The sequence below is a fragment of the Oryctolagus cuniculus genome, chromosome 11, assembly GCF_051225735.1.
Source record: "Oryctolagus cuniculus isolate XC-2025 breed Fujian yellow rabbit chromosome 11, ASM5122573v1, whole genome shotgun sequence".
Taxonomy (NCBI): Eukaryota; Metazoa; Chordata; class Mammalia; order Lagomorpha; family Leporidae; genus Oryctolagus; species Oryctolagus cuniculus.
Window position 1 is genome coordinate 69,873,437 of NC_142877.1, and position 60,063 is coordinate 69,933,499.

The 60,063-nt window shown below is 44.2% G+C and overlaps 1 long non-coding RNA gene and 1 pseudogene across 1 annotated transcript; both read right to left on the reverse strand.

Moving 5' to 3' along the window:
- Positions 1-10,914: 10,914 nt before the first annotated feature.
- LOC149123511 (uncharacterized) lies at positions 10,915-24,440 on the reverse strand. The gene is made up of 3 exons (XR_016217142.1): positions 24,342-24,440; positions 24,164-24,245; positions 10,915-11,141 (listed from the first exon to the last, which is right to left on the reverse strand). It is a non-coding gene; the product is annotated as an uncharacterized LOC149123511 (long non-coding RNA).
- Positions 24,441-34,469: 10,029 nt separating this feature from the next.
- On the reverse strand, positions 34,470-35,422 carry LOC100339136 (eukaryotic translation initiation factor 3 subunit G pseudogene; annotated as a pseudogene).
- Between the last annotated feature and the right edge of the window lie 24,641 nt (positions 35,423-60,063).

Sequence of the window (60,063 nt, forward strand, 5' to 3'; positions counted from 1 at the left end):
TCTGAGCCTGAGTCCCAGAGCAGCTTCACTGGACCTCGGGTGAGAGTGGTTCCCACACATGTGTCCGTGTAGATTCCTCAGCAAAGCCTGATGGGACCAGGACGGGTGGGAACCCTGCCAGGGAGGAAGCATTTTCTCAGCTACTCTTCCCCCATAGCAGAAACTACCTTTTCTTGTTTCTCTTCAGGGCACAGGAGTGGTTTCACTGTCCAAATATTTTTTTGGAACATGGCATCAAAAACTCAGGGCCTGAGCACGGGGGCTAAATATCAAAGCTCCTTTTGATTGACAATGTTTGATGTGCTTCTGCACACGCTCCCACATTCCCAGCCTCCTTGCGAAGGCACAGCCTGCCTTATGAGGTGCCTGAGGTCCACGTTGTGTTCCTTTGATGCATGTGGACATGAAAGGAGCTCACCAGGCCCTCAGCTGCCATGGACCCACGACTCCTGATTCCAGTGCCCATCACAGCACCATGGAGTCTTGCTTTGCCCTTCCATCAGAGGCCCAGAATGCTCCTGTCTCTGGTGGAGGAATAGCATGACTTGAAACGTTTACTTTCTTCTACTTCTGGGATGCACATAGCAAGCTCTCTCTGAGATCTTGAGTGTGGTATCCTTGGTTTGGTCTGAAAATAATGGCAGGAGAGAAATGCTTAGAAAGTATACAACTTGCTGGTGTCAGGGTGAGAGATATTTAAATTCTGTTACCATATAATTTAGCTTTTATACCACTCACATTTGTTTATTCAGCAGTCATTGTTTTAATTTTCATCTGCATACTTCCTGGAATAGTTAATCCCTAGGCCTACAGTAGCTGCCCTGTGACAATCTTGTTAACACGTTCCTCCAAGAATCCTACACCCCCTGGCTTCCCCTGGAACATGTGAAGGCTCTGAGAGGAGCTCAGGGTAGAGGAAAGGTCTGCATTCTAGGCAGGCTTTGCTTTGAGAGGAGCTGCTTTTCCTTGTTGTCCAGAAGCCCCAGTAGTTAAATGGTGTCTCTGGGAGACAGATAATAATTCTGGCTGGTGCACTCTCTCCTAGCTCTGAGTACAGAGCTAAACCCCCAGCACCACCACCCCTTTTAAAATATTATAACATATTTGATAATCAGGGAGAGAGAGAGAGAGGAGAGAGAGAGAGAATCTTCCCATCCATTGATTCACTCACCAAATGCCCACAACAGCTGGGACTGGGCTGAGGCTAAAGCCAGGAGCCAGAAACTCCATCTAGGTCTCCCATATAGTATGTGTGGCAGGAATCCAATTCCCTGAGCCATCACCCAACTGCCAGGGTCTGCATTAGCAGGAGGCTAGGGTCAGGATCTGGAGAAAGGCAGCAAACCCAGTTGTCCTGATGTGGAACACAGGGATATTGACCAGCTTCCTAACTGCTAAGTTAAATGCCTACCCTGTCAATCCCCCTTTAATTGTTAAAGTGTTGCAATACACCTAAATAGTTGGAAAAAGAGAAAATTAGTAAATTCAGTTATTTGTATATATTCCTACCAGTTTTATATATCAGAATTTATCAGAACTGTAACTGAATACCTATTTGTTATTTTTTAATTAAAAATTATTTATTTATATCAGAAACAGAGGGAGAGACAGAGAGGCACAGAGAGAGCTCCTCTCCACTGATTTATTCCCCAGATACCCACCATAGCTGGATTGAAGCTTGGCGCTGGGAATTCAATCCAGGTCTCCTATGTAGGTGGCAGAAACCCAACTACTTGAGCTGTTACCACCGCCTCCCAGGGTCTACATTAGCAGGAAACCAGAGTCAGGAGCCTGAGCTAGTTGAATGCAACTGTTATAATGCAGGATACAGGGGTCTTAACTGGTGTCTTAACTACTAGGCTAAATACCCATGTACATACCTACAATTTTCTATAGGAACTTTTTTGCTAAACATTGTATCATAAACATTTCTTGGGCTTCCTTTTCTCGTAACTATAATTTTAATAGTATATTACTTCTGTTGAGGAAGTGGATGGCAACTACTTTAACTATTCTTCCATTGTTGGACTTTTTGCTTGAATATAGGCTTTTGACTTCGTAGATAACTCCTCCATGGGCAGCAGTGGAGCTTAGTATTCTTTCGCGTTTGAATAAATGCCCAGGAGTGGGCAATTGACATGTGTTGTCATATTGTCTTCTTAAAAGATTATAAAGACTTCTGTCCTGTGGATTATCTGTAGCTGAATAATGCATAAACCAGGGTAGAGGTGATGTTCACAATTTATTAACTAGTTGGAGTATTAGCACTGGCAGATCTAAACCAAGGCCAGCTGGTCAGCCCGTCTGGACATACTGCCTGAATATTGGCCCTGTTTAGACAGCAAACTTTAAGTTGTCCCTAGGGCATCCTTCTCCTCTATTCTCTTTTCTGTCCATTTGCTTCCATCTCTTCTTCTTTTCCTCTACCTCTTTTCTGCTCCTTTAGCAAAGTAGGAGGAGCAAATAGCAGACATTTTATTGAGTGTTTACAACTGTCATCTGGATTAGCACATTTAACTCTTGACACAGTTCTATAAGGTGGGTTAGTCCCATTTTATAGCCAAGAATGCGATTTGAAAGGCTCCACATAGATGTTATGCAACAGAGCTGAGGTTCAAATCCAGTCTTGCTGGCTCCCTTGGTCCTAGCTAGGAGGCTGCCCAGCCTGAACGCAGTTAGAGTGCTGGGTCGGGGGTTGGGGCAGGAGAGGGAGGAAAACTGGAAGGCTGGAGGAGCTAAAGATGGCCTGTTTTAGACTCCTTTTCTCTCTCTCTCTCTGGGTTCCTGCATTATTAAAGTTGTTGATTAGCTTCTCCTGGTGTCATATTTATTTGCAGCTGTTAAACATCAGAAGACTTCAGTGAGGGAATTTATTTCCAGCATAGTTATTAAAATGTCTATTTTGATTTAAGGATTTCTTCTGTTTCATATTACTCACTTGTCTCATTCTTTAATCTATTGTTATTTCTAACAAGGAACGTTCAGGACCTACCAGCTTTAAGCACTTGAAGTGATTCTTGCCAAGTCTCATTTAAGCATATTATCTCTTAGCCAAATCATCACTCAGCTGTAGCCCTGTCTTTTCATCACTTATAAACTTGGCCAACCGTCCATTCAGGTCCATTGCAAGGATCCTATAGTCTCTTAGCTAGAAGAGATCTCTGATGATTTTATTCTTTGATTTGCAAATATCCTCTAGTTGAATTTCCACAAGGTGGGTTGAAGATATCAGTCACTGAAGTGGGGCTTGATGATGGCTGTTGGAGGAGTTGAAGTCAGTTTCTGGCTGCAAGCCCAATAGATCCTTGAAAAAAATGGGAGAGGGGCATGTGAGGATTGTATTCTTGGATGTTTCCCTCAACAGCCTTGGGCATGGAGAGTGAACTCTGGCAAGTGAGGATGAAGTAGAATGGGCACACTCTCCACCTTAGTTGAGTTTCCCAGAAGCAGAGACTGATGCAAGGAATTGAGTGAGGTTAGTGGGAGAGATGGGGACAGTGAAGTGGGGAAGGAGGACAAGTCAATGCAAGGGATTAGCTGTCCTAGAAGCACATGGAATACCTTCAAGAATCTTCTACTTGAAAAACAGGGGGCTGCAGCATACACACCCCCAGATTCAGTCCCCTGCCGATTGACGTTGTTCCTGGCATCATGATGCCCCAGTCTGTAGGCATGATTGTCCTGCTGGCAGGATTAGTACTGGAGAAAATGCACAGGTGAGTGCCTTGGGATGGTTCATCAGAGCTGTGTGAGTGATGTGTGAGGTGGGCCAAAGGCCAGATGTCTCCACTACACAGCCACAAAATAAGATGGAAGCCTCTATTTTCAAAATATACCTTGACCTTGATAACTATCATTCGTGTACCAGCCACCAGCTTCATCTCTCACCTAAACCAACTGGTCTCACTGCTTTTTTTTTTTTTTTTTTTTTTTTTTTTTGACAGGCAGAGTGGACAGTGAGAGAGAGAGACAGAGAGAGAAAGGTCTTCCTTTGCCGTTGGTTCACCCTCCAATGGCCGCCGCGGCCGGCGCGCTGCGGCCGGCGCACCGCGCTGATCCGATGGCAGGAGCCAGGAGCCAGGTGCTTTTCCTGGTCTCCCATGGGGTGCAGGGCCCAAGCACCTGGGCCATCCTCCACTGCACTCCCTGGCCACAGCAGAGGGCTGGCCTGGAAGAGGGGCAACCGGGACAGAATCCGGCGCCCCGACCGGGACTAGAACCCGGTGTGCCGGCGCCGCTAGGCGGAGGATTAGCCTATTGAGCCGCGGCGCCGGCCTGGTCTCACTGCTTCTGCATTTGCCTTCTTACATTCTTTCTGCCTCAAGCACCTCCTAGGCAACAAATCCCTGCTTATCACACGCTTGTGCAAAATCCTGCCTTAGCTCCCAAATCTCGCCAATGGCTCTTTATTCAACTTCAGTACTTGTGACTCTTCTGTCGTTCACTCTGTTCCAGCCACACAGACCTTCTTGTTCCCAGGCAATGCCAAGAATGACTCTGCCTTCTTCCTTTTCTTCCAGCTGGATTTGGTCTTCCTCTGATTTTCACTTGACTCACTGCTGCCTCCACTTCCTCAGTGCAAACTTTCCCTACTGCTCTTCCTAAAATAGCACCTCCTTACTCTCCAGCTCCCCTTCCACAGATTGATTTCTCTTCATAGCACTTTTTGCCATCTGTCACCAGCTTACATATTTATTGCTTTGTTTATCGTTCATCTAAAGTTCCACGAAGATAGCAATTCAACACTCCATCTCCACTAGCAAGAATAATCCTTTGTATATTACAGGTTCGCAATCAATATTTGTTAAATGAACGAATAAATGAATGACTCAGCACCCTTGAAATGGTTCCATTAATGTGGCCGCCGATGTGACCCAGGAGGGTATTACTTCTGTGTAAAATTAATCACTTGAATCGATGACTTGAAAATGCAATGAAGTGATAAGAGCCATTGTGATGAGTAATGGCCCAAGGTGGGTAGGAAGTGTATGACACCTGCAAGGGGAAAGTGGGCAGCAGGGAGGCATGGACATAGGGCCACTTCAACCAGGTCCCAACCAATGGTCTGCTTGGAGCCAGCCCTTCTGGTGGGTGTATGAGAGCCAGGGCTAGTACTGGCAAATTCTAGGCTTCTTGCTTCTTTTTCTTTTCTCCCACTCCTTCAGGAAATGACAGGGAAGGAGAAGCTAGACCATCTGGGGCTGTGGGAAGGTCTGGCACAGACAAGGAACTTGACAGTGACGGTACTTGAGAGGCCTGATTTCATCTCCCTGTATCCAAGGACTAACTGAAACCACACAGACAAAGGCCATTTATGGAAGTATGCACAGCATTGCAAGAATGTGCTTTTGGGAATTTTGACAGAAGTCTGCAGTTTGAAGGAGACGTGGACATTTTGTTGGGTAGCACAATCTCTTTTTGTGTCCCTTCCTTCTCACTCCCACACCAGGTTTCCTTTTGCTAGCACCAGGAAGATTGGCATTTCTCTGAGGAGTGCCCTGGTATCCTAATTCCTTCACAGTTGTTTCTTCAAGCCTACTGCCCTCTTGAAGGCTGTTGATGTTTCAGTGGGAAAAGGCTGGTGTCCTGTTTGGTTGCTCAAGCAATGCTGTATTAGGGGTTTTGTGGAAACAACACCCTCAACTACCTATTCCAGGATAAAGAAGTGAGTGTAAATGTGGACATGTAGGCCAGTGGAGGACAGATGGCTACTTAAAGGAAATTGGGGACCTTGTGAGACTTCATGGGGTTGGCGGTTGTTTACTTTGGGGGCAGCCTTTGGATCCTGATTCCTCCCAAGTTTCAAATCCTGGTTCCGCCATTTGATTAGTCATGGGAACTGGGTATTTGCTAACCTGCTTGTGATTCAATTTCATCTTCTGCAAAATGGGCATAATAATGGGACCTTGTTATAGAGCTGATGCAAGTATTAAATGAGAATAGCAAGACCTTTCTCCGAGGGTTGGTGTGAGTGTTGAATGAGTTAATGTGTGTGCAGTGCTTAGAACATTCATTTCACAGTAGCTTCAGACATGATGACCATGCTGAGTCCATGGTATTCACCAAAGGAATTCACAAAGAGCCAATAGTTCTTCCCACTGGCTTTTGCCTTTGTAAAAATCTCTTACCTGCATTTCCTGCCTATCACACTGCCTTCAAACTATTTTTGGTATGTAATCTCAAAATCCGTGAGTTTTCTTAAAATCTTCTGTGACTCTACTCTTTACTGACTAGAGAATGAAGTCCCTCAAAGGGATGCTAAAGGCTCTCCCCCATCTGATTTCAGCAACGCAGGTGGATTCTTGTAGTTATGAGTGATAGAAATCAATTTGGAGGCTAGTGCTGAAGTGTAGTGGGTAAAGCCTGCAGTTTCAGCATTCCATATGGGCACTGGTTCAAGTCCTGGCTGCTCTACTTCTGATCCAGCTCTTCACTATGGACTGGGAAAGCAGTGGAAGATGGCCTAAGCCCTTGGTCCCCTATACCCACGTGGGAGGCCCGGAGGAAGCTCCTGGCTCCTGGCTTTGGATCAGCGCAGCTCTGGCTCTTGCAGTCATCTGGGGAGTGAACCAACAGATGGAAGACTCTCTTGCTCTCTCTTTTTCTCTCTCTCTATCTCTCTGCCTCAGCCTCTCTGTAACTCTGCCTTTCAAAAAAAAAAAATGAATCTTAAAAAAAAATCAGTTTGGACCAGCTCAGGAAAAATGGGCGGTGTGTCATCTCCTGTATCATGGCAAGACCCAGGAATGTGTGTGTTTTATCTTTTTTGGTGGCAGTCACAGAGGAACCCTTGGAAATGCCAGGCGTACATGATCTAAAACTCTGGTTAACAAATCCCTGTGTCCCAAATGGCAAAACAAAGATTTGAAACTTGGGAAGAGTCAAGATCCAAATCCTGTCCTGAAGAAGACAATTACTAACATCATGAAGTCTCACAAGGTTCCCATTTCCTTTGCTAACTGGTCATCCTCTCCTCCACTGGCCAGGAAGTCCATGTTGGCACTCATGTCTTTAGGTGAAGAAGAAAAGGATACATGGCATGAGAATGAATCTTCCCTAAAATTCCAAAGAAATTCCAGGGAGTTAATCTTGGCACACTGGGTAACTTGAGTCATGCACCCAACACTAAATTACTGTATTCAGGGAGATGGAAGGTGGTCAAGTGGTATCACAGGCTCCACTCTGAATCTGGGAATGGGGTCAACTCCATAAAAATAGGTAGGTTTCCCTAACAGAACAGAACTGCTAATACAAAGAGAACAGAGTGAATATTGAGTAGGAAAAAAATAGCAGATGTTCAACACAACCCACCCTTCCTGCATTACTTATTCTTTGAGCACATGCTGCAATAGTCTACTTCCTGCCCTTGTACATGATGTTTTCTTCACTTGAAATGTCTTAGACCTCTCCCTATCAAAAGTTCAAAGTCCATTTTAAATTATACTTCCTTTATGTAACCTACTCCTTGGCAATTGTAATTTCTTACCTTTTTTACAACACTTATTATCATCATCCAATTTGTATTATATTATATTATATTATATACATGCCTTTTTTTCCCACTGGATTGTAAACTTCTACCAGACAACACTGTGCATATGAACATTATCTGGAGACCAGTACCCTCCACCATGTGAGAAGCTTCAAGTCAGTTGTGAAGGAGTTGTTTAGTAACAAAACTAGATGCTACTGCCCTCCTAATTATTTTCTAGCAATGTCTTCCACATTGTAATTTTCTAATTAATAATAAATAATTGATTAATTTATTAGAATATCAAATTATAATCAGAAATCATTTCAGTGGTCTCCCTATTCACTTTACCTCTTTCTAAAACCAAGATTGACATTATTCAGGTGCAGAAATGTGCCTTTCTTCAAGATGCTCCAGACATCTGGGCCAAGCAAACAGAGCTATGATTTTATTTTGTCTCTGCATTTAGATTAGGCTCTTTGGCATTGCTTGAATTTTATTCCTTAGCAACCTCTTATGTTTTAATACTCTGTCTTAAATCTCATGCACCTTAATCAAATGCAGAGCTAAGAGTTTTTAAAGAGCTTTCCTAAGGCATGTGAACACATCTTTACCTACTGCTGGATAGTCTGACAGCCTCTAATAAACACATTTGGCACATGCCAGCACTGGTTCCTGACAGGGCATGTGAGTTGGACTGGACTCTTATAGCCTTGGCTGCCTTCAATTATTTACCCAGAGACTGTAGCCCATTCAGCAGCCTTGCAAAAGAGTCTCACTGTCCAGCAAAACTTGACCCCTCTTCCCATCTCTGGCCCCTGCCCATTTGTGCATCCCTTTCCTTTCCTGAGAAATGCACACAGTATAACCTCTCACTGCACAGGGCCACATTTTGGGAATCCCATCTGTTACGACCTCTTCTCCTCTCTCCGATTTCTGTTCCTCTTTTAGTAACAATTCTACCTTTCCCGTAGGACCAGTAATTCTTTATCAGATTCATTATAGGTATTGGTTCCAACCATCTAGTTATGGTTATTCATGACTTGACATGTCACCTCTTCCAGATCACACATTTAATTCACACTTTCTAGTAGGACTGGATAGAAACTATTTTCAACTCACAGAAAAGGCAGAAATAGAATGAATCTCAGGCAATGAGGAAACTGTGGAAAAGATCTGGAGATAGACTGGAGTTGGAGGGGAGGGAGAGGCAAGCCTTTAGTGACCTTTTATGGTAAACAGGGCATCCTGTAAGGGTGAGCAAGACACAGTGAAAGTCGTCCATACAAATACAAGGAACCCATTGGAAACACAGGTGCATAGCTCCTGCTAAGTTAATGGTTCTGCCCTCATTTATATTCTAAAAGGTAGGAATCTGAAGGAAATTGACAAAATCCAATGGGGAACAATACTTTTGGCCATTTTTTTCAGCTTTTTTTTTTTTTTTTTTTGGCTTTTATTTAAACCATGTGCTTGTGTGCTTTCTATTGACTGTCCCATTTGGTCCTCCTGGTAGCCCTTCAAGGAAATTGAAGAAGTGATCCCATTTTGCAGATGAAGAGACAGACTCATAGCAGTCGACTTATGCTTCCCAAGGTTTCCAGTTAGTGCATGGTAGAGTTAACATTCAAATCAAGGTCTGTCTGACTTCAAAGTCCTTGCTGTTGATTACTGTACTGCTGTCCAACCCTGTCCAAATAAGCCATTGAAGTGGTTTCTAACTTCTCATACACTTATCTGTTCATGGATGACTTATTCACTGAACGTTTTGAACATACACAATGTGCAATCACTGTTAGTTGTTGAGGATACTCAGCTATGTGGCAAGTGCCATGGGCACTGCAACAATGGGCCGGTAAGCTATGCCTGGAGCGAGGATGGAGTGTCCCAGAGATTGGTGCACTGGATCTGAGTGTTGAAGGATGAGTAGGAGCCTGGTAGACACAGAATAGGAGGGATGCTTGGGTTGGAATTACATTGATTCTCTTTGAGACTCTAAGAATGTGCCCATTTTAAGAAGTGGAGTGTAAGGAATACCAATGCTCTATCCTTGCAGTCCCCTCGTTTGATGTTTCTGGAGGGGATTGCAAGCTCTTTAGATGTTGAGGTGGAGAATGAATAGATCCTGGTTGGCAGCACATGGAATGACACAGGACAAAGAGCCTGGCATTTGAAGAGGGAGACTAGGATTTAGCGGTGGAGATTTAACTTTGATGTCTAAAGCTTGGGGAGCAAACAGGTGGAGGAGCAGATTATGAGGAAAGTAATTTATGCCAAATCAACATGGAAGAGGGCTACCATGTTACAAAGACCTTTAGGCAGAGGTTTAAGGAAATTTGTCCTCATCAGTTTGTCTTAATGATGAAACATTACTGGGTTCTACAAAATACTACTAATCAGTGGTATGTAAAATACCAAAAACAAGGCAAAGCAAAACCCTACTATCTAACCATAAGCAAACTTCTCAGCAAAACTGGCTATGTTAACACAATTGACTCTGATATGACCATTAAGAATAAGTGTATAGGGACCCAGACACTGCTAACATTGAAATGGCATAATACAAAATTAATTCACACTATGTATCCTCAGGAACTAAAACTGAATACATTAAAATAAAAGTGGTTGGTATAATGATTTTTATTTTTCACAATTTAAAAGGAAAAATGACCTCAGAGTGATTTTTTTGAGCTATGTCACTAAGCTGAGAAGTCGTTTATTGAATGCTGTCTATGAGGCAGGTGATATTTTGTTTTTTTAATTTACTTGTTTATTTGAAAGGCAGAATTACAGAGAGGGAGAGACACAGAGAAAGAGATCTTCTATTAACTGGTTCACTCCCCAGATGGCTGCAACATCTTGGGTTGGACCAGGGTGAAATCAGGAGCCAGGTGCTTCTTCCAGGTTTCCCAAGTCAGTTCAGGGGCCCAAGGACTTGGGTCATCTTCTGCTGCTTTCCTGGGTAAATCAGCAGGGAGCTGGATCAGCAGTGGAGCAACTGGGACTCAAATTGGTGCCCATACAAGAAGCCAGCACTGTTCTGTTTCTTAGATTATGTCAACTCCCTCGGGGGAGTACAGCTACTTGGTGAAGTTCACTGAAGTCTTCATCCCAAGACCTCACACATGGACCTAGTATTCAAACTTCATCAGATGAGCTTCAGACTTCCTGCTTTTTACTATCACACTATGTTGCTTTCCTTAACCACAGGGTCATTTTTAGCATGAATGGCCTGGCTAGGCTCAAGGTGGCCTAACGTCATTCTGAATTCTTCTCAATGGTAATGTTGTAAAATAGCCTGTAAGAAAGCATCTGGGTTTTGGGTCAGGGCCACGGCACAGACCTGCCCATGAGGAAAGCTGCATTCTCTAGTTTCACCACAGGATGACCCAGCTATCTGGGAAATGTCGTTAAGTCCCTGCCTCCAAGCAATTACGAGAGCATTTCTTTTTTAATTTTTTTTCCTTAAAGATTTTATTTATTTATCTGAGTGGCAGAGTTACAGACAGAGCAAGAGACAGAGAAAAAGGTCTTCTATCTTCTGGTTTACTCCCCAAAATGGCTGCAACAACCAGAGCAGGGCTGATCTGAAGCCAGGAGCCATGAGCTTCTTCTGGGTCTCCCATGTGGGTGCAGGGGCCCAAGGACTTGGGCCATTTTCTGCTGCTTTCTAGGGACATTAACAGGGAGCTGAATCAGAAGAGTAGCTGGGATAGGAACCAGCACCCATATGAGATGCTGGTGCTTCTGTCGGAGGCTTACCCTACAGTGCCAGCCCCGATGATGTTTAAAAATGTTCACAGAAAGTGAAATTAATTGGGTCCAAAAATTTTTGAAATTCATGCACAGCTTTTAAAATCATATACACTGGGGCCAGCTGTGGAATAGTGGGTAAGGCCACCACTTTTTTTTTTTTTTTTTGGACAGGCAGATTTAGACAGTGAGAGAGAGAGACAGAGAGAGCGAGAGAGAGAAAGGTCTTCCTTCCATTGGTTCACCCCTCAAATGGCTGCTATGGCCAGCCCGCTGTGCCAATCCAAAGCCAGGAGCCAGGTGCTTCCTCCTGGTCTCCCATGCGGGTGCAGGGCCCAAGCACTTGGGCCATCTTCCACTGCACTGCTGGGCCACAGCAGAGAGCTGGACTGGAAGAGGAGCAACCAGGACAGAATCCAGCACCCCAACCGGACTAGAACCCGATGTGCCAGTGCTGCAGGTGGAGGATTAGCCAAGTGAACTGCGGCGCCAACAGGCCACCACTTCTGATGCCAGGAACTCATATGGGCACCCATTCAAGTCTCGGCTGCTCCACTTCTGATCCAGCTCCCTGTTAATGTCCCTGGAAAGCAGTGGAAGATGGCCCAAGTGCTTGGGCCCCTAAACCCGCGTGGGAGACGTGGTGGTATTTCCTGGCTGTTGGCTTTGGATTAGCCTGGCTCCAGCCATTGCAGCCATCTGGGGAGTGTGTCAGCAAATGGAAGATCTCTCTCCCTCTCCCTCTCCCTCTCCCTCTCCCTCTCCCTCTCCCTCTCCCTCTCCCTCTCCCTCTCCCTCTCCCTCTCCCTCTCCCTCTCCCTGTAACTCTGACTTTCAAATAAATAAATCTTTTAAAAAATCATATGCATTTTGAAGAGCCCTCATGTAAATAGAATGCCCCTCATACAAGAAGCCTTCAAAAATTAATGAAAAATGTGTTACAAAAAAGAAACTATGCATGAATTTTCAAAAAAAATTTGTAGTAAAATAAGCTTGTTTAATTCCACTTTCCATGGACTTTCTGAAGTACTCTTGTATTCAACCTCTCTGCATACGGCTGTGGTTCCTTTTGTATGTAATCCCTTGTATCCAGAAAGTCAGCTTAACGAACCTAATTCTCTGAAGTGAAAAAGGAAAAAAAAATCAATGACTAGGAGGAGATTTAGAACTGAACAGAGAGAGCATTGCCTGTAAAAATTCCCTGGATAAATCCTGTTCAGTATTGTTTTCCAAAGCCATCTCAGGTGTACCAAGGCAAGCGGCAGCTGTATGCTACCCAGGATTCTGGTGCCAGAAGCTTTAAGGTATATTCATTTGGGACAGCACAGAGCCTTACATTTTGTCTTCTTCATAAGTGTGTAACAATCCTTCCACATATGGTATTTTTATCTTTTTTTTTTTTTTTTTTTTTTTTTGCCAAGCAGAGTTAGACAATGAGAGAGAGAGAGACAGAGAGAGTTATAGACAGTGAGAGAGACAGAGAGAAAGGTTCACCCCCCCAAATGGCTGCTACGGCCAGTGCACTGCGCCAATCCGAAGCCAGGAGCCAGATGCTTCCTCCTGGTCTCCCATGCAGGTGCAGGGGCCCAAGCACTTAGGCCATCCTCCACTGCTCTCCCGGGCCACAGCAGAGAGCTGGACTGGAAGAGAGCAACCGGGACAGATTCCGGCACCCCAACCGGGACTAGAATCCGGGGTGCCAGCACCGTAGGCAGAGGATTAGCCTAGTGAGCCACAGCGCCAGCCCCCACATATGGTATTTCCCTTGGTGTCTGAGGTGGGCAGAATTGTGTGTCCCCCACATCCACCTGTTGATTTCCTAGTCCCGGGATCCTCAGAAGGTGACCTTATTTGGAAATGGGATCATTGCATGTGCAACTAGTTAAGGTTGTGCTGGAGAGGTGGTGGGACACTTAACCTAATAGGTCTGGTGTCCACATGAGGGGAACCTGGAGACACGCGCACACACACACACACACGCTAGGGGAAACTCCCTGTGAAGATGAAGGCAGCATGGGTGATGCAGTAGAAGACAGGGGAGGCCAAGGGCTGCCAGTCGGGCTGAGCGTGAGCACAAGGGGCCCCTCAGGTTCCCAGGGCCCAGAAAGAACCACCCCCATTGACACCTGTATCTCCGACATCCAGTCTCCAGGACCGGGAGACAATATATTTCTTTTGTGGCAGCCACTTGGTTTGTGGTCCTTTGTTATGACAGTCCTAGGAAATGAACACAGTCTCCAAAAATAGATATGCTAGAATTTCCTCCCACTCCAAAGGATAATAGTCAACACTTAGTAAGTTCATGATGGTGTTAAGCACATTGCATGTATGAACTCAATACATGCAGCTTTCCCAGGAGATCAGTGATTTTATTTTCTCCCAAAGCACAGAGTAATTAAATAACCTGCCTAGGATTCTCTAGATAAGAAGCCGTGGGGCCAGGATACTCACAGATTTCTTTTTGCAAAACTTACCTAATTTCTTTTTTAAAAATTGTATTTGTTTTATTTTTATTTAATTGAGGGTGGGGAGATATTTTTTTTTTATCTGCTTGTTCATTTTCCAAATGCTTGCAATAGCCAGGTTTGGCCAGGTTGAAGCCAGGAGCCAAGAACTTAATCTGGGTCTCCCAGGGGGGCAGCAGGGATCCAATGACTTAGGCCATCACCTACTGCCTCCCAATGTATACATTAGCAAAAGGCTGGGACTGGAAGTGGTGTTGGGAGTCAAACCCAGGCACTCAGATATGAGGTCAGGCCTCCCACACAGCATCTTAACTGCTAAGTCAAAAGCCCTTCCCTTTCCATCCGAATGTTCTGTTCACAGCACCACATTGGTTCCATAAAAGGGAAACAAAAGAAATAAAATGACAAAGATGTGTCTTAATAAGGAATTGGGATTTGTGGGCAGATGGAGACATGGGGGATAGAGGCAGCCCACAGGAAAATGCAACTTCTGTGGGTACATTTCCCAAAATGTATTCCATGGGAAACCTTTGGTCTGACACGCAGTCTAGAGAAATGGTTCCAGAATTGCTTGCTCCATCCCCTGATCAGATTCATAACACCATTAGCATTTCAACCAGCCTTCCTCAAGCCTGTTTCTCCATGAGTTCTGTGGACTAGAGAGAGGGGCTGGAGCGTGGAGACACTTAGATGAGTGCAGGTGGAAGCTGGCGTCCTCACGTTCTTCAGGTTCTTTATGTAGCCCCAGTATTTCTTTTTCTCTTTCATAGCCAAGACTTTTAAATATCCACTTGTTTTTAAAACTATCAGATACACAAATAGCAGATGGAGACTAATATAAGAAACTCTCATGTTAACAGTATTCAGCTTAAGGAATGAAAAAACTATGGAGTGTGTGTTTAGCCCAGCAGTTAACATGCCCATGTCCCATATGGGAGACCGGGCTTGAGTCCCCAGCTTCAGACTGCCCCAGTCCTGGTCATTGTGAGTATTTGAAGAGTCAATCAGATGATGGAAGTGCTCTTTGTCTCTTTCTCTGTCTCTTGATTAAAAAAAAAGCTTATAAGAAAGAAGAAATATAACATTATAAATACAGTTGTAACCTGCCATGTACTTTTCCCAATTATAGCTCTTTCTGTATACCTTTGCCTACTTCCCAGAATTAGCTACCAGTACAATCCTAAATTTCCTATTTATCATTCCTATGCGTATCTTCATCTTTTGATATATAAATATGTATGTATTTTAACATCTTTAAGCTTTATATAACTATTACCATATTGTGAACATCCTCATGTATCTTGCTTTTGTGTTCAATGTTATGAACTCTGGTTCATTCATTTTCACTGGAGGGTAATATTCCATTCTATGACTATGCCAATATACGTTTATCCATATTTATTTATATTTAGGATAGTTCCTATTTTTCTATTACAAATAATGCTGCAATCTATAAATTCTCATGCATGAGTTGAGAAAAATATATGAAAATTTCCCTAGAGTATAGATATGGAATTCTTGGATTACAGAGTATATACATATCCATTTTTTCTAGATACTGTACTGCCAAATTGTTCTCCAAAATTGATATGCTGATTTCAATTTCTATTCACCATGTATAAGAATCCTAGGTAACTCTATATTAACTTTTGATGTTGCCAACACAACCTACAAAATCCCTGCCAAACTAGTACATTTGAGATTTTACTTCATTATAATTTTACTTTGTATTTATTTCACAACTGATGAGACTGTTTTATGATATGTTTATTGGCCACTTAGGTTTCTGTGAATTGTTCATTCATTGGCACACTTATTTTTCATTTATTATTTTCCATTGACTGTTTTTTCTCTTTCTCACTGCTTTTTGAAAGTTCTTTGTTAGAGTCAATTTCTTAATTACTTGTTTTCTATATATCTTCCTGAAGGTTGAGGCTTTTCTTTTCTCCTTTTGGAGGTTTCTTTGCATATAAAATTTAATTCATAATATAATTGAACTTGTCTACATTTTTATTATGATGTTTACACTTTGTGTCTTATTTAAGAAATTTTTTTCAACCTTTAAACTACAGAGATACTCTCCTATATTTTAATTAAAACTTTAAAGTATTGCTTTTTACATTCAGATTTTAAAGATTTATTTATTTATTCAAGAGGTAGAGTTACAGACAGAGAGAGGAAGAGACACAGAGAGAGAGTCTTCCATTCGCTTATTCACTCCTCAAATGGCTTCAGTGGCCAGAACTGGGTGATTCTGAAGCCAGGAGCTTCTTCCAGGTCCCCCACATGGGTGCAGGGGCCCAAGCACTTGGGCCATCTTCCACTGCTTTCCCAGGCCATTAGTAGGGAGCTGGATCAGAAGTGAAGCAACTGGGACTAGAATTGGTGCCCATATGAGATGCCAACGCTGCATGTGGATGCTAAACCTACTACACCACAGAGCTGGCCCCTAGAGTTTTAATGAACTTGAAATTGATTATTGTGTATGATCTGAGGTAAGGACCTATTTTTTTCTTTATATGGATAACTTAATGTGATGGTATCATTTGTTGAATTGTCAGTCATTTTCCCCACAGAGAGTCTGCAATGCCACCTCTGTCATTGTGATACTTTATCACCATATGAGTCTTTTGAATCATAAAACTGTAACTGTATTTTGTTTATTTCTAGACTAATATCATGTTGAATTAGTAAACAAGTTGACTTCTGCTGGGTAGGTTAATTACACTGATGGATAAAATTAATGGCTTGCCTCTATCTATGCCCATAGCAATATAATTTTGCAGCTCATTCCATTATGAGGTTGTGTCTTTATCCTCCCTTTGAATCTGGACCACATGTGATACTCACTTTGGTCAATAGAATGAGATGGAAGTAACAGTGTGCCATTTCCAGACAGAGGCCCCTAGACTCTGCATGCTTCTACTCCCACTTTTGGAATCCTGTCTCCACTATGTGCTGAAGGGTGAGAAAAACACATGAAGCAAAGTGGAGCCAATTCAGGCTGATGCCACCCTAGATCAGCCAGTGCCCAGCCAACCCACCAGCTGCCCATGTGAGTGAACCTAGTGAAAATAGCTAGGGTTGACTCATAGCACTGTACTGCATTGCCAACCCATAGACTCATAAACTAAAATATATGCATGTTATGCTATGCTCTTAGACTTTTGTGGTGATTTATTCTACAACACAATTGTCTTCAAAGATAACTGAAATATAGTATGAGTTTTATATCTGTTCTGTTATTCAAAATCATCTTAGTTGATCAATGCCTTATGTACTTCCCCATAAACATTTTCAAATTGATTTATGAAATTCTGTGACCTAGTTTAACCCTCTTCTACTAACTCAAGACCTAGGGTAGCATCCTTGGCAGCCATTGAATCCCTTCCAAGATTCCCTCATATTACTCCCCAGAGTAATATGTTGCTCTAGTTTCTGATAAGGTGTTAATTTATTTGTGTTTGCTATATCATATTGTAATATCATTATCACAAGATGGGGATTCTGTTGCCAGGGCAACCAAAACTGATACATGAGCTTTTTAGCTTTAACTAAAAGCTTAACTGTCTTTGACCACATTCTACATATTTTCTTGACTTCCTTCACTCCTGAGGTTAAAAGAATGATGGATATTCTACAATTCTGCTGGCATTTTATGTTTTGTATTTGTTTCCATTTCTACACTCATTGGTATATATATCACTCTCTAACTTTACTAACATAACTAATTTTTTTCTAATATTTTTCCCAGATAGCTCCTCTCCTTCTGTGTAAAACTGAACAATTCATTTAATATGTATTTAACTATCACCCAGCAGGTGTCTGGGACTGGGATCACAAAAGAGTACAAGACAATCATGACTTCCATTCTCCCAGAATTTGCCATGTTGAGGAGACAGAAACAAAATATACAAGTACACTGATACTTTACCATGATGGTAGATGCTGTTAAAAACAAGTATAAACCCATGAATAGGGGCCCAGCTATTCTAAATCAGTGATGATTTCTGTGAGGAATGAAATGTAAGTTAGGACTGATGGATAAATTGAAGCTAGTTAGAGTGAGGCAGGGCACATTTGGCACAAATGAGCAATGTGGCACAAAGTCTCTTGGTCTCAAGGAGGAAGGTGGTAAGAGGCCCGTGTGGCTGAAGATGAGCGCTGTGATTTGGATACCATTTAGATGTCACCCAGTGGCCCATGTGTTAAAGGCTTGATTCCTGGGGTAGTGCTATTGGGAGGAGGTGGGCCAGGTAAGAGGTCCTTATATCCCATGGGACATGCCCTCCTAAGGTTGTTCTTGTGAGAGGGCTATTATGAAAACCTATGTTTGGGTCCAAACTCTTTTTCTCTGCTTCCTGGCTTACCACAGGACCCTTCCTCTGTGCAAACTCTACCATTGCCATCTGCCACACTCACCAAAAACCAGATCAATGGGACCATCCAATTTTGGTCTGAACCTCCACAACTGTGAGCCAAATGAATCTTTTATCTTGTCAAATTAGTTATCTCTGGTTTTTGTTACAGTAATAAAAAGTTAACTAATAGCATGAGTATGTGAGAGTGAAGGGAACTTGCTATGACCTGAAAAAGCAGGCAGAGAAATCACAGTGGACCTTACAGGGGGCCTGTCCTCCCTGTTAGGGGACTGATTTGTGAAGGTCTGGAATGGGGACATTATCCTAGAAAAACTTATTCCTCCCCACAATCATATGTTCCAACTAGTAATTTTAGGGAGGTACACAATGAGTTGTCTGGTGCTCCGGGTATGTGTCCTAGGTCCTCTGAAGTTAGATCCATGGGCACACCCTGCTGAGATGGAGAAGTCTTCCCCACTCCCACCCTCAACCCACTACCACTATGGGTTTCTCTGGGTACTGTATCACACAATGAAAATCAGAGGTCAAGCCCAGGGTCATGGTTCTATAGCACCACCCATTCTAGAGCATATCTTTGCACACAGTAGGTCTCTGTTGATTACCTGTCCTGGGACACCATTACTGGAAGGCCCAAGTGCCCCATGAATGGGCAGTAGAAGCCTGATGCCAGAGTCTCTGGCTTGGAGAAGAGCAAATACATCTTTACTTAGAGATGAGGCTTAGAAAGAATTTTTTTTGACAAAGTTAGACAGTGAGAGACAGAGAGAAAGGTCTTCCTTCCATTGGTTCACCCCTCAAATGCTGCTATGGCCGGCACGTTGCGGCCAGTGAGCTCTGATCGGAAGCCAGGAGCCAGGTGCTTCTCCTGGTCTCCCATGCGGGTGCAGGGCCCAAGGACTTGGGCCATCCTCCACTGCCTTCCTAGGCCACAGCAGAGAGCTGGACTAGAAGAGGAGCAACCGGGACAGAATCCAGCGCCCCAACTGGGACTAGAACCCGGGGTGCCAGTGCCACAGGCGGAGCATTAGCCTAATGAGCCATGGCGCCAGCCAAGAATTTCAACTTTGCTCTTCCCAGCTTCTTTATTTGCTTCTTGTAACTTCTTGGCATCTTCTTCACATTTTTCTATCAGGTCTTCCAGTTATTCTTGAACTCCCTGCCCTCTAGCAGCAAGTATATGCTCAGAAAATGGAATGTGTTATAGAAGGTACTTAAATATTGGTCATAGAGTGTAGCCTAATCAGTGACTCTCAGATCCCAAGTTTTAGAGCTGGGATCCATGACAAAGGTTCATGATACCCCACTCACATGATAGGTACACAGGTAAGGATTTGTGTTTTCTGGGGCATGATTATTGTAGCCTGCCCAGCATTCTCTCCTCTCTCAGTAGTGTTAGTACCCTGATTTCCCTTTATAGGCTTGCTCTTCTCTGTGTCGTATTTTATCTTGGTGGCACACAGCCAACAAACTTACCCACCTCCTAGCCCATGAGGTCCACCAGGAAATCCTGAGGGGCTAACAGCAAGGAAAGAACATGGTTTGGTGGAATCCTTTCACTGGCAGCTCACAAAGAAATTATGCAATTGGGAATTCATCTGCTCTCTAGATCCCAAAGCAGCCCTGTTTCCTCTTCCATTCCATTTTGTTCCAGGAAATCTCTTTGGCTTAAAATACCCAGAGCTGGCTTCTGTTTGCACAGGGAGAAAAGTCCAACTGGTAGTGTGCTTGAATGCAATTTTTTGTGGTATGAAATTCTTCCTATTCTCAAAGGAATCCATCGTCCAAAAGGCTTAGGAATCATGAGATTAGGTAGTTGTTCCTATCTTTGAGGAAGGATTGGATACCTACATCCTCACAAATTAACAGACGCCTGAGTCCTTGAACCAAAAATTGTGGAATTTCTGGAATTCCTTTGCAAAGCAGAGTCATTTTTGGCAGAATGACTGTTTCTCAGAAACTTTTGAAATAATTTAGATAGCCTCTGAATTAAAAGACTAGCCTGATCTTTACCTTTACTTTAGTTGAAGTTTGCTTTCTAATCAAAGATACTCTTTTCCCACCATTCCTATATACGCTGGTCCTCACAGGATACTTCTTTCCAGTCAAAAGAACTTTTTCTATGCTCAGAAGAGTTATGAGCAGCGCTGGGAGTCAGGGTGTAGTAAATTAAGTATGTCTTGAGGCTAGCATTTCTCCAAGACCTGACTAAGACATACAAGGAGATACACAAGGAGGCCAGGGTTCTAGGAACTGTGTCCATTTTGAAGAAAAGCGAAAGAATATTTTCTATCTTTCCTTAGCTCTTAAAATTACTGGAAGCCATGTTCACTCTCAAGTACCAATTGGATGGTTCCAAGTTACCATCCTAGATGAAAAGCTGGGGTGGGCGAGCAGATAAGAAGACCATACTCCTCATTGGAGCACTTTGATTTGATACCTGGCTCCAGGTCCTGGCTCCATTTCCCTGCTACTGTGCACCCTGGCAGGCAGCAGTGATGTGTCAGGTAGTTGGGTTCATGTGGGAGACTGGATTGAGCTTCTGTCTCCTAACTTTAGCCTTACTCAGGCCCAGCCATCGTATGCATTTGGGGAAGTGAAACAGTAGATGGGAAGTTCTTCTCCCTCACCCTGTTCTCTCTCCCAAATAAATAAAGGCCAATGTTGCAATCAAATGATAACCCTGACAGTAGGTAGGATGATGGAAATTGACCCATTGGCCCATGTATGTGAAAGGAAGACAAAATGTCGGGAAAGGAATGTAGCAGCCTCTGACGCAGCCTTGGAAGCAACCCAGTATTTTATACAACAAAGTCCTTTCTATACCCCTAATAGCCTTTTAGCCTCTTTTTCTCCATGAAAAGAGCCCCAGGAGAATCCTCTCTGTCACGTGCTAGTTTGATAACATTGATTAACAAAACCTTGGGTTCAATTCACCAATTTCACGAGCAAGTCCCTTGTCCAGGAGAAGACAGTGGGAAAGCCCCAGTCTGGATGCAAATTGGGCTGTCAGTTCTTTGCTCAGATACCCATCTGGCCTGTCAGGTGCATTGTGTTCACCGAAATTTGCTACCCAGCTAGCTGCTACTTTGTCTCACATCTGAAATTCTTTTCTTATGGGAAGATAAGAACCTGTTCCAGCTACCTCCACTGAGGCTGACATCTAAGATTATTAAATAAACCACAAGGCTTTCATAAAGAAAAAGAACAGGCAAGTGGAATGACTTTTAGATCTAAATCAATAGAACCAAAGACAAGTCCCCATCTTATCCCAATATGTGTTTTGTTCCCCCATCAATAAATAATTGCAACTTTATTCAGGGAGTGTCATTGTAAATTTAGGGCAGCTGTTTTACCATTATTCCTTAATCATGTGTGCATGTACACACCCACATCCCACACACACTCACTCTCTCAGGCCCCCCTTCTATCTTTGCTTATTCTCGCTTAAAATGGGCTGAGCTCAGGAAACAGAATCCATTTGCCTCCCTCTGCTTTCCATAAGAATTGAACTGTTGACAACAAAGCCCACATAATAATTTGATCTTGTTTCCTTCGAGAAAATGTTGCTGGGATATCCCAGTAGGCAGAGTAGGCAAATACAGCCCAGATCAATGAGAGCTGTGTTTGAATAAGGGCTTAGAAGGAGAGGAAAGTAAATGCCCATTCTAAGTAGAACTCAAGCTGGCTCCAGCAGGGAAGACTCATTTAGAGTAGTGCTCTATCTACTATCTATTATTTTACATTAATAGAAAACCAAGTCCACGGAATTTCTTTCTTTCTTTTTTTTTTTTTTTTTTTTTTGACAGGCAGAGTTAGTGAGACAGAGAGAAAGGTCTTCCTTCCGTTGGTTCATCCCCCAAACTGCTGCCACGGGATCAGAAGCCAGGAGCCAGGTGCTTCCTCCTGGTCTCCTATGCGGGTGCAGGGCCCAAGGACTTGGGCCATCCTCCACTGCCCTCCTGGGCCACAGCAGAGAGCTGGACTGGAAGAAGAGCAACCGGGACAGAACCGGCACCCCAACCAGGACTAGAACCTGGAGTGTAGGTGCCGCAGGTGGAGGATTAGCCTAGTGAGCCACAGTGCTGGCCATCAAGTCCACTGAATTTCAGGAAGAGAATATAATGGCAGCAGTTTAGGTTCCCTTGCAATCTCTCCTAACCCAGAAGATCAACCATCAGCTGTTTTGAAAATTTATTTCTCATTTCATGAGAATATTGTCCTTAATGTGAATTTGTCATTCAAACCTGCTGAATACCAAGCTGTGCCACTCTATTGGACACCATTTGATCATTGCAGTGGAAGAATACCCATTCTGGTTGGAAGAGCAAAAGCTTACCCACAAAGCAATTTTCATCCATAATTTCGATTAATAGTAATAAATGTAGTTGTCACATGCTGTGACAAAACATTGTACATACACGCACTTTCATCCTCCTAGCAACCGAGGGAGACATGGTGGGCAGTATAGAGAAAAGCTTGTGTTTCCATGGAAAACCATGCTTTGTTTGGTGTATACCTTTCTAGGTTATCTGATTCTGATTCCATGGAGAACTCTGAACCTCTCATTGCCTTTGAGCCATGTTGGAGCACTGTAGGTTGGAGATAATGCATTTGATTATGTAGATAATTTGCAGATACATAATGCATTTAGATAATTTTCATTGAATAGCAATGCAAATGATTCCTGTCTGTGTGTGTGTAAATATGTATTATTTGGATGGAATTAAATTTAGTTCTCCAGCCAATTACCCACTCTTCCATAGACAAAGCCAGTTTCTGTTCATTTGTAAACTCATTTCAACATTCCTTTACTCTATATGAATTTGTGTTTCTTTTGCTTCTCCTTTGAAACAAATCTAGCATTTGCCTATTAAAATCTTCTGGATGTGTTAATTTTATATGTGTAGGAAAGCCATGATTTTACTTAAAAAAAAAAAAAAGAAAACCTCTAACAATTATTATTGACTCCATTTATGGTGAACATATGGAGGCTTAAGATGAAATGCCTTGCTTAGGACAACGAATGATCAGGGTAAACCCCTACCCTTTCTGAGTTCATAACCTTTGTGCTTTCCTCTACTTGTGTACCTACTGCATGCCAGGAGTGTGGAGGAATATCCTTCTAAGTCATTCAGGCATGCATGGCTTTGTTTATGCTTGTACTGTGGCGTTATTATATATATATATATATATATATAAAAAACATAATCTCTGATTGTCAGGTGATAGTCAGGAGGAGTGGTAAGAGAGCAATGAAATTGACCTTGGGAAGCTTTTCAGAAGAGATAGTTTCTTGATTTGCATTGCCTAAATGGAAGGAGTGTTAAGAAGACTGGAAACTTGTGAATTTAAGTCCTGAAGCCTCAAATACTGCCATTTAAGAAGCAAGCAGGAAAACAGGATTACACCACTGCTTCTCATCTGCTATCTATGTAAAAAAAAGGAAAATATGTCCAGTGGAAAGGCACCTATTCTAATCAATTAATCATTCCCACATCTAAGCATTTTGCATGAAGTTTCATTGATAACATCATGCTTAAAACTGGTGGCCATTGGCTTTTCCGTACTTGTAGTTTAAACTCTAAGCCTCTTTGTATCATGTTTTTTTTAATCTGGCCCAACACTCTCTTCTCTCTTCTCTCCTCTTGTCTCTTCTCCCTCCCTCCCTCCCTCCCTCTCTCTCTTTCTCTCTCTCACAATCACACACACACACACACACACACACACACACACACACACATCCTTAGGTTCCTGACACCTGAATGCTTGGAGTTTTCCAGCCCACCATGCTCTGTTGCAATTCAGCCTTTGCTGAAACTTTCCTTTGGCCCCCAACCCCACCAGTGCCTTTGCAAACACCTGTTCATCACTCAGCACTCAATATAGGAGTCACCTGCTCTCTGAAGAACTACTCACGGCAATCTGTGACAGTCACCCTCCCAGCACGTATTTACAAATCTTCCGCTTACTTGCTTCGACACTTGCTCCCAGTGCCGGTGCCTGGCCTGCACTGGTCTCCCTTCACTCCCCAGTTTCCCTTATTTATGTTCAGTAATTGGGTGCTTTGCGCATCAGGGCATCCATGCACTCACCATGTGATAGGCAAGGTGATGGTATCAGAGAGACCTCAGAGATCAACACCTTCAAACCCCTGCCTCTGTGACACGGAGACTCCTGGAAATATTAACAGAACACAAGAGGAAACTGAGGCCTGGAGAAAGCTGGCAGTATCGGCAGAACACAGTGCACCCCCGCCCCTGACTTCAGTACCAATTCCAGCACAGCACACTGCTTTCCAAGGTTAAAGTAGGGAGAGAAAGATCTCCCTTGGAGAGAAGGGTGTTTATGACTTTGTTTTGTTTTTGTGGCACTTTCATAGTTTTGGTAGGGCTATTTTTAAGCCAGAGCATGGGATGGTTCAGTTTTCATTACCCAACTTGGCATTTTCCTCTTGTACACAGAGCTGCTCTGGGGCCTTATCATCGCCCAGTAACCACATCCCCTGCTGGGCTGGATGCTAAATCAACACTGTCAGTTAAAAACAAACACTAACAGGTGTGCAGCACATTGCAGGAGGGAAGGCGTTTATTCTAAAGCAAGAGTTAGTAAACTGTGGGGGAGAATAAAGCCTGGCCAGACCCAGCCAACACCTCCCCCCACCATTCCCACGAGCCTGGGAGGCAGGCAGGAAGTGACTGCCAAGGGCTTCTGGGCTGCCTTGGCCCCTCTGCACCAGGCCTGCCTGAGAGGGGGCTGCAGAAATGGGTTTCACAATTCCACTCAAAGCTCCTGCAGCGTCCCTGTCTCAGGGCTCCCGGGCCTATCTGAAGAGGTGCAGGGGGAGTGGTGCTGATGTGCACCAACACCCCGGGTGTCCTCAGCGGCCACACCTGGTGGGGGCTGGAGAACAGCCAAGGTCATGTTCAGAACAGGAGCTCTTTCATAAGATCTTGTTTCAGGGGAAAAAGTTGATCTTTTCCAACTCTGTCTACAGCCTGTCATCCTGCAGAGCAGATCCCACGGCCTCGGGAGAAAAGCTGCTGTTCCTTTATGCCTGAGGCTGCCCTAGAGTCCCCCCTTGAACTAGGGGACAGTGATGTAGGCAAGGCAGATAGCCAGCAGGGAGAGAGTGGAGGTCACCGGCGCCTCCCTATGATCTCACCTACTCCACCCAACCCCCACTCATGCTGTGGAAAGCTGCCATTTCTGTAGAACCACCACCCAGAATCCAGACTGGCTGAAAATATCCACCCCTGCCTGCTGTCCGCATTCCAGCAATGACCACGGCTAACTGTTCTAACATTATGATAAAATTACCACGGCCAACACTCTTACTCCCATGTTGCAACTGATGCCATGAGGCTTCTGAGACTCCCCAAAACGGGCAAGAAAATGGGCAGAACTCAAGCCGTACCGCAAATACCATCCCTTTGATTCTTCTGCTCTCCTGATTTCATATGAAATGGATAACCATGAATCTCATTGAGCACAGCTCACTCTCAAGTGTGCCCATACTCCCTCTCCTGTGTTCACTTTTGCTTTGCTAAAAAAAAAAAAAATCTTATCTGTCTGCTAACATTTATCTACATCTGATCAGCAACTTTTTTGCTTCAGAGACAAAAACCTGGATCCAGTCATCCAATGACTACTATAGGATGAAAAGTAATGATAATTTTTAATAAGAACCGAGGACATGCATCTGGTACAGCAGTTAAGACACTGCTTGGAAACACCCACATCCCTTATCATAGTGTGTGGTTCAAGTTCTGGTTTTGCCACTGATTTCAGCTTCCTGCTAATGTGGACTCTGGGAGGCAGCAGGTGATGGCTCAAGTAGTTGGGTCCCTGCTACCCATGTGGGAGACCCAGATTGAGTTCTTGGCTCCTGATTTCAGCCTGGCCCATCTTGGGCTGTTGTGAGTATTTGAAGAGTGAACCAGTGATGGAACATGTCTCTTTGCCTTTCAAATACATTTTTAGGAAGTTAAATAAATTAACAAAATGAAGTAAGAACCAGCCTGTAAATGCTGCACTCACTTTTTGCTAGGCTTTTCTAAGTACTGCATAGTTATCATGATACTTAATCTTCACATCAGCCCAGGAGATAGACACCATTGGTAGCATCCTCTTCATTTTGCATGCAAGAGTACTTCAAAAAGTACATAAAAAATGGGTTTGAGATAAGTTTATTTTGGTATGAAAATTTTTGAACCTAATCATAGGGTTTTTTTATAAAACACATTTTCCCTGGACTTCCTGAAGACCTCTTTGTAAACAGAAGGGCAAAGGGATCCACTAAGTTCCAAAGTTATGCAGCTAACGGGCTTGTGGGGGAGCCAGGATCCAGCTCCAGGCAGCTGGTTTCAGCGTGTGTATCCTTAGACCTTTGGGACACTGTGGCGGACCTGACATTTTCCACCTTGGCTATGAATTAGAATCACCTAAAGGACCTTTGAAAAATGCCACTGCCAGAGGTTACCTCTAAAGATATGCATTTATGTGGTTTGGATAGCCCAGGAATTAAGCCAGTTTCATTTATATGTAACGTATATATGTAATGTTTTTTGAAACCAGATTAGCTGTAACCACTTAAAGAGTACAGCTGACCGGGTAGGTTTTTGGCATAACTGTTAAGAGGCCACTTGGGATGCCTATATCCAATATCAAAGTGCCTGGGTTTGAACCCTGGCTCTGCTCCTGATTTTAGCTTCCTGCTAATGTGCACCCAGGGAGGCAGCAGGTGAGGGCTCAGATGGTTGGGTCTCTGCCACCCAGAGTTGGGAGACCCAGACTGAATTTGGGGCTCCTGGCTTTGGCTTGGCCCAGCCCTCATTGTTGTGGGCATCTGAGGAGTGAACAGCAGATGGAGGATCCCTGTTGGTCTGTCTGTCTCCATTTCTCTCTCTCTGCCTCTCAAAAAAAAAAAAAAAAAAAAAAAAAAAAAAAAAAGGAAGGAAGGAAAGAAATAATAGAGCAGTTGGCACAGGTAGTGTTCTCCATCGTGTCACCCAAGGCTAGCCTTGAGGAGCAGGGTGCAGATGGCATTGAAAGCTCAGCAAAAGGAGTTCTGGCATGACCCTAATTCCATGAATCCGTTTTGGGGGAGAACACCAGAAAGAAGGCCAAGGCAGCCAGAAGAGGTGCAAGAGAGCCAACAGAGGCCTGCTTCACGCTCTGCCAGGGGTGGCCACAGAGACGGCCAAGGAGGAGACCGCAGGGGCGACCACCTTCAGTGCCGCACAGAGGATTCCTGGAACTCACCAGTATTAAAAAGAAGCAGAGTTCCCAGAAGTATGTTTTAAGAGAGAAACTTGCCCAATAAATCGCATGTGTTGGAGACACCCGAGGGTATTTAGGGATCTGAAGTGCACGATACAGGAGTCTCCTGAAAGCAGGGAACGGAACGGGGTGTGAAGATGTGAGTGCTGAGAGTGAGGCTGCCCCAGCCCTTCAGTTGCTGGCCTGCAGTCAGCTCGTGTGGATTGCAAGTTACATCCTCCCCCTGCAGGGCTGCTTACACTTCAGATGTGTTTAAAACGATAACACTCATGTCTGTGAGAACAAATTAAAAATCTCTTAGAATTGGGTGGGCATTTGGCCCAGTGGTTAAGAAGCTGTTTAAGATACCTGTGTCTGAAATGGGAGTGCTGGGGTTCAATACCCAGTTCAATACCTGACTCCAGCTTCCTGCTAGTGCAGGCTGGGAAACAATGGTGGTGGCTCAGGTACCTGGGTTCCTGCTCTGGGTTTTGGAAAAGCCAAGCCCTCATTATTATGGGTGTTTGAGGGGAATGGACCAGCACGTGGAAGCTCTCTCTTTCTGTCTTTCTGTTTCTCAATTAAATGATCAAAGGTAAATTTTTTTTCATTTAAAAAATACTCATAATTATATTACCCAAATTTAACAACTATTATGTAGATATTCTTTTAGGTTGCTGTTTTTCCTGTATGTAAATTACTGTTAATCATAAAATATATGCAAATATGATGACCTGACTTTTCACTGAAACTAATATAAGACTGTCTATTCATGGAATCAATATTTTTCTTTCCTTTTAATAATTATATTGACAGTAGCAATTAATTCTGTGTTTCTGAAAATTGAATAATTTATGAACTTATTCTTTAAGAAAAAACTGCAGGAACATCTAATATTGATACAAATTAATTTTATTTTTACTTAAATATATATTATTTAAAACAGGTACTCTATAATTATATATGTGTGTGTGTTCAATCCATATTTAAAAGGCCTGAAAACAAATTCTTTATTATTTGAAAACAACCATGAAATCAAAACATCTCTACATGTTAAAACTAAACAATAACATTTTAAAATAATTACATTAATTAATTGTGACAAGCATTGTTTAGCGAGTTTAACAGTCGCTCATTTCTATGATGCAAGGTGCATTGCTTTCTTGGTGCCAACAGGACCAGTGATGTGGGGTCATTCAGTTTCCCACCATTTTTCCCTGTTCTGAACTTTCAAAGCCTTCACATGCACAACCTGCAGGCATCATGAGCCCTTATCTGGCAAGGGCACTTCCTTTCAATCACCTATTTTCCTTCTGGTCTCTCCAGCTCATGATGATTCCTGCAGTACCACCTGGTGTTAATGTAATCAAAAACACAGATTCTAAATTGAGCCATAGAATCAAATGCAAGTGGGTCTTTTTAGTGAATCCAGAATATACTCATATTAATTTTAAAATTATGATTGAGTGGTCAATAACAATGTAAAAATGTTTCCTGGAGAACTTCCAAATCAAGGAAATATTACCAGACCCTTACCATTTTGAGAAACAGGTTTATTGAATATCTCTGTTGTGCGAGGTGACGTATCTAGATCCACTCACTCCCTGTAACAACATATAATTCCTGTTTCACAGGGCAGGTAGCTGAGCCTTCGTAGAAGTTAGGAAACTTGCGGAACCGCACAGAACTCTCATTCTAATCCTGGTCTGCAATTCCCAGGCCAGTGTCCCAGGATTGTGTTCCCACAGAGCCTTCCACAATGTTTTTATGGTGTGTAGCAGTAGCACTAGCCAGGTTCATAGCTAAAGATTTCTTCTAGAGAAATCCTGTCATCTGCTATTTGTCAAGTATTTATTTACTTATGAGTATAACCTGGACGGATGGACACTTTAAGATATTTCAGTAACTCTGGCAATAACTAAGGTGGTTGGCAGTAGCTTGCCAGCTATTAAATGGTTCTGAATATATGGAGACTTGTTAATTTCCTTCTTGAAAGGGCTATGCCAAAGAGACTAAGCCACGTGACGTAATCCCTGCACACACATTGGCATATGCAGGGGCTCTGTTTGTGCAAACTGATTCTTGGAGCCAATCATACTAGTTTGGTATTTCATCTTTTGGCCTGATACCATAAACTGGCACAAATAACACGACCCCTGCCATGCACCAAAGTTCAGAATAATAAATCAGCCAGCCTGTAATTATATTGGGAGAGCCAACTTGATACTCAGAGTGAGCAGATTGATATATCTGTTTGGACTGCATACCCTTGGGCTCCCTGGGAACCTGGGCTGACTTCCTAGTGCCCAGACAGGCACTGCCCCATATCCCTGTGTATGTAGGTGAGTTCCCACTGTGCAGGTCTGCTGGGATGAAACTGGTTTCCAAAGCTGTTTGGTTATTTGGCTCCTCTACAAGGTCCATAGCTGTCAAAAGAAAAACAAAGCCAGAGGCTGGCAATGGTAGAAAAGCACAAGTGCATCCAGCAGGGTGTGCAGCATGAGCAGGGCAGGCAGAGGTACAAAGCCTCCCTTAACTCCATGATCGCAAGTGGCTCTTCATTTAGCCTCCGAGGACAGTCCCAGGCCAGAAGTAGGACCAGGTAATTCCTTTGCATAAATTTGTGTCATTTTTTCAGCAGTTGGCAGAAAGCCCTTGAAACAACAGATTTAGGTGGGCAAGAGAGACAGATAGGAAGGGCATTTCACATAGGGGAAAAAATTACCTGCTCCTTGTCCTACCTTTGTTGCAAGCTACATAAAAGAGATCTTATTTAATATTAGTTAGGGGAGGAATGAAGGAGGACTACTTGTACGTAAATCCTGCTGTGAAAATTGTCAGGTCGATTCCATGAGACTTTCACGGAGCCTTACCTTGTGACATCCAGCTTGATGCAGACTTTCTCAACACAGTGTAAGGCTTTGCCCATGAAGTGGGAAGAGTTCCCCCGCAGAACTATTCCTTGTCCAACCTTTGAACGCCTTCGTCTGGCTCTGCATGTCTGACTCATAGGCCTTCCCCACATGAAATTAGACGTTTTATTTTCTGAGATCAAGTCGGCTATTTTGCCTCTCTGGTTGTATCTCTTTGCCTTTGTGGTTTTCCCTGCTTGGAATCCTCCAACCCCAGTTCCTCACGTGGTGCCTGCTTTCTTCTCTGGCCCTAGTCCAAGCTGTCCCTTTTCACAGACAGGCCCTTCCCCAACCCTCTCCATGCCTGTCCATTCTCCTCACACGTCTTTGTTCAATTTGTCACATCTAGAGGGATCTCATTTATTCCCTGGATTATTCTCTGGCCCCCTCCACCTATGTACAGGTGTGGGCTCTGCTGCATCCCTAGCACCCAGCACAGCACTGATGGGCGTGCAGTGGACCGGGCCCTCACAGAGCATGAGCCGTGTGCTAGACACCATCCTAATCTCCTTTAATCTTCCCAACAAGTCTATTAAGGGAGGTCCTAGGCTTACCTCTATTTTATACATGGGGAACCATTGACTGATTGGCACAGTTAGGATCTGAACCAGGGCAATCTGACTCGAAGATCTGAGTTCTAAACAGTGGCCTTAGGCTGCATTGTTAGCATTAGTGTTGAATAAGTGAATGAGCATCTCTCACCGTTATTACCTAAAGGCTCACAGAATCATAACCCCCTAAGACCAATGGACACAAATATCATGCCTCTAAACATGTAATTCTTAAATAGATGAAGGATATCGTGCCAGGTTAGGAGTCATTCCGATATCACCTTCTTCAGCAGTAATGTGTTTGTAGTCCCATTCTTGGTTTCAGACTCTGCAGGTATGGGAGGTTCAGTCTTGAGATGATACTGATACCATCAAAGGCAAATATAAGGATATTTCAAGAAGTCTGAGAAAATATTGGATTAAAATATGTTTATCTTGGTGTATAAAGATAAGGGTTTACTAATTTGACAGTAAGAATATAATGTGTGATCTTGCTGTGGTTGTATAGGCAGAGACCCCATGTGTATTATGCATGTTATAACATGTGTTTTCCTGGAAACTTTTGAAGTACCCCTATCTTTTTCTCTTTAACTTGCCCTTGGCACCCAGTGACTGGGTAAATGGCCAGAGGACACGGGGAAACCCTGTAATGCTTCAGAATCTTAATGGGCCTTATAGCACGTTAAGTGTTTTGAAATGTCTTGTTATTCATAGAGCTCTCCTTCATGTACTTTGGCTGAGTTATTTGTTTAAACTCTTATATTTTTAAGGGTTCATTCATTTATGTATTTGAAAGGCAGAGTTATAGAGAGAGAAAGAGAGAAAACTTCCATCTGGTGGTTCACTCCCTGAATGGCTGCAATGGCCAGTGCTGGACTAGACTGAAGCCAGGAGCCAGGAACTTCATTTGGGTCTCCCACATGGGTGCAAAGACCCAAGAACTTGGGCCATCTTCCACCATTTTCCTAGGCACATTTGCAGGGATCTGGATCAGAAGTGGAACACTCAGGACGTGCTGCAGGCGGCAGCTTAACCTGCTGCACCAAAACGCCGACCCCTAAACTCATATATTTTAATCTAGTTTAATAAGGGTATATATTTATTTAAAGACATTCAATATATTTAGTTTGCATACACACTTGGGAAATTTTTTGGAATCTTGGAGACATAGAAGTCTCTTTAGTTTTACCAAAGGATTTCACATTTATCTTCCCTTTTTACTTTAAAACACCACTGAAGCAGGCAGAGTTGGAAAACTGTTATTTTCTCTGTCCTCCTCAGCCCAGGTCCCAGCCTGGACTCTTCTTCCTGCCTCTGTGGCTGCTCCCAGGCATCCCCTTGCCCGGTTTCTCTTCATCGCCCAGCCTTGAAACGCTGACATGACCTAGGATTCAGTCTTGGCTCATCTTCTCTTTCCTACACCCCACTCTCTCCGGTATTCCCTTTCATGCTGTTGGGTTTAAATACCATCTCTAGGCTAATGGCACTCTAATGTGTACTTTGGGCTTTGTTCTATCTCTTTATCTCAGGACTTTTTAGTTTCTTTGGCATCTCTCTTAGGTCCACTACTGAGATTTCAAACTGAAATGCCTCAAATGGAGCTTCCAAAGTCCCTCTTCCCAGTCTCCTTCAACTCAGCAGAAGACTACTTACCACTCCATGCTTGTAGTCTCCAAGCCAAAACCTGGCACCATCTCTGACCCCATTTCTGCTAGTACATTCTACATTTGATCTGTCACAAATCCTGTGGTTTCCAGCTTAAAGATACAGTCTATCCAGGAGCTGGCCTTTTATTTACACTTTGCTCTGTTACCATCCTGGGCCAAATCACTTTTGACTTCTACTTGATTGATTGCAGTGGCATCCTGGCTCCTGTCCCTGCTCTGTCCTTGCTGCCTTTCATTCTGTTCTCATCACAGTAGCCAGATCATAAGACCATGAACCTCCTCCACTCAAAATGCTCCAAGGGCTTCCCCTGTCACTTTCAGTCAAAACCGTACTTCGTCAAAGTTCCATACAATCGCCCACGGTCTCGGCCCCTTTCTTCTTCCCCTGTGGCTTCCCCTAACCTGCCTTGCCGTCCCTTTTGCAGAGTCCCACTTCAAGGCCTCTGCTTTTACTATTCTCTATGCCTAGAATGCCCTTCTTCCAGATATTTTTGTGGTCTTTATCCCAATGGCCCTTGCCAATGAGGCCTTTCCTGGTGACCCTTTTTAAAATAGCAACATAGTCCCAGCCCTTCCTACTCTCCTTGCATGCTGTATTTTCTTCCTTGGTACTTAAATCACTACCTGCATTCTATATGTATTAGCACAAACCTTATTTTCCTGCCTGATCTAAAGATATTCATAATAACAATACCAATCTCACGCAGTTGTTCTAAAGATGAAATGATGTACAAGTGCTTTGCACTGTGCCTAAAGCAGAGCAAGCTTTCAAGAAGTGTTAATGTGCTATGCTTTGCATGCTGCATAGCATAGAACTCAGCTATCGATATCTAATACATTGCTCTTAAACACATATATGACTTAATTGGCAGAGTCGACATTTCTATCCTTGTCTATTCTGGAGAATGCAAAAGAGTTAGGAGCAGTGTGTTATGCAATGTAAGGCCTACACATAGTCTGGCCTTGGCTCTAGGCCGGTACTCCTATTCAACCTTGTTTTAGGACAGGATTTGAGTCAAATGAAGTTTAGCAAAGATTCTGAAAAATAGGATAGTTCCCCCTTCTCAAATCCTCCAAAAGCATAACCTTTAAAGTATACTCAGTGATAATGCCTTCTGTAGCATTTATGCAATTAGCTGTATTTCATTAATCGTGTTTTCTGAGCAAAGCAATTTGAAAGAACATGCTCCCTTCTGTTTCACTCTGTCATGTTCTCATCAGTCCTTTCACAAATTAATCTGAATAAAAGCAACTTCCCTTCAGTGGTGAGCTAAAATAAGATACTCTTCACATGATTATTACTTCATTGTGCTTTTACACACATTCCTCTGTGCTTTTTAATTATATATAATTACCAGGGAACTGGGAGTAGAATCTGTTTAATCTAAAATGAAAATGCTAAGTAGATAATGCTTCCAGTTTCTGTTTTTTATTTTTTCAAGGTATGACTCCAAGCAGGGAGACTAGGTTCAAGTGTATAGACCCATTTGTTGTAGAAAGTGCAACTTACATGACTGAACATTATTTATTTCATGTGCACACCATTACTTTTTAAAAATTGCCATGCAACTTAGCAACCCAAGTAATAATATCTTGGTTACAACTCTTTCAAATGCCAATTTTGTTTCCTTATGAAATAGTTGCAATTAACTGCAAACAACAGTTCAACTTGATGGTAGCATATGGTGACTTTAATGTGAAGATATGTTTTTATTGCAGTTTTCAATGTGTATGTTTTTGATGATGAGCGATTTTATTAAAGACTATCACCACGATCATATTACAAGGCAAGATAGTATTCAAGAGGCAGCATAGCTCACTGGGTTCATTTCAAGTGCTGGAAACAGACTCTCTACTTATGAATCTAGTTTTACCTTTTGCTTAGCTGTGCCATCTCAGGCAATTTTTTTTCCATTTTGAGCTCTTTCACTGTCATGAGAGTCCCCTGTTCCCAGAGGCTGCCTTTTGTCATGAAGGGCACAGGTGGTAGTGGCAGCAGCAGCAACTGGCTTAGTTGGTGGATGGCTTGGCCCACTGGACGTTGAGGATGAGGTGGTTGTAGGCAAAGCCTGACACTCTGACAATGGCGCAGGTGGCGTCCTCATGGCAGTGGAAGCTAAGGGAAGCAAAGCCCTTAGACTGGCCAGTGGTCTTGTCCTTGGCCAGGTAGATGGAGCCAAAAGGCCAGAAGAGCTCCTGCAGGTCAGTCTCACGCGTGTCCTCGGGCAAGTAGGTGATGTGGATGGTTGCATTGTCGCCGGCTCTGTGGTTAGGTTGCATGGTCTCCCCACGGTGGGTAGCACCACTCCTCAGGCATGGTGGCAGGTACTTCCCAGTCTTGTTCTGAGTGGCCTGCACAGGCTCCAGCTCTCTGGGTACCTTCTCTTTCTCACCAGTGGACAGGTCCAGCTGCTTGGCCAGCTCCTTCTGATGGACCTCAGTGTGTCCCTGGAGGGGTGGCGGGTGATCCAGTGGTCCCACTTGCAGATGCAGCAGCACACAGTCTTCTGGTCCTTGAGTTTGTTCATTGGGTCCTCCTCCTCCTGGAAGTTCAGGTGGTCTTTGCTGGCAATGAATGTCATAGAGACGTCATCGCTAACCATGGTGGTGGCCCCATTGGGCCCTGGTGTGTCAAACTCTGAGTTCTCAAACTTCTTCCAGTTCTTTCTCCTTGCAATAGCCTTGGAGGCCTTCTGGGTCTTGATCCTGAAGGTATGGACCATCCTGAACTTCTTGTCATCCTCATTGAGCTTGCACTTTGTCACAGTCTTGATGTTTCCCTTGATGACCTCCTTGGGACGTGGCAGTGAAGTCCCCGGTCCTAGCTCAGGCTCTGGGCCGGTGTCCCTGGTGGCCAGAGGGATGCCTTTGAGCAGCTTGCTGATGACACATTTGTCATCCTTGCTCTCCTCTTCCACCTGGTAGGTCCTGCTGGGCTTCAAATCCAATGCTCTGGTCGGCATTGCAAAGTCTTCCCCACACAGCTGGAGCCTGGGCCAGAGAGGCCATCTCACACAATGTACATAACTTCTCTGTACACCCAGTGTCTTCATGTGTACATCCACGACCCAAAGTTATCTCAAAAATTATTGTTAGAATAAGATGAATATATATATATATATATATATATATATATATATAAGGGCTTAGAATGCAGCGTTCAAAGAAAGTTAATTATTGTTAGTGATGCAAAAGGGGAGGTTGTGCTATAGTTAACACCTAACTGCAAAATTCTAGTGGCTTGGGATGACAAGCATTTATTTCTTGCTCAAGCTGCAAGTACCTCATGGAGTAGCTGACATCTCACAAGTTGCCAGTTGCTATGGCATAAGGAAAGATCATTTTGGAGGGTCTCATACCAGCAGTTAGGTGCTCCAGGCTGGAAGTGGCCCTGTAGCTTTTGTTCCTAACTCATTGGCCAGAATTAGTTACCCAGCCACGCCTGTCCTCCCAGAGGCCAAGGGATGCAACCTCTAAAATGCCTGAGCAAGCATCTTTGGCAAATAGGACTTACAATATCCATAGTTCCTGTTGTTTTTATGCTTCTTCTGTACAAGCATTTGGTACTCTCAGTTTGAGTAGCCCTAACCTTTTGGGTTCCTGGCTGTCATTGTTGGTGGTGACTATCAGTGATGGAGGCCTGGAGGCTTCTGGGAAGGGCCTCAGGAGAGTTGGGGTGTCTTGGAGTATAATAGGCTAAGCAGAAGGCTCTACTTAGCTGTTGTGTGATAGTCACAACCACTGAGCCATGTACAATGTGATTTTAATTTTTTTTAAGGCAGAGATACAGAGCGAGGAGAGAGAGAGAGAGAGAGAGAGATCATCTTCCATTCGCTGGTTTACTCCTTAAATGGCTGCAACGGTTGGGACTAGGCCAGGCCAAAGAAGGGATCCAGGAGCTTCTTCTAGGCCTCCGACGTGGGTGCAGGGGCCCAAGTACTGGGGTCATTTTTGGCTGCTTTTCCGAGGCATATTAGTAGGGAGCTAGATCACAAGTAGAGCAAGCCAGGACTCAAACCAGTGCCCAATGGGATGCCAGCACAGTAGGCAGAGGTTTAACTTTCTATACCACAACACTGGCCCAATGTGAATGATTTTAAAATGTCCTTTACTTGAAAAGTAAAAGATGATTTTTTAAAAGGTTTATTTATTTATTTGAAAGTCAGAGTTAACACAGAGAGAGGAAAGGCAGAGAGAGAGAGAGACAGAGAGAGAGGTCTTCCATCTGATGGTTCACTCCCCAATCGGCCACAATGGCTGGAGCTGTGCCGATCCGAAGCCAGGAGCCAGGAGCTTCCTCTGGGTCTCCCACGTAGGTGCAGGGGCCCAAGGACTCGGGCCATCTTTCACTGCTTTCCCAGGCCATAGCAGAGAGCTGGATCGGAAGTGGAGCAGCCGAGTCTTGAACCAGTGCCCATATGGGATGCCAGCACTTCAGGCCAGGGCGTTAACCCGCTGCACCACAGCACTGGCCCCAAAAGATGATTTCTAACACTTTACACCCATGAGCTTAACAACGACCTTGGAAAGGACGTCCGTACGCCTTATCAATGTCCAATGTCTATTCAAGGCTCTGTGCAGTTTCCCAAGGCCTGGTAGCTCTTGGATGTGATTGCATTTAGATGTCCCTTGGCCTCCATTTGTTTATTTGTCTTGAATTTTTCTAGGGCCACTGGAGCACCAAAAACAAATGACTTAGTGTTAGCTCTTCATTGTCTGTGCAGATGGTTGGGAATCTTGAATACTGTGTGTTTGCCTTTGATGGATTCTTCTGTTCTGCAGCCAGCATCCCTACCCCTCATCCTTCCACACGTCCTCTTGGCTCCTGTACCTAGGAAGGAGTGCCCACTTTACTGCGCCTTTGCCTCTACTAGTCTCATTCTCTCTAACATGCGCTGGGCTTCTGCTTTGGGGGTGGGGTGATGGTAAGTAAAGACTGTCTTTGTGGCTTTCTTTTCATCTTTAACTACCTTGATAATTTATTCAGGGATTTCCCATTGTGGTAGCATGGAGTGGAGAAAAGAGTGGTGCAATTCAGACTTCAGAAGGCGAGACTGGTTTGAATAAGGGAAGAACAGCGGGGCTTCTTTTCCTATAGGATATTGTTGGAAAGGAGGTCACAGGGCTATTGCACCTCCAGCCACACCTGCCAGGGAAACCCCTAGCAGCCTGTTCCCACACCATCCTCCCACCCTCCCGCCATGCTCTCTGCACAGGCTTTGGAGACAGGAACATCTGTGTTCAAGGCATGGACCTGCTGGATGACCTTAGGGAAACTACCCAGCTCCTCTGAACTTTGATTTCTTCATCTGTGAAGTAGGGTTTAATGACACTCACTGTGAAAAGCTGTTGTGACACTTAGATCAGATAATACCTGTGCTTGGCATATCCCTGGCACATTATGGTTCTAAGTTAATTGCAGAGGTTATTAATTAAAGTACAGATTAAGTTTTATCTCTTCTATGAGCTCTAACCGGCCTGCTGCAACTCCTTCTACACAACGTATGTGTTTTCAACTGCAACAGAACTCCTGTAACAAAAATACCCACAGCACATGGCATAAAGGTCCTAGAAATTGATTTCTTACGTGGCAGCCCGAGGAAGAAATGGACTTGGAGTGATGTCTGCTCTGTGCCCTCAGTATAGGCTTTCTGAGGGCTGCCATCATAAACACAGTGGATTTAGCTTGTGATTCCAGCTTTCCCTAACCAGTTCAGTCTCTGCTGCTCCACTTTCATTTCAGCTCCCTGCTAGTATGGCTGGGAAAGCAGTGGGAGATAGCCCGTGTTCTTGCCACCAATGTGAGAGATCAGGATAGAACTCTCGGCTCCTGGCTTTGGCCTGGCTCAGCCCCAGGAATTGTGGCCATTTGGAGGAGCAAACCAGCAGATGGAAGATCTCGTTCTCTGTGTGTCTCTCTCTGCTTCTCACACAAATAAAATAAATCTTTAAAAATACATATGGACCTTGTCTACCTTGTTCCAAGGGGAGGAGAGAAGCAAGGAGGAGCACCGTTGGCACACTGCATGATCCAGGCCCATTGGCCCTGTCACGATCCACTGGGGAGAATGAGTTACAGGGCTGAAGGCCACTTCAGAGGAGGTTGAGTCTGTGGCACAGCTGAGTCTTCAATGCTCAGGACCACAACGAGAGAGGAGGGGAGTTTGATGACCCAACACCTGGCTCAGATGCAAAATCTTCCTAGATGTGTTAGAAACATCTTTTCCATTGAACTATGATACCTTATTTTACTCTTAATCTACCAAGTTATGCTCAGTGACAGGCAAGGAACAGTCACCCAAAGAATGCTTTTTGAATTAAACTAAATGAATAGGCATCATCATCTTTGACCAAATATCTCAGATATGGACTCAATGGAATCTGAATGTCATTTTTGAGAAAAAGAAATCAAGTTTTAATAGATTGGGTTATGGATTTCAGGTCTAGGACAATTGACTCTCTTTAACAATTCAAAGGCAATTACAACAAAAACACTGAGTTTTCCAGTGATATGTGGATTCCATTAGTGGCTCTCATTATTAAAGTTATTCATTATAATTATTTACTGATACATTTTAGGGTACATTAGGTTCTCAGTGTTATCGTTAAACCATCTTTTTTTTTTTTTGACAGGCAGATTTAGACAGTGAGAGAGAGAGAGACAGAGAGACAGAGAGACAGAAAGAAAGGTCTTCCTTCCGTTGGTTCACCCCCCAAATGGCCGCTAAGGCCGGTGCACTGCGCCGATCTGAAGCTAGGAGCCAGGTGCTTCCTCCTGGTCTCCCATGCGGGTACTGAGCCCAAGCACTTGAACCATCCACCACTACCTTCCCGGGCCAAAGCAGAGAGCTGGACTGGAAGAGGAGCAACCAGGGACAGAACCCGGCACCCCAACCGGGACTAGAACCCTGGGGTACCAGCGCCGCAGACGGAGGATTAGCCAAGTGAGCCGTGGCAACAGTCTAAACCATCTTTTAAAATCATAGACTCATGTATTCTTCTCTTGAAGGCAATTAACATTTATAAAAATAAGTATAGGGGATAAATCATACTTTTGTAGGGTTTCAGGATAAAAAAATTATACTCTTTAAAAACCTATGATTTGGGACAGCATTTGGCCTAGCAGTTAGGATGTTGGTGAAGACACCAGCAACCCACTGGAGTGCCTGGGTTTGATTTCCAGTTGTAGCCCCTGACTCTACTTCCCTGTGATGCAGACCCTGGGAGTCAGGGGTGATGTCTCAAGCAGTTGGTCTCTTACCAGCCACGTAGGAGATCTAGATTGAGTTCTCAGCTCCTGGTTAGCAGATTGGAACTCTCTTTCTGCAACTCAGAACAAAACAAAACCAAAACCAAAACAAACAAAAAACTCTATAATTTTTTCATAGAAAGCTTTTATTTAATAACTATAAATTTCATAAGTACAAATTCTGGATTATAGCGGTTCTTCCTCCCATACCCGCCCTCCTACCCCCCAACCATCCTACCTCCTACTCCCTCTCCCATCCCATTCTTCATTAAGATTCATTTGTAATTATCTTTATATACAGAAGATGAACTCTATACTAAGTAAAGATTTCAACAGTTTGCACCCACACAGACACACAAAGAATAAAGTGCTGTTTGAAGGCTAGTTTTACTGTTAATTCTCATAGTACAGCACATTAAGGACAGAGGCCCTACATGGGGAGCAGGTGCACAGTGACTCCTGTTGCCTTTTCAGTTGTCGAATGTCCTAGTTAAGAATGCTTATTATCTTTTCCCTGCTAAATAACTGATAAGGACAGCACTGTGGTGCAGTATCCCATGCCGGAGCACCAGTTCCAGTCCTAGCTGCTCTGCTTCCTGCCCAGCTCCATGTCAATGTGCCTGGTAAGGCAGCAGAGGATGGTCCAAGTGCTTGGGCCCCTGCACCCCTGTGGGAGACCCGAAGAAGCTCCTGGCTCCTGGCTTCAGATCGGCACAGCTCTGGCCGTTGTGGCCAATTGGAGAGTGAACCATTGAATGGAAGACCTCTTTCTGCCACTTCTCTGTGTAACTCTGACTTTCAAATAAATAAATAAATAAATCTTTAAAAAAGAAGAAATATTTGGGGAAAAAATTTAGTCTGTACTGAACATACACAGACTTTTTTCCCCTGGTCATTATCTGTGCAATACAGTGTAACATCTGTTTATACAGCATTTACATTGTGTTAGATATTATAAGCAACCTAAAGATGATTTAAAGTACACAGGAAAATTCACAGGTTATATGTAAATACTATGAAATTTACTTCTACATTTGGTTTGGATGAGAACTCAAGAATGAGTAGATTTTTTAAATAGGCTTTGTCCCTAATTCTGTTACCTTACAATTAAGTATTCCTCTGTAGCTCATTTCTCCTCACTATTTTAGGAGGAAGTAGTGCTTGCCACTGGGTGACTTTCCCAACATCTTCAGAGGGGTGAGTACAGCTAGGGACAAAATGACTTATGGGTGGGAATTTCTCCAGCTGTCAACATTTGAAAATGTTTGTTGGTGGATCTGTTTCTAAAATACCTAACTTTCTTGAATTCTTAAACAGAATATGCTAAGTATATTTAGAAATTTAAAAAAAATGACTCAAGATCATAATTTTTACCCTTAAAGATGGTACCATATTAGAAGACATCTTACTCATTAGGGATTATTGGCAGGTGGAAAAAGGGTTTGTGATAAAGAAAATATTCCCAGAGTAATTATAACTATGAGGAAGATAATGAGACATTGGCATCAACTATGAGTAACACTTATTGAACACTTGTTGAACGCCTTTGGCTCTCCCTGGCCCTTCGTATACATTTTCTCAATGCATCCTACAATAGCCCTGTAAGGCAGGTACTATGGGCACCCCTACTGACTAGGAGAGAGCAGCTGATGCAATTCCTGCCCAAGAGTTTACAACAAAAATGGATGGTTGCTATTAAAGTCTGCTTAAACCCACTTTGTAATTCACAATGGTTTTGTTTGATTTTAATTTATACATTAATTTATGAAAAAGAAAATTCAGGACCAAGCACATGAAAGTTGTTGTACTTGGAACTGTAGTAATTACTGAAAGTACTAAAACATCACTTCACCTTCAAAGAATTTATAATCTAGTAAGGCAGGGAGAGTAAAAGTACTACCATACTAACTATAACACTACCTCGTATGCAGAAAATGTCGTGTGGTCAATCATCCTCCTGAGCACCCCAGGGAAGTCTGCAGTGGACAGGGCAGAGCACTGAATGAGTGTGCATGGGTGGGAAGTTGAACAGGAGGAAGGGAGCAAAGTTGAGCACATGCCAGAGCCCTGTGGGCAGAGATGCGTGAACTAGATTAGGGTAGGATTGCCTGGAAACCACAACGACACTTGATTCATTTTTCACATTCTCTGCTCCAAGAAGAAGCACTGACCTTATCTTAATTCTGCCCTTTAAACAGTAGAAACATTAAAATCTAAAACATTTAAGAGAAATGAAAGCCTGTAGGTCACGCTTCCTCTGTGCCAGGCCCTGGTCTGAGCATGGGCATCTCTACAAGAACGCCAGGAAAGCGGTAACATTATTACGTCCATTTTCCACCAGGGGAAGCGAGGCAGAGAGGTAAAATAACTTGCTCAGCATCACTTGCCTCATAAATGGCTGTACCAGGGAGTTGAACCCAGCCTGTCTTTCTTTGCTACTGATGGTTTCCAGCACTGTTATAGGATTTTTTTTTTTTTTTACAGAAGAACAAAAAGAAAATCTCCTTCTGAAATTTCTTTTTAAGCAAATGGTGCACAGGTCTTCCCTTGGCACCGGCGCTAGCTTCTACCCCCAGCAAGCTGGCACAGTCGCCTCTCTTCAGGGAGCCCAGGCAAAGGATGCTTGTAGTGGGCTTGTCTGTCCACCCAGAGAGACTGCCTGGCCTTGAAGGTGGGCCCTACTGGTCCTACAGCACACACTCTGAGTGTCTTTCCTGCACCACTGTGTTCTCTCTAGGAAGAGACAAACATCGCAACAAGTTGAACACAGCTGTCTACTATAAGTCAAAAGAAGTTTCTTCTAATATGCTTTTGGATTTATGGAAACTTTTCACACAGGTCAGGTCAATTCTTTCAAGAGCCAAAGAAAGAGAGCTGTCTGTGACTCTGTTTCTTTATGTGTGCTGGCCTGCCAGGAGTCTGATTTTAGCTGGAAAAAAAAAAAAACACACATACACACACACACAACCATTATGTCTTTTCTGGATGCCAAGAATAACGGATGGAAATGAAGCAAGTGCAAATGAAAGGGGATTTACTTACAAGGGAAAAAAATCAATGCAAACCACAGCCTCACTGTTGAGGTTCAGAGAATCTGGTGGGATAATGGAGAATGTTTAGTCTTCTCTGAACTACTTTGGCTAGTGTCTCATTTCCTGAGATTTCTCTGGAAAAACTCAACATACTTCATAAACTCACACTGAACAAAAATTCATATTTTCTTTATAATTTTGAAAGTACTTTAGGATATTATGCAATGTGGTATCCATTATTATAAACATTACATAGCTTCCCCAAAACTACTCTGATTATTTGGAGGATGTGTGGATTCTAGATAAATAATTTGCTAGGTTAGGGCTTTGCTCAATTTTATTTTATTTGGGAGATAGTATGCTCCCATCCACTTGTTCACTCTTCAAATATCTGCAATGGCTAGGAATAAGCTGGTGCAGGAACAAGGAGTTGAGATATCAATTCAAGTCTCCACCATGGGAGGCGGGAGCCCGAGTACTTGAGCCATCACCGCTACCTTTTAGGTTCTGCCATAGAGAGAGCTGGAGGCAGGAATTGAACTCAGGTACTCCAATGTGGGATGTGGGCATAGCTAAACACCAGCCTCTACACAGAAATTCAGGAGATAAAATTTACTCCAAATTTAAAGCTAATAAATAATACATTAATGAGCAAGATGTCAGCTTGGAAGGAAATCTAGAGATGGCCAAGACTCAGGATTCTGTATTTTCCAGGCTCACGCAAGAGGAAGTGCTTGTCTGCACCAGGTGGGCTGCCCAGTTTCAGCCTGAGTCAGAGAACTACCAGCCCAGTGATCTTTCTTGACATTCACACACTTGTCTATCTCATTTAAGTAGCAAGATTTGTCATCAGTTCTCCTCTTCATGGCTCTGATGTCGGTCGGCTCATCCCAGTCAGATGCTTCACCCATCTGAGGTCACTAAAGGTTTAGAGTCCAAATCTGACTCTGTCCTTCACTCTTCCACGTTCCCTCCATCCTCACATCACACTGAAAAAGTAAAACAGGATGCTGGTGTCAGACACAGTAATACGTACATTTGAATCAGAAATTACCAAGTCATTTGCATTTTGCTTGGCCATTTGCAGTGGTAAAAATGTGAAGGTTTCAGTGCTTGCTTTGCATCTGCACATCGGCTCTAAATCTAAATCCAATTTTCCCTCATTGAACTAAGTAAGCAATATTTTTTGTAAAGTTAATTTAATGCATCTGAATAGAAAACCAATTAAGAGCACCTTTAGCCAGACTGAAATAGACACTAGAGGCTCATAAAATACACTCTTGGTTGCCCATGCTTGGCAGCACCTGGAGATGAGAAGGCCTCTGTGTGAGGTCCTTTAGGCACTTTTGCAAATCATTTACCCTCACAGTGTCCATGACAGCTCTGCCCTTCCCAGAATCCTGCTGAACAGTCAATGAACCTGCAGGGCAGCTCTGAGAATGTGCCATGGCTCTACTTATTGTTTTCTCATTTTTAGCCACCATGCTTAGGCTTATCAAAAGGAAGAACAACTAGAAGGTCTCCCGTTACCCTCTTAGTTCCAGAAAAGGCAGAATTAAGGTGCAAAGTGATGATTTTTATTTTATTTTATAATTCCACTTGCAAGTGTAGGTCTCGTAATGCTCTTCGGGGTGTTACTTTACCCACCAGCCTGCTGATCTGGTATTACATAAATTGCAAACAGTAGTCAGATGGGAGGTGATTTAAGGAGACTGAACTGATCTAACCTGCAATGTGAGTCAATTAGCCGATTCCCGTGGCCCTGAGAAAGACTTTGAGTGCCTTCTTAGTGTTCGCAGGAACTGAGGCAATTTGAGAAGGAGTTTATTAATTTAATAGTGACTTCACAAACTCGTTGGCTTTGTGCCAACCCACTCATCCCTCTTAAGTACCTAAGTGCACTTTTTCTCTCCAGCCGGCCAATTTTTGCCTGGTCATCTGAGAAGGTCAATTGCTGGCAAAGGGAAATACAGTCAGAATGAAAGTACCCAATCTTGCCATTGTTCGCTGTGGGAAAAAGCAACAGTGGAAATGATCAATGAAGACAGAACTGCATTTGGATCAAATTTAGGCAAAAAGTATTACATATAAAGGCAGGTTAAATACTCAGGATAAATTGATTATGGAGGATATGCTATATTAGTTGCAAGTTGCTGAAAGTGATTAGTTCCAGAAAAAATTAAAAGTTAAGTTTATTTAAAATATTGAATAGATACTGAAGAATCGCACCAGTATCCAAGAATTGCTTGGATAAGTTGCCCTAGAGGAACCTAGTTCCAGTGACTTTTTCTGTGTTTCTCAGGTTTCTAGAAAAAAAAAAAATTGTGGTATACTCTGAATTGTGTACATTGTGTCAGGTGCCTCACCTGGATCCATCAACCAAGGCAGGATGCCGTAAGATCTTACAGTTTAGATACGGCTACTGAAGGCCTGTCTGTGAACTCGGTAGATCCCAGACAATTTGGAATGCTATCTTTAAACGTGTTTCAGACAGATCCTTCCTTGTTGGGTTGAGTATTGTGTATTTTCTGTAAGACCTTGCCAGTTGGTCAGCAGGAATAAAGGATAGACTGATAATCAGTTTTAGTGACACAGTAATGTCCTTTGCCGACTTTGTGACCCTGACTCTACTCTGTCTATTTCCTTCTTTGTAAAACATCTATCCTGCTTGCCTTACAAAGGCATCATGAGGATAAAAGGAGTTAGTAGATGTGGAGTATAACCCGTAGCATGCCAAGACATGCCTACGCCTTGCTATTCTTGCCATTCTAGAAGGAGTGTTGGTTCAGGCTGTCCAGTCTCAGCACCGCAATCTTGCCTTTACTTGGCAGTGGGGTGTATCTAATCCAATCACATATCTAGAAAACACCTGAAAGAATTCTTTACCTTGGGAGTTTATGAAGAGTAAATCGCGTATTAATTCTGAATGATTGAACCTAAGCAATGGAGTGAGAATCATACACAGTTTATCAGAATCGTATCTTCATTATGATTATAATGTGTAATCCCCAACATGTGCAATACGCCCCCTTGGATCCCTTCTCGTTAAGGATGTGATGCAAATACCTTTGATCTGGTCCACTTTGTAAGCTTTTCTGGTCCCTATTTTCAAATTACTGGTGCCTCTTTCTGTACCCAATGCCATTTTTAAATTTATTTGTATTTTTTCTGTAGTAGAGCTTCATATAGCAGCTACAGAGAATTCTCCACATTTTTCATTTCATGGTTCATACTGCAGGCCTGTATTACAATCTTCACCAGCATTTTCTGTTTTTGCAGATGCTTCTTTTGTTAGTTGCACTGAATTTAGGAGGCTTTTGCTTCTGTGATATGCAGTATGGAATGTGTGTTGCTGGTGACTAATTGTTCTGGGGCTGACTTCTCTGTTTGGGTGGTGTCCAGTTCTCATCCTCCTGGAAGTCGAGCCAATTCTGAGTTATATGTCTGTGAATCTCGGCTGAGCTGAGGAGGTAGTTGAGAGGGGGGCTGAAGCAGAGATACTGTCTGAAACAGGACAGTGTACTCTGACTTCAAGCTCAAGGTTAAGAATCTTGGCTGCTATTCCAATGTCAAAATTTGGACAGAGGAGCAGAATTAGGTCCTGTCATACGCAAATATGATTCTAACTAGATTCCATCAACTCTTGTTAATAGCTAAATGTGGGGCTACAATAATAGCATCAGAATTGGAAAGATGCTAACTTAAACATTCTCCAGGACCTTAATGGCATCTTTGAGTTGCTGGTTTAAGGATTTACACTCTGCCCTTTTGGGGATGGAGAATTGCCTCCAAATGAAGGCACAGTATTAAAAAAAAATCCTTTATCTGAAAATCTCTCTTGGCTTTCCCATTTAATCATTCTAGACCCAGTGGCATGTCAACCATAATGTCAACTTTTTTTTTTTTTTGACAGGTAGAGTGGACAGTGAGAGAGAGAGAGACAGAGAGAAAGGTCTTCCTTTTTCCATTGGTTCACCCTCCAATGGCCACTGCGGCCGGAGCGCTGAGGCCGGCACACCGCGCCGATCCGAAGGCAGGAGCCAGGTGCTTCTCCTGGTCTCCCATGGGGTGCAGGGCCCAAGCACTTGGGCCATCCTCCACTGCACTCCCTGGCCACAGCAGAGAGCTGGCCTGGAAGAGGGGCAACCTGGACAGAATCCGGTGCCCCGACCGGGACTAGAACCCGGTGTGTCAGCACTGCAGGTGGAGGATTACCCTATTGAGCTGCAGCACCGGCCCCATAATGTCAATGTTGAAGAAGTTCAAGGCCTGAGAGAGAGGCTGTGGCACAGCAGCTACTCCAGACGCGCCTGTTGAATCTACAGTTTCCATGGCCTGAAAGAAATGAGATTGTGGCAAATTTTTACTACTTTCCACTTCACTACCTAGCAGCAGTCTCTTAGATAAACCCAGTTCTTCACTTTGCCACATCACCTCTGAAAACCCAGTGTGGTCCCTTGATGTGGAGCTTTATGTCAGGCCCAGCGGAGAAATAGATAGGGAATGCCTGGATGGAAGGGCAGTGCCGACAGCCCAATGGGAGCCCACTCCGTTGCTGGGGCCCTTAGTGGGAGAGAGGAAACAATACAAACCCAAGGCTGAATATTTTAAGAACATGTCAATTCCACTCTTCCATTTTCCCTCAGGTATTTAGCCTTTCTTTTCCACTCCCACATCTTTCCAGTTTGCAATCTGAAAGACTGGAGATAGGAAATCAATAATAAACATCAATAACCTTTTTGGCCTTAGGTGGATAAGACTTAGGTGAATGAAAATTAATGCTCTTTGTTTCTCATACAAGAGTAGACATAAGATAGAAACCAGGGGGGCGGCGCCATGGCTCACTTGGTTAATCCTCCACCTGAGGTGCCGGCATCCCACATGGGTGCCGGGTTCTAGTCCCGGTTGCTCCTCTTCCAGTCCAGCTCTCTGCTGTGGCCCAGGAAGGCAGTGGAGGATGGCCCGGGTGCTTGGGCCCTGCACCCACATGGGAGACCAGGAAAAAACACCTGGCTTCAGATCGGTGCAGTACCGGCCGTAGCGGCCATTTGGGGGGTGAACCAACGGAAGGAAGACCTTTCTCTCTGTCTCTCTCTTGTCTATAACTCTATCTGTCAAATAAAAAAAAAAAAAAAGCTGCTGGCTGAGGTGGGCTCCAGTGAGGTCCCAGGAGACACAACTGCTGCTAGTAAAAAATAAATAAATAAATAGATAGATAAATAAATAAAAGAAACCAGGAACAGATCCTACTCAGGATAGAATGGGTTATATTGTGGTTCCAAAGTTCCTCAAGACTCAGTAGTTTCCCACAGCAAAGGTCTATTTTTCGGTCCAAATTATATATTCATGAAAACTCAGCTGAGCTCTCTTCCCTGTTGCCTTCATCCTGAGAGCCAGGCCGGTGGTGCAGCACCCATCTGGAAACCTTAATGGTGTTACAGAAGGAAGTATTGTGAGCCTCGCTGACTCTTAAAGCTTCTGGTCAGAAGAGATGCTATCATTCCTGCTTGAATTTCACTGACCAACCCAAGCCGTGTGGCCACAGCTGAGGTCAGTAGGATACGTCTTATCCTCTTGCAGGAGGGCTGCCGCAGGGAGTAGGCTCTGCAGTATCCGCCAAGATTGTGGTAATGTAATCTAGTACACCCTAGTATATAAAATATTTAGTGAATAATGAAGCTACATTTCAAATTATAGAAAGAATGGATGAAATGAAAATGGTCCTGGGAGAACTGGTTGTTTGGAAAAATAAAATATTAGGTCATTTTCTCATGTCATACACAAAAATAGAATGTGTTAAAGAAAAAAGTCAGAAGAAATATTGACCAGTCATTGTGATACTAGGTGGCAAAGGCTTCTTTATGTGTAAAATCAAAGGAGGAAACTGTAATGACTAAGCCCAGGAGAGGTGATTATATGAAAATAAAATCCATCAGTAAGTAAAAAGCCATAAGCAGAAAAAAAGAAAAGAGGTAAAACAGAAGGGGTGAGAGTACAGTCTAGCCTCCATATCCACGAGCTTCACATCAGTGGATTCAACCCACATGGGTTGAAAATGTTTTTTAAAAATTGCTTCTGTACCCCCAATTTACATATCTTTCTTCATCATTATTCCTTAAATAACATAACAACTATTTGCATATTATGTTGATTTAAATATTCTAAATAATCTAGAGATTTTTTAAAAGTGTATGGGAGGGGATGTGTAGATTGTATGCAAATAATATGCCATTTTATACAAGGGACTTGAGCATTTGCAGATTTTGATGTGCTTTGGGGTTCTTGGGACCAATACCCTGTGGATACTGGGGACCATTGTATTTCCAATTTAAGTAGCAAAGAGTCAATATTTGACTTGTAGAAGAGTTCTTATTCATGAGAAAGATGGGGCGGTGTGCTCTGGCTGGGTGGTTGATATCATGAGGGTCACTCTCTCAGAACTGCCCTAACCTGCCTGTCACCCCAAACTGACAGGTCTTCCCAAAGCATTAGAGACTCCTGGAACTTCTGATTCCCTTTCTCAGAAAATATTTTAATTGCTGCCTTCTGGAAACATTGTCCTCATGCCTGTAACATGACCCAGAGGAGCAATGCTAGCACAGAGTGCAGGGTGGGGCCTTCCCCAGCAAATTTCCTGGTTTTCTTCTGTTTTCTTCTGTTCCCTATCTACTGAAGATCTATGGCTGCCGGCATGGGGGACGGAGGGAGTAGGGGAGAAGGGAGTTTAGGACCTTGGAATTCTCAGATTCCCAACTTGCTTCCTTCTGCTTCCCTGAAACAGAAAGTACTGATAATTCATTGATCTCTAAGCAACACTTTCATGAAAGCCTTCTTAGGAGCAATCGGATTTCATCCTGGGAGCTGCCCAGGAATATACTTTACCCCTTTTCTTGAAAGTTAGATTTGGTTGTCCACCTCTCCTGGACATAATAGGAGCTTTCTGGGTTAACAGTACCATCCTCCAGCAGATGGCAAATGCTATCCGACCTCAAAGGAGGGCAATGGCCTCAGGCAGAAATGTGTCCAGATGCCTCCTTTGTCAGTGAAGTTTCTGGATTCCTTAGAACTACTCCAAGCCCCTCCGTAATACCCCCCATGTTTCCCCCTTTTCTCCTCTTAAACCCTTTTCCCCCTGACTACACTAACCTGCAGAGATTCTAGATCTTCACTTCTGTTGAGCTAACATATTTCCCTTCTGTGCCCTGCAGTTTGTTTTTTGAATATGTACACATTTATTTCATTAATTCTCTTGTTTATGAAGCTTAGCCAGTCTATTTGTTGTTGTCACCCATTGACCTGTACAAATGTGGGAGGCAGGGGATGACTCTGTTTCCCATCACCTTCATTACCTAGTACCTTGTCTCCATCAATAAATAATTGCTGGATTTGTGCAATAAATAGTGCATTGGGTAAATAGTGCATTGGGTAGTACTGGGCCAGGCGTGGGTGGACCAGTGATTTCTGATTGGGTCTTCTAGGGTCTCTTGTTGAGCCCTGCTGGCAGCCAGGATATATTGGGAATACCCATAAGTGGGAGAGTTCACTTCATGACATCTGTACCAGCACCAGTGCTGTGCTCTGAATGGTCCTTCAACACAGGCTAGGTTAGGTAAGGACTCAGTGTTCTTGCAGTCACTGGAATGCATCCCTCCTTATTCATCACAACAGAGTCTTCTAATAGAGAGTAATCAGGCTCTCTAACTTAGTCCCTCTGTGTATCAGTCCCTTCATCCAGCAAATGGGGATAATTCTGTACCATAGAGTGATGAAATTTAAATGAGAAAATAGAGGTAAGTTACAGAGTGCCCACCAAAGAGTAGGCATTGTAGAATCATGAGCTATTGTTGACATTCACTGCCCAGGGTGTCCCTTAGTATCTCCAGGCAGATGCAGCCATCATCCATTACCAGAGACAGCATCATCTTACTCATGTGGAACACTCCCCAAATCCAAAACATGACGTTCAATGGGTTCTGCTTTTTGGATCAGATCTTCTTTTAACTCAAGGTAGGACCATACCTTTGGCTCCCTTCTCTCTTTTTGGTACAGAACCTCTGGCCACCCCAGGCCCAGGCTGCATCTGCTGACACACCCTATGACATCTCAGGTAGACAGGGGTGAGATGGATACCATGATTTCTGTCTCCATCTTTCACAGAAGAAGCGACATCTCTATAGACTTCTGAAGGTACAGGCCAGGGATGTTTCCAAGCCAGCGTCATCACACCACTTCTCCGTGGCCACCCTTATCTGCTCTCAAACAACTGCAGTCCCCAACCCTCTATACAGCCTATCTGCTTCTCTTTTTGCCTTTTACAATATAGCTGCAAATCAATTCCTACTACTCTGCTTAAAATGCATCACCCCCACCTCTCTCACCTCTCCTCATGCTTTTCAAATAAATTAATTAAATTAAAAAATAATAAAGGGGCAGGTGTTTAACACAGCAGTTAAAATGCTGCTTAGGACACCTGCAACCCATATAGAAGTGTCTGAGTTCAAGTCCTGGCCCTGCTCCAGATTCCAGCTTTCTGCTAATGCACACCCTGGGAGGGAGCAGATGATGGCTCGGGTAGCTGGGCTGCTGCCACTATGTGGGAGATCCAGAATGAGTTCCCAGATCCCAACTTCAGTCTGGCCCAGCTCCCATTACTGCAGGCATTTGGGAAGTGAACCAGTGGATGGGACATCTTTCTCTGTGTCTGTCTCTCTGCATTTGCAAAAAAAAATCAGAAAGCAAAAAACAAGTCAGTACTCTGCTTACAACTCTCCAGTGGGGGCTGGTGTTGTGACAGGTAAAGCCACAGCCTACAATGCTGGCATCCCATACGGGTGACAGTTCATGTCCTGACTGCTCTACTTTGGATCCAGCTCCCTGCTTATAGCCTGGAAAAAGCAACGGAGGATGGACCAAATGTTTGAGTCCCTGTTACCCTCATGGGAGACCCCGATGAAGCTCCAGACTCCTGGCTTTGGCCTGACCCAACCCTGGCCATTGTGGCTATCTAGGGAATGACCAGCAGATAGAAGCACCCTTGCTCTTTCTCTCTCTGCACCCCCCCCCATAACTACGACTTCCAAATACATAAATAAATCTTTTTTTACAAAGACGCTCCAGTGGCTTTCAGTTGCACCTAGAACAAGAGCTTGTCTTTGCTTTGGTTTAGAGAGTCCTGTCTGAGCTGGCCCCTCCCTAGCTCTCCAGCTCATGGCCTCCTGTGTACCTCTAGGCTTCAACCACACACACCTGTTCCACTACATCAAATACAAGGACGCAGGTGGATGCTGTCTCTCCTCTTCAAGGTCCCCTCTGCTGCAGATGGCCCTCCCCACCTCCTCACTTAGATGGCTCCAGTTTTACATGTGGGTGCTTGAACCCTGCCCTAACTTTGTGATTGGAGTACCACCTCTTTCCTCCATTATTCCCAGGATGCATGAACTGTTGTTTGTTTAACACTATTTATTTATTTATTTATTTTAAAGGTAGAGAGAAACCTCCCATTTTCCGTTCTATTCCCCAAATTCTCACAACAGCTTGAGCTTGGGCAGGACGAAGCCAGGAGCCAGACTCAATCTGGGTCTCCCAAGTAGTTGGCAAAGATACAAGTATTTGAGCCATCACCTGCTGTCAGGTGGGCATTAACAGGAAGCCAGAATCAGAAACACAGCCAGGACTCAAACCCAGGCACACTGAAATGGGATGTGTGCATCCTAAGCAGTATCTTAATTGCCTTTCCAATTCTTTGTACATAGTAAGTGCTCAATAAACACATGTGGAATGTCTGATTCCCTCAGAGGCTGTCATCTGCTTACCAGGCTTCTTTTACTGAGATTGACAGCACAACTTTGATGACTCAATGTGCTAGAAAACCTTCTGGCTGGCAGGGGAGAGAGGAATGAGAATGAGGCAGAGAAGCGTGCTTTTGCCATAGCTGGAACCTGGCATCTCTATTCCTTGTCTTGAGGCACCAGCCTCTGAAGCTGTTTTGTAGGGCATGCTACTGTATCTCCCACAAGAATGCAAGTCCTGTTTCAGAGATACCAGAGCCAGAAAGAGCCCTAGTTGCTTTTCAAAGGTGTTATGTTTACTTTTGGCTTAAGCTCATACCCAGAAACCTGGATAAAATTCTGTACTGGATAGCCTTGTAGTTGGCAAAACGCTGTAACTGGTGAGCAAGCTGACCACAGCACATTAGAAGGTGGCATTTTTTAAAAAATAGAAAAAAACTGACAGATAAATTACAACAACCTGTACTTGCACAATTCCACAACATCCTAAATGAAGGCTCTGCTTAGAATTGTGAGAAATAGATGGCATGTGGATCCAAAATGCCTGGATGAGAATCACAGTTTCAATACCAAACAAGCTGAGCGAGTAAGAAAATCCATCTGCAGTCTCCCGCCTTGGTTGGGCAGCCATGGAAACGCACTGCTCAGAGCTCCTGCTTCGAGGGCATCCTGGGCCCCTCCCCTGTCCTGCAGGTGCTGCCCCTCCACATCCTCCCTGCCAAGCTTCCTGCAAGTCCTTCCCAGTGACCTGGCGCAGTGGGAGATGAAAGCAGGCCATTCTGGACACACCTGGGACTCCACCACTGGGCAGCCTTGGTGTGAAGACTCTCCTAAGCCCAGCTGACCATTTCCTGCAGCCCTGGACTTTCCCTAGCTGATCCCTTTTCATCCTCCATCTCCTTCCCAGGAGTCAGCCTGGCATTGGGTCTGGAGGGTCTCTTTGCTTGCTCCTGTTCTTCCCCTCAGTAAGTCACTTGCATGCCTTAGCCCATCTTGGCATCCACTACTTGGTGGACCCCAACCAACACAATTGTTTTTCTTGTTTGTGAAACACTGTCTCTGTTCTAGGTGGATATCACGTAACCATTCAATTTACTCTCATTTGGGCAGAATGGATGGAATTGTCCCCCAGCTCACCATAAAGCTGTATTGTTGTTAGCATTAGAAAATGAAGTCTGCTTGCTAAGTGTGGCATCTAGCAAATACCTAGTACCCAATAAACAGTAATGTGATTTGAATAAATTCTTGCTACTTTTAAACAAGGCCCTATACAAGGAAAGCCTACAATGAAGATAAATCAAACATATGCATGTTTAGGGCACCTGTAAGTCAGAGGCTCGGTATTTCTTCTTTTCAAATTATTTGATATCATAGGGGAGCAATTCAAACTCCTTGGGCTCTTTTATACTTTCTTTCTAGTCTAGCATTATTTTTAATGTGCGGGAGAGCACTTGGCATCCTTTTAAATGCCTAGAAGCTCCTCAGGTGGTAAGGAATCCCCATGCTTCCTCCTCCCATGACTGGTTCCTTGGCCACCACGGTCAAAGCTGTATCTTTTCTTCTGCTAGAACAGCTTCATATTTCCTGGGTGCCTTCTTACAGGGGGTAGCTTTAATAGTATTGGGCAGGTGAGATGGAGAGTCTAGAAGCCCCACCATGGTGAGAGCCATGACCAAAAAGTTCTAAGCGAGGCCAGCTCTGCCACTGAGATATCTGAGCCGCCCTCCTGCTCCTTGGACGTGTTTCCTATTTTCAGTCAGTTCCTTGCAGACCCCAGGGTCCCCGGGAGTGGGCTAGGCAGGCTCTACGTGAAGAATGGCTCTGTGTAACCCCATCTCCAATCCTTGGAGAGGCTGCCAGACAGCGGTCATGGGGAATGTCTGAATCCTGACCTCCGCCTCTCCTCCAAACAGTGCCTGGGTACGCCCTTCCTCAGGGGAGCAGTCTCTATTTTTCCACAGTCTAGGAGGGTGTTAGCCGAACCATCTGATTCATTCCTTGGGCGATAGACACACCATTCTCAGTGACAAGGACAGTGTCAGGAGGTCCCCTAACACAAATGAAATTCTGTAAACCTTGTAGCATCTTTGAGACTCTCATTGAATGCCAGTGGAATTAGAGACACTCTTGTTAAGAACATCTTATAAAAAAGAGAGGCAAGAGTGTTGTCAACAAAAGATAATAAATGGATAGCAGAGAAGCAGAGATCTTGCATAGGAATTTTGCAAAGGTAAAGAGTTCACAGGAGAAAGAATCCTCAGGCCTACAACTGACAGTTTTTGGTTGGTCGAGAAAAAGAATGATTTCTCCAGAGACTGACAAGTCCCCAAGGGTGGGAGCAGAATCAGAGTTGGGGGCAAACAGCAGAGAGACGGATTCTTTAAAGAGCATTTTGTTTTTTCATGAAGTAAGGCTTCTTTTAGCTTTGTGAAGATTCTAAGGCTAATGTGATGATGATGAAGACAGTAAGGGAAAAAAAAAAAAAGACAGTAAGGGCATAATGAAAGCAAGACCAGGAGGCATTTAGGGAAGGGAGATGCGGGAGATGCAGTGAGGCAAGTTTTTCAAGCACTGAGCTCTCTATTGCTTAACAGAGCAGGCCCCTGTCTACTCCAACCCTTGGAAAATAAAGAATACGGCTCAGAAAATCTGGGTGGGAAAAATCAATCACGGAGTGGGGAACTCAAGGAGGCCCTGATCTTGGGATAGAGAACATAGTGAAGTTTTGGTGTATTACAAATTAAGAATGTTTTCAATTAGCTAAACATATTCACTGGAATATGATGGAAACTATAGGGACTGGCAACACTGTGGGGAAATCAGAGGAGGGCTTGGAATCCAAATAGAACTTTTTGAGTCCTAGCCACATCTGTTGACTGCGAATAAGCCGTCATGTGGGACAAGTTCCACTATCTAAGGAGAGGCAGTGAGGAGGTTATGGACTCACCCTCCTGGCCCAGTAGATAAACAAGGGCTATCCCTTGAGGAAGGGTGTGTTGACCTTCGATGACCTTAGGTGGATTATGTAACCACTGTTAAGCTCAGTTTCCTCAGCGGGGAAGTGGGAGCACATGAGGTAATTTGTACAACCTCCAGTATCAAAATTAGAATTTATTCATTCATCCAACAAATGTTTTTGAAGTACCAATTTTTTACCTTAGGGCTGTGTCAAACAAAACATGCACAATGTGTGTCCTCATCAACCTACAATCAAATTGAGAGAGATAAACAATGAATAACATAAGAGAATTAAGTGAAGCGATGGGAGGTGTCCTTGAAATCATGGGAAAGGATCTGAAGTGAGAGGAAAGGGGTCTCAGGGCTTTGAAGAGTCAGGTCGGGTAAGGCTTTCCTGATAAGATGGCATTGGAGCAAGGAACGGGAGGTGGAGGGGGTGGCCATGTGGACATGTAAAGGAAGAGCCTTCCAGGCACAAGGCACGGCCACTGCTGAGACCCTGAGGTGGCTGGAATATTTAAACCAGCTCAGTATGGCTAGCTTGTTATCTCTCTTATGATGGAAACTGTAGAAGTTGGCATCACTGTGAGAAAATCTTGAGGACCAGAATGAGTGAAGGGAGAAGAGTGGATGAGATGGGGAGGGAAGACATCCAGACTGCGCATGCTTTGTAGGTCACTCTGAAAGACATTTGGCTGGCGCCTTGGCTCACTAGGCTAATCCTCCGCCTGCGGTGCTGGCGCCCCAGGTTCTAGTCCCAGTTGGGGCGCTGGATTCTGTCCCAGTTGCTCCTCTTCCAGTCCAGCTCTCTGCTGTGGCCTGGGAAGGCAGTGGAGGATGGCCCAAGTGCTTGGGCCCTGCACCCCATGGGAGACCAGGAGGAAGCACCTGACTCCTGGCTTCGTATCAGCGCAGGGTGCCGGCCATGGCAGCCATTTGTGGGGGGTGAACCAACGGAAAAAAAGGAGGACCTTTCTCTCTGTCTCTCTCTCTCTCACTGTCTAACTCTGCCTATCAATAAATAAATAAATAAATAAAGCCACACATGGAGATCTATAGATCTATAGATTGATGGATGGATAGATAAATAGATAGATAGATGACAAATAGATACATACATACACATAGGCAAGATTATTTTTCAGAATCTTGGCTTTCTATGCTCACCGTTCAGTCTTTCTCTGAACATCACTCCCAGAACCTTTCTTTGGCTAGGGCAACACAGGAGAGGGGGTGAGGCAAGGGTTTGTTGTCATCTGATCCGTTTTCTTCAGCATTTTCAAAACAACTCTGTTAGGGTATCAGTCACATACCATACAATTCATTCACTTGAAGTGTACAATTTAATGGTTTTTGGTGCATTCATAGGATGTGCCAAACCTCTCACGATTTTGGAATGTTTCCATCATCTCAAAAAGCAATCTGATATCTTTACCTATCACTTCCTATCCTCCCACCCTGCCCTTACTCCCCAGGCATTTCACATACATGGACTCACACACTCTGTGGCACTTTTTGAGTGATTTCTTTCACTTGGCAGAGTGATTTTAGGTTCATCCACAACAGAGCATGTAGCAGTATGTCAATCATTGTTCGCATGTTAACAACATTCCATGGTGTGGATATTCCACGTTCATTACCCTGAATGTTACTCAGACATTTGGGTTGTTTCCACTTGCACACTCTTTATGGGTATTTCTGCTGTAAACGCTCATGTACAAGTTTTTTAGTGTGGACCACTTCTTCAGTATTTTTTAAAAATACTTCTAAGATTTGTTTATTTTTATTTGAAAGAGAGACAGAGATAGACTTTCCATCCACTTCTTCAAATGCCCACAACAGTCAGGGCTGGGCCAGGCTGAAGTGAGGAGGCAGGTTCTCAAACCAGGTGTCCCACATGGGTGGCAGGGATTGACATACTTGAGCCATTACCTGCTGCCTCCCGGGGTGCACTTTAGCAGGAAGCGGGCCTGGAAGCAGAGGAGCCGGGACTCGAACCAGGCACTCCTATATGGGATGCAGGCATCCCAAGTGGCCGCTTAACCATTGTGTCAAACATTTGCCCCCTCCTTCAGTACTTTTTATAATCTGCTCTAAGCCTCTGATCATATCAAGGGTAGAATAAGCAGAGGGTGTTGAGGTAGTTCCAAATTTGCCTTGTGAAGGGACAAAAATGTCAGTTTTCTGTATGTGAGCCGCAACTTCTTGCTGGTTTTACAGTAGAGAGTTTTACTCCTAGTACTTGTCTGCCTGCCACCAACTTTCTCCCAACTGCTAAGAAGCAGGAAAAGGAAGGGGCAAAATTGCAAAACCTACATACTGAAACCATTCCTAATAATCTGCAGTGTGTCCTGTCCTTTTAACCCTTCACTCACCCCGAATTCTCCCCTCTGCATCATATAAACGTCTCTCATTTCCCTGACTACTTGAGTATTTCAGGTAACTGCCTGATCCCCAACCCTGCTGCCTGCTCCTCCCTCTGTTGACACTTGGCCGCTTGCCAGTCATAACAGAGCGCCTCAATTCCTTCAGCACACGTTCAAGGCTTCCCGTGTGTGCAGCTCCAGCTCGCAGTCTGCTGCCAAAGCAGAGAGCGCAGCTGTGGCTCGGCGTTCTTGGCGGTCAGGAGGAGTTGCCGCTGCAGACTTCAGATTTCTCTCCGAGAGCAGCTGAGCCTGATTGCATACTGAGGACTTCAGATCTTCACTGGGGCTTCCGCCCAAGTCACCTCCCACCACGCTGCAGTCGTGAGCCAGGTGACCTCTGAGGGTGCTTGGAGAGGTGGCCTTTGGAACTTCCAGGAACTTGGGGATTTCGCCCCTCTGACCCCGTCTTCAGCAGGATTCTGTGTTGCTGAAATGCCCTCACAAGGAGCTGTGTGCTGTGGCCAGCTAGCGCCTGCTCTCAAGGGCTGACTGTGACGTCTCTTCAAATGTCCTGCTAGCGACATACCATTGTTGCTTGCAGTTGGTCACGGTGAGAATATTTACATCGTAGGCATTGGCAAGGGTTATGATCATGGCTTTTCTACCCTCCCTTCCCCCACCAAAAGGGAAGACAGCACATAGGTCCATGCTGCTGTGGTGTGGGGAAAGGGCTGTCCCTCTGTGATGGGCATGTCTGTATGTTATGTTAACTGTAAAACACAGGAGCGGTGTTGTGGAGTAGGTGGTAAAGCCATCACCTGTGACGCCAGCATCCCACATGGGCACCAGTTGGAGTCCCCAACTGCTCCACCTCCAATACAGTTCCTTGCTAATATGCCTTGGAAAGCCATGGAAGATGGTCCAAGTGCTGGGGCCTCTGTACCCATGTGGGAGACCTCAAAGAAGCTCCTGGCTCTTGGCTTAGGTCTTGCCCAGCCCTGGCCATTGTGGCAATTTGCGGAGTGAACCAGGGAATGGAAAATCTCTCTCTCTCTCTCTTTCTCTCTCTCTCTCTGTAACTCTTTCAAATAAATATTGTTTAAAAAAATAAAAGAATAGGATCAAGGATATGAGGCAAGAAGACCAAATTTACACCTTTCCCAAAGAATTCTTCCCTTCCCCATTTTCTCTCCCTCTCTCCTTCCCTTGTGCACTCTTTTTTTCTATCCTTCTTTTTATTTGGAAAGTTTTGTTTATTTTCTTATTTAGTTACTTGAAAGGCAGAATGACAAAGTGAGAGAGTCAGTGAAAGAGAGAAAGGGAGATCTTTGATACCCAGGTTCACTCTCCAAATGCTGCAACAACCAGGGCTGGGTCACATCAAAGCCAGGAGCCAGGGACTTCATCTGGGTCTCCCACGTGGATGGCAGGGGCCCAACTACTTGGGTCACCCCCACTGCTCTCCCAGGCGCATTAGCCCAGGGCTGGATGGGAAGCAGGGCAGCAGGAACACCTCGAGCTGCTTCCCTCCCCTTCCCCGCCTCCCTCCCTCCCACCCTCCAACCTCCCCTTCCCTCCCTCTTTCTCTCCTCCTTCCTTTCTCCTCCTCCTCCCCCTCCTTCCTCCCTTCCCGCCTTCCCTCCTTCCTTCTTTCTCCCTTCCTTCACTCTCTCTCTACCACCCAGATGTTTTATGGCCAACCAACAGACCCTGTTTTCCCACTGAGTGATTCCTCCCTCCTACCCCTCCTTCCTTCTTCCTCTCCCTCCACTCCCACACTCCCTCTCCCTCCTCCTTCCTTCCTCCCTTCCTTTCCACCAGGCCCAGGCCCTGTGCTATGCTCTGGGATTCAGAGGCCCAGGTTTAACCTCAGATCTCATCAATGCTTGCATTCCCGTCTCATTCTCCCACGTCTCTGCTCCCATACTTCCTCCCACCTGCTGCAGTGTGGGCTGACAACAGCTCCTCCTCTACGTGTTCTTCCAGCATCCCCCCACCCCACCCCCAGAACTCCTCCTGAGCCACACAAGCAGCCCATACAGCCCCGCATGCATCCTGGTCCCACAGACTCACGCACATCAGATGGCTGGTTTTCTTGGATTCTCTCTCACTATTTGCCATTTCCATGGGGGAAGGGACTTGCTTATGCATCTTTGCAACCTCAGCATGGTCTGGAATACCAAGAAAAAGCAGCTTGCTGAACTGAACTGA